The 72,089-nt window shown below is 45.0% G+C and overlaps 4 protein-coding genes and 1 pseudogene across 4 annotated transcripts; 2 read left to right on the top strand and 3 right to left on the bottom strand.

Moving 5' to 3' along the window:
* Nucleotides 1-1,158: 1,158 nt before the first annotated feature.
* On the bottom strand, nucleotides 1,159-2,094 carry LOC120395372 (olfactory receptor 51G2-like). Its single transcript, XM_039519724.1, has one exon. The coding sequence runs from the start codon at nucleotides 2,092-2,094 to the stop codon at nucleotides 1,159-1,161; it is 936 nt and encodes a 311-aa protein (XP_039375658.1).
* Nucleotides 2,095-18,052: 15,958 nt separating this feature from the next.
* LOC120395837 (olfactory receptor 51G2-like) lies at nucleotides 18,053-18,988 on the bottom strand. Its single transcript, XM_039520582.1, has one exon. It carries the CDS (start codon nucleotides 18,986-18,988, stop codon nucleotides 18,053-18,055), a length of 936 nt encoding a protein of 311 aa, XP_039376516.1.
* A 13,060-nt stretch (nucleotides 18,989-32,048) lies between these two features.
* Nucleotides 32,049-32,984, bottom strand: LOC120398532 (olfactory receptor 51G2-like). Its single transcript, XM_039526036.1, has one exon. The coding sequence runs from the start codon at nucleotides 32,982-32,984 to the stop codon at nucleotides 32,049-32,051; it is 936 nt and encodes a 311-aa protein (XP_039381970.1).
* Nucleotides 32,985-45,955: 12,971 nt separating this feature from the next.
* Nucleotides 45,956-47,902, top strand: LOC120383089 (annotated as a pseudogene).
* Nucleotides 47,903-69,302: 21,400 nt separating this feature from the next.
* LOC120400092 (olfactory receptor 52E2-like) lies at nucleotides 69,303-70,122 on the top strand. Its single transcript, XM_039528494.1, has 2 exons — nucleotides 69,303-69,764; nucleotides 69,877-70,122. The coding sequence occupies exons 1-2, from the start codon at nucleotides 69,303-69,305 to the stop codon at nucleotides 70,120-70,122; spliced, it is 708 nt and encodes a 235-aa protein (XP_039384428.1).
* Nucleotides 70,123-72,089: the final 1,967 nt, after the last annotated feature.

The following is a 72,089-nucleotide window of genomic DNA, read 5'->3' as shown; positions in this document are numbered from 1 at the left end:
CTGGTAATATTGTGTCCCATTAATAATCCTCATTCCACCAAATTTCTGTGATGGCTATTATATCAATACCCTCATTTAATAAGAGGCACTATAGTACACCTTATTATTTAGCTTTCTGCATTACAGGATGTACATGAATGGGACTTTTTTTTTATTTAATTGTTTCTCAAGAGATCCTACCTGTATTTTATCATCTTCCATCCTCTCCTCCTTACTAGGACATAGAGAATCTCCATTAGTCTATCCTTTCTAATGGATGTCACTGTCCAAACGACGTGCTCGTCTGCACCTGTCAGCTTCCTCCCAGCCCTTAGTTTAAAAACTCCTCTACGACCTCCTCACTGTTAAGTGCCAGGGATCTGCTTTGATTTCGGCTTAGGTGGAGCCCTTCCTTCCTGTATAGGCTCCCTCATTCACAAAAGTTTCCCCATTTCCTAATAACACATGCAGCACTGCTCTGCCTCGGTGGCATTACAGTCAGATGGGGGTGGACTCATCAGGTGTGCAGTGCACAGTCATCAATGGAAGAGGAGCTGCCTAAATGCACCTGGGGTTCCTGCTTTAATCATGTCTCTGACACGACTCAGTCACATGCACCTGGCTGAGGGCAGAGGGAAAGGGGGGTGACTGTGTCACTTAAATAGCTCCTGAGCACAGCTGGTGCAGCCCCATGGATCATGCAGTACCCAGAGTGCTCAGGAAGGGCGAGGACTGGAACTGCAGAACAGCTCTCAGCTTTTTCCCTGGTTCATAGATGTTTAACTGGAGATGGAACAGTGATAAGTCAGGTATAATGGGAAACAACATCCACATTCCTTCTCTTTATTGACTCTATCAAGAGGACTTCTGAGGTCAGAGCAGGCAACGATACAGCTCTTTATAAGCAAACATCACACTGGTCCACTGGCTCTCCATGAACAGACACATTGTAAAAGCTGCTACCTGCCTTGGTCTCCTTCCCCCAGTGCGTTAGCCTCCCTCACCAGCCCCTCTCCCGTTCTTCCAGGCCTTATACCATGTCTGAACCTCTCTTTATAGAGTGGAGTTCAGTAGATCATGTCATCTCAGATGTAAGGTCCTGAATAGAATGCGTGGTCATGGCCCGTGTTTTTCATCTCCCATGTCACTGGGGCTGGAGCCAAGTGATGAACTGACTCCTCACTTGAAGAACACCCTGATTATCCTCGCACGAAGGTGTTTGCTTTTCACGCTGTACACAATTGGGTTCATAAGTGGTGGGACAAACAGAGAGATGTAGCCCAGGAGAAGGTTGAGCAATGGAGGAGAGCCCTTCCCAAATCTGTGTATCACACCCAAGCCAATCCGTGGTGTGTAGAAGAGGAGGACAGCACAGAGGTGGGAGACACACGTGTTCAGGGCCCTAAGGCATTCCGCGTGGGACATGACTTTCAGCACTGTTTTGAGGATCATAACATAGGAGAGGAAGATGAACAGTGAATCCAACCCCACCACGGTAACTGTAAGAAAGAAGCCATAGATGTAGTTGACTGTGATGTCTGAACAAGCTGTCCTAATAACATCTTGGTGCAGGCAGTAGCAATGGGAGAGGACATTGGCTCGACAATATTGGAACCGTTTAAGAAGAAAGGGGAGTGGGAATATTAAAGACACCCCTCTTAGAACAAACACCAGTCCCATCTTTCCAATTCTTCGCAGGGTTAAGATAGAAGCATATCTCAGTGGCTTACAGATAGCAACAAAGCGATCAAAGGCCATCAACAGGAGTACAGATGATTCAATGAATGAAAGTGAGTGAATGAAGAACAGCTGGGCAAAACAAGCATCCAGACTGATCTCCCTAGAGTTAAACAAGAATATACCCAGTGTTGTAGGCATGGTGGATATCGACAAGGCAAGGTCTGTGATGGCCAACATGGAAAGGAAAATGTACATGGGCTCATGAAGGCTCGGATTTGTTTTTATAATGAACAGAATGACTGAATTTCCTACTATTGAAATAACATACATTAAGCAGAAGGGGACAGAGATCCAGAGATGGACGTCTTCCTGCCCAGGTATCCCGGTGAGAAGGAACACTGCAGAGTTCAATTTGGTGTCATTGACAGCTGACATAATGTACTGAACAGGTCTAAGGAGTTTTGAAATATCCTTCCTGAAAGAAAAAAAATCCCATGAGACTAGATGATATTTAACAAGACATCTTTCTGATCTCATTGCAAGTCTAGAGACTTCCAGGAGCTCAAGGAAGATAAGCTAAAGCATGGTCTTGGATTTACATCATCGATAGGAACACAGGCAGTGCCAGACTATATCAGACCTGTAGTCCATCGAGCCTCGTATCCTTTGCCCAGTACCAGATGGTTCAGAAGAAGGTGAAAGAAGCCCTGAAATAGGCAGCTATGAGATAACCTGCTCCCAAGGAAAGTTTCTCCCCGAGGCCCACTAATTAGACATACATTGTGGTATAAATTAGGAAGGTTTAGATCCCTTCTAAGAGCTTTTTATTAAGTCTTCACTAGTGTAATTGGATTTTCTGTTTACACCCATAAACATCCAGTCCCTGTTTGAAACCTGTTAAGCTCTTGGGCCTATTGATATTGTTAGGAAAAAGTTAAAATTTAGCTAACTAAGATAAAAAACACAGAACAAGCAGGAATGCTTTAGTAGAATATAGTAGCAAGGACATTGACAATTGTAAACAATTGATAAGCTTATATGGTCAAGTCCCGCCTAGTAACTTAGCTCCTAGAACAGAACAAACCCTCCCTCAATAGCTCACCGGATATCGGTAAGCACTCATCCCTACCCTCCCACCCTGCCTCCTTCTCCCACAAGGTAAACATAGACTTTTGATGCAATTGGGATAACCTCTTTATGGACGCACTGTTCCTATTTTTATCTTTGTTCAAGGTTCTCTCTTGATTTGTAATGTCTGTCTCTGTATGTACAAATAAATGCAAATGAATTAATAAGAAAATGTATATAACTGGCCCCTATGGCATCATATTTTTGAAGCTGCTTTTGAGTCTTCCTGGTACTGTGAACATACTCCCTTCAGTATTATCTGTGCTTGCCTGATTCTTGGGGGAGGGAATATTTTTGCCGAACAATATCTTGTGGTTGGGAGTTCCACAGCCTACTTAAGCACTGTGTGATTTTACAGTTGTGACTCATAGACTTTAAGGTAAAAAGGGACCATTATGATCATCTAGTCTGACCTCCTGCACAATGCAGGCCACAGAATCTCACCCACCCACTCCTGTAACAAACCCCTAACCTATGTCTGAGTTATTGAAGTCCTCAAATTGTGGTTTGAAGACGTCTAGCTGCAGAGAATCCTCCAGCAAGTGACCCGTGCCGCATGCTGCAGAGGAAGGCAAAAAACCTCCAGGGCCTCTGCCAATCTGCCCTGGAGGAAAATTCCTTCCTGACCCCAAATATGGCGATCAGTTAAACCCTGAGCATGTGGGCAAGACTCACAAGCCAGCACCCAGGAAAGAATTCTCTGTAGTAACTCAGATCCCATCCCATCTAACACCCCATCACAGACCACTGGGCATACTGACCTGCTGATCATCAAAGATCAGTTGCCAAATTAATTGCCAAATTAGGCAAATTAGAGCTTTCCACTGACACCCTTTCTTGCCGTCCATTTTGGAGTGTGGCCCATTGTACCATGACATGTGTATATACATGGCAAGTGCATAATGAAAATGGTCATTGTATTTATCTGTCCTACATTGAAGCTCTTTGTTAATGTGTTTCCTTCACAGGCGGAGGGTAAGAAGGCAAGGGAAGGCAGGCTGCTCTTGGTCTGGTGCTGGGGCTGGCGGCTGGGTCTTCGTGGCAGCCCAGCCCCCTCGCTCCAGGGCCGGAAAGGCTGGGGCTGCGCTGCACACTGTGGGGGGTGGGGGAGGCGGGGGTGCTTCGGGACTGGGGGCACTAATCTGGGACATGGCCTGTTGCTGCTTTGGGGGGCTGGCTTGGCTCCATGGAAGGGATGGGGCCTCAGGTGGAAGAGGTGGGAATGGGGGTTTGCCTGCCGCAGATGGGGGTTCACCACCACCCATGTTTTCCTTGTCTAATTTTTATATATACGTATATATTATTTTCTCCATGCCTCAGGTTCTATATTATGCCACTGTGTCTTTGCAGTAGAGGGATAAATTGCTAGGGCCAGTTTCCTAATTCAGTAATAATGACTTCAACTCTATCATTACAGATTTACATGTGTAAATTCAACCAGACCCTCACCCAATAAAATTTCTCTACCAAATACTCCCAGTGATACACTCTGACATAGAAGAATCCCTCCATGAGAAGCTAAAGTGCTTTGTCTGGCCAAAGCTGACTGACTCCAAGGAGTTTGATCATCCTGCAGGCTTCATTTTATCCTCACAGGACCTGCATCCTCTCCCCATGCAAGAGTCTGTAGATATTTGGCAAGTTACAAGCTAACATAGTCAGATTGGCAGGGGAGGGGTTGGCGTCACAAATGGGAAAATAGTGCAAACACTAGGTTCACACTGTCGGGGACTCGAACCCCAACAGCGAAGTTCGTTGTCTGACCGCAGAGAGACAGGCAACACCAGCAAGGTCCAAAACAAAAGCTCTTTATTGACAAGTGCACGTGTCAGTAAAGAACTGCTCGTATCCGAAGAGAACCAGCCCCCCCAACAGCTCAGTATTAGCTTATATAGACAGTTTTATTACGTCATAGATCATTCACTAGAGCAATCCACCCCCTTTGTCTAACAACTAGAAATTAGACACCTTTTAATATATACGCATGCCTAGTCTCTACAATATTGAATTGTTAATATCTCAACAAGCGCCAAAGGTTAGGAATGTGAGGGAGTTAAAAACACACCAAACACTAAACCAGGGAGTTACAGAACTGTGAGATGCTTGTGTTTTTTATCAGTCCCTCAGACAGTTTGTTTCTCAACATAACACAGCTGGTCCCAGCCCTTTCACTTATCTTACTCTCTCCCAGGGCTTTGTGAGACAATGCTGCTTTTCAGTATTTCACTCTGGGTTTACCCAGAAACCTCTAGATGCTTGACTTCAGGCAAGTTAGCACAACTGGTTTTGTGCTACATCTTTATTCAGGCCTAACAACACTAATATCCAATTGAGGGTGCAAGTTACTTCAGCCATGCTCATGTACGAGATGATAGGTGTAAATTACATACAACCCTTACTACACTCCCCTTTCCTGCACCTTAGCTTTACTCTCTGCTTCTTTGCTGAAACACTGACCAGCACTTCGGTTCTCTTAGGACTTCTTTAAAAGTGTTGCACCTGTATTGCAGAGTGATTGAGTGCACAACCCTGAATATAACTGTTAGAAACAACTTTTGGTCAGCTATCAGGAGACAGTATCATACAATTGTTCACTGAACGTAGAGTTAATAACACAAACCATTGCAAACTGTACTTGGAGCACTTCTGAAATACTTTCTAAAGCTAAAACCATTAATTAGTAAACTTAGTAATGTTCCTTCCTGTAGAGATTCCAACAACTTTGTTGCTGGGTTTCGACATACATGCATGTCATGATTTTTTTATTTGTAATATTTTTATTACAATGAAAAGTTTTGGCATAACATTTACACATCTGTACTTTAGTACACACATGTGAAGCCATTCTTTTTCCTCTGATCTTCTTTCAGAGATGATTTCTCAGGATAGAGAAGTGATAGAGGGCAACAAAAATAATTAGGGGGCTGGGGCACATGACGTACAAGGAGTGGCTGAAGGAACTGGGATTATTTAGTCTGCAGAAGAGAAGAGTGAGGGGGATTTAGTAGCAGCCTTGAACTAACTGAAGGGGGGTTCCAAAGAGGATGGAGCTCAGCTGTTCTCAGTGGTGGCAGATGACAGAACAAGGAGGAATGGTCTCAAGTTGCAGTGAGGGAGGTCTAGGTTGGATATTAGGAAACACTATTTCACTAGTAGGGTGGTGAAGCACTGGAATGCGTTACCTAGGGAAGTGGTGGAATATCCATCCTTAGAGATTTTTAAAGCCCAGCTTGACAAAGCCCTGGCTGGGATGATTTAGTTGGTGTTGGTCCTGCTTTGAGCTGCGGATTGGAATGTATGACCTCCTGACGTCTCTTCCAACCCCATGATTCTATGATTCTATGACTTAAAATGTAGTGTCTGTCATCTGCATTTCTTCAGAACCTGAACATCTCAGCCCTCAATCAGTTGCTGGGCAGCAAAGAAAAGTCTAGTTGTTCCTCTCTCCCTGGGTTAATAGCTGACTGGTTCTCCTCAGGTTCTGTTCTGTCAGTCTGCAGCCTGTAACCAGAGTGGTAACAGCCATTAGGATCAGTACGGACAATATTCATTCCCTGAGCTCTCACTCTCTTGTACAGAGTAACCCCAGCACCTGTTATTCAGCCATGGTGACGGTTTGCAAGAAGTGGATTTCAAAGTCAATTGCATGAGTATTCATGGAAATGGAACTTCATTTCACAAAGGAAAGTCGTCTATTGCTCTGCCTCTCTCTGTTTCTCTCTCTCTGTTTCTCTCTCTCTCTGTCCTGTGTTCATAAAATCCACAGCACCCAGGAATGGCGCTGGGACAGACATGGAGCTGAGCTGCCATAAGGAATGTGTCTGTTAAACCCAGTTGTTGGGATGTTTGCTGTAGAGCTATATTGGGTTAACTATTGGCATGCTGACGTTATGGCTATATTGGCTGTAACCATTGTGGCTCTTCTTAGTTTAACATGAGGCTGCTGAAAAACAAGCAGGAAGGGAAGCAACAGGTCAGGAAAAGCCATCGCTGAGTAACCACCCCAGGGAGGTTGAGAGACAACACCAGAGCTACAAGCTGGGAAGAGCCTATTTCTGGGCTCCAGCCACACCACACAGCTTGTTATGCCAGCGCTGAGAGTCTGTGCAGAGGTGGGGCAGCTGCTGTGAGAAGCTCTGGGGATGTCTGAAAGCCTTGCCCTGCCTGGGTCCCTTTCAGAGTGGGAGGGCTTGGGGTCAGAGACGTGTACAGACTGTTGTTTGAAACCCCTTTAATTCTCCATTGTTACGCTTTATTGCTACTGTTCAGCTTAAAAAGTAGTTTGGTTTGGGAAGGCTGGCTGGTCACTTTCCCTGACATCTGGCACTCGGAGACCAGAGAGCGGGGTGAGATGCAGGTAGCCCTGTAACTCTTAGTGGTATCTACAGAGCAGAGATGCTAGAGCCCTCGGCCATTCAGGAAACAGAAATATCCCCTATCTGACCTGTTACCACGGAGCTGTGCAGCTCTGAATTGCTGCCTTCATAATCATTAGCTGATTAAATTTCCAGGAGCAAATAAACCTGTGGCGATTTTTGAACTATTAACTGATATTCTGTGGGGTCTCCTTTCACTCAGCCCCTGGCAGGGTTGGGCCCAGAGCACACTGCACCTCCAGAAATGGGACCCACTGAGAAAACCTCATTTGGAATATTGCGGTTTTTTTAACACTCCAAACTCGCTTGGCATGTCAGATTTGTGTGCAGCTTCAATAACCCCCTGAGGAGCATGGGCAGGTGTAGGGGAGGGGTTCCCAAGCTCCAGTACTACCAGCCCACCAGCCTTTCTATGAGTCACCCTGACAGCCCAGCTGAGTCCTCTGGCACTGCACAGCCTGTTCCCTTCACTCTGCATTTTCAAAGTAGTGAAACTTGCCAACGTACCCAATTCCTGCTAGACATGGAGCCGCTGACACCAGAAGTCTTCACCCTAAAGGACAAGGAGTCATCGGAGAGGTTGCACGGGCAGCAGGCAGTATCTGTTCAGACAGGGAGGCAACGGTATTTATGAAGCATGTCTGCACATTCCCTTGGGGGCCACTGGGCCATCAGGGAACCTCAGCTGCTTGGCTTCGTGTGCAGCAGCTTTAAACCTCGTCACAGCCAATGGAAAACTGCAGGTGGCAAAATCACAGGGACTGTGGGTGGTGCTACCCAACGGGACTGCTGAACCAGCCCTGCTGCAGGGTCTGTTCCTGGAATCTGGGCTTGTTGTCACTGTTTCTATGGTTCTGCTTAGTCACAGAGCTACCTCGGGGGCAGCTGAGTAGTAACGATGATGCTGTAACAGCTGTGATCCTGCTGAAATAAATACTTGTAATAATAATAATGAATAATAGAGGATCCGATTTCTCCCAGAGTGCAAGCTAGGAAAGGGAGACTCTACAATGCTGAATACTTGGAAATTTCCGTGGATCATTCCAGTAGGATATAAACTTCTCCTCTGTTAGGGTGGTTAAGTGCTGGAATAAATTCCCAGGGGGTTATAGAAACTCCATCATTGTAATTTTTAAGAGCAGGTTAAACAGACTCCTGTCAGGAACGGTTTAGATAATACTTTCATCTTCCATGATCACAGGAGTCTGGGCCTGATGACCTCTTGAGTCCTGCAGTTCTCCCTGAGGCATAACAGGATGCTCCAGGATCCAGTTATAACAGATTTCAGTGATCACTGGTAGCTGGGCACCCCAATCCCTGGGCTTCCACAACTGCTCTAGGACCCTCTCCAGCTCCCTGCTAGCACAGGTTCATCGGACATCTGCTACCAGGGCCTGTCACAGCAGCCACTGCCCACAGGATCTGCTGAAGGGGCCTTGTTCCGGGTGCAGGGGGTTGCACAGAAGTGGGAAGGCTGGTTAGAGTAGCTGATGAACACAATACCCCAGACGTAGACTGGTCAGGAGGTATTGACCTTTCTATACCCAGAGTGCAGCCATAGACTCCATCAGTGCCACCTTCATTATGTTATGAGGGGGAGGCAGATGAAAAGCCTCCAATTTCTCTTGGGGATCAAAAATCTCAGCTCTGTAAACAAAGACCGTTGCCCATCTATGCCACGTTGAGTGGAAAGGGACCTATATTAATGAGTTTGCATTGTACAGATCTATGTGCAGTGCAAGATGGTATAAATCTGGGTTTATACTCCACCAAGGGTGCAAGGCTGGGAAACTGGGAAATTGGCTGTTGTCTCCTGTTTGTTCTTGAGTGATTTAGGAAGAAAACACTCAGGTAGCTTAGTTGATATTCACCCAAGAGTTCTGCAAAACTCAAATATCAAATTGCAGAACAACTAACGGTGGTGAGGAACCTATCACTTAAATCAGCTTCTGTACCAGATGACTGGCAAATAGCTAATGTGATACTGATTTTTTTTAAAAGGCTCCAGAGGTGATCCTAGCAATTACAGGCCTGTAATCCTGGCTTCAGTACAAGGCAAACTGATTGAAACTATAGTAAAGAACAGAATTATCAGACTCATGGATGGAGATGATTGGTTGTGGAAGAATCAGCACGGCTTTTGCAAAGGGAAATTATGCCCCATCAGTCTATTAGAATTCTTTGAGCAGGTCAACAAACATGGACAACGGTGATGCAGGGCATACAGTGTACTTGGACTTTCAGAAAGCAGTTGACACGGTCCCACAACAAAGGCTCTTAAGAAAGATAAGCAGTCATGGGGTAAGAAGGAGGGTTCTCTCCTGGCTCAGTAACTGGTTAAAAGATAGGAAACAAAGAGTAGGAATAAATGGTCAGTTTCAGAATGGAGAGAGGTAGCTAATGATGTCCCACAGGGATCTGTACAGGGACCAGTGCAGTTCCACATATTCATAAATGATCTGGAAAAAGGGGTAAATAATGAGGTGGCAACATTTGCAGACGAGACAAAATTATTCAATATACTTAACTCCAATGTAGACTGTGATGAGTTACAAAGGGATCTCAGAAAACTTGGTGACTGGGGGAACACATGTTTTTCTTCACAAATTCAAAGTAATGCTTATTGGAAAAATATAAGTCCAACTTTACATAGAAAACGATGGTTCCACATTAGCTATTACCACTCAAGAAAGAGACCTTGGAGTCATTGTCTATAGTTCTCTGAAAACATCTGCTCAATGTGCAGAGGCAGTTAAAAGAAAAGCTAACTGAGTATTGGGAACCATAGGTGGTGGATATAAAATGCCAGGACAGGCTAAGCCTCCTACGGTGCAGCTGTGGCCTCTGGAGGCCAGTTGCAGGGTTTACACAGGGAATTTCTTGCTTATTATTGGAATGGGTTGGCTCACAGAAAACCCCTTGGTAACTGCCAACTGATGTGCTGAGACTACCCCTGAGCCTGTTTACCTGGGCAGCTTGGTATTTCAGAGCCCTGCCTGGTTTGAGCCAGACACACTAGCCTGCTGCAAACCCAGACCCAGGTCTGAACCACATCTCCCAACAGCTGCAGGCTTAACTGAAAGCAGCTTAAGAAGTGTTCCTGTCTCCAGCACTCAGATACCCGACTCCCAATGAGGTTCAAACCCCAAATAAATCCATTTTACCCTGTATAAAGCTTATGGAGGGTAAACTCATAAATGTTTTGGCCTCTCTAACACTGGTAGAGAGATATGCCCAGGTATTTGTCTCCCTCCCCCATGTATTAATACAGACTCTGGGTTAATTAATAAGTAAAAAGTGATTTTATTAAATAAAAAGTAGGGTTTAAGGGGTTCCAAGCAGTGACAGACAGAACAAAGTGAATTACCAAGCAAAATAAAATAAAACGTAATTCTAAGCCTAATACAGTAAGAAAGTGATTACAGATGACAACTTACCCTCAGAGATGTTCCAATAAACTTCTTTTACAGACTAGCCTCCTTCTAGTCAGGGTCCAGCGATCCTCACATCCCTGTGGATACTGTCCTTTGTTCCAGTCTCTTTCAGGTATCCTTTGGGGGCTAAGACAAAATGGAGTGGTCTCCCAGGGGTTTAAATAGACTTTCTCTTGTGGGTGGACACCCCTCCCTCCCCCTGTGTAGAATCCCAGCTACAAGATGGAGTTTTGGAGTCACATGGGCAAGTCACATGTTCATGCATGACTCAGAACTACAGGTAGTAGCCATTGTTCACATGCTACCTTGAACGTCCTCAGGTAGACTTCTTATGTGGATTGGAGCCTTCCAAGATCCATTGTCCGTTAAGTGTTTCTTGATTGGGCACTTGACTTGTAAATTCCTTTCTAAAGAAGCTGACCAAATGCCTTACTAAGGCTACTTAAAATCAAACAAATAAACAGCCTACATTCATAACTTTGAATACAAAAATGATACATACATACAAATAGGATAAATAAATTCAGTAAATCATAACCTTTACAGAGATATGTTACATGGCATAAGTAGCATAAAACATATTACAGTTATGTCATATATACATTCATAAGCACATTTCTATAAAGCATTATGGGGTGCAACGTCACAATTATTATGTGCCATGTAGGTTGCAGTGTGGCTGAGAAGGCTGTATGTGCTACTCAGCTTCCTGGGTTCATTTGTAATCTCTCTGGACTCAATGGAGATTACTGATGAACCCAGAAAGCTGTTGCTCAATCTGACTCTGTTTCGTTGGTGACAAAGTCAGCCTCTCCAGGCCCTGTTATCACCCAACACAACAGCAGGTGTTGCCACACACCCAACTAAGATGCCTGAGTGCTTTACCTAAGCCATTCATACACAGGCAGAAGGAACAGCCAATTTCCCAGCTCCCCTGCCGTGTACCCTTGCTGGTATATAAACCCAGAATTACACTGTCTTGCACTGCACAGGGGTTTGTACACTGGGAGATATGCAACAGCCTTTGAACACAGAGCTGAGATTTTCCCCAGACACGTTACTCAAAGCATGCTGGTAGGAAGAGGGGTAAAACAAGTTTATGCAGGAATTGTACTTGGTTGATTAATACCCCTGGCATAGGTGTAGCAATGAGATTGTGAGGGAGGGATAGCTCAGTGGTGTGAGCATTGGTCTGCTAAACCCAGGGTTAGGAGCTTAATCCTTGAGGGGGCCATTTAGGGATCTGGGGCAAAAATCTGTCTAGGGATCAGTCCTGCTTTGAGCACCAGGTTGGACTAGATGACCTCATGAGGTCCCCTCCAACTCTGATATTCTACCATTAGGAGGGCTGTTCTGGACATTCCACTGAGTTCTATGAATCATGGGGTTCCCCCCCCCACTATCCTTGCCTTTAGCTCTACTTTAAAATATGTATGAATAACTTTGACATTACTCAAAATCTTAATTTGGATACTGGCTTTACATTTTTCCCGATTCTTATGCTTTAGATTCTATGAGTATTGCTTAACTCCTTATTGAGTTTTGACATTTGATTCTGTTTTCCCATGATCCATATGGAATTTAATTATTGATTGGCAAAGAGGGAACTTCCCCTGGAATATATGTTTTACATTCTTTCCCCTCTAGATTCCTTCAGTAAGAGAGATTTTTTTTTCAATTTACGTAACTGGCATCTACCAGTTTTTGCAGCATGAGTTTGATGGTGTAATTTGTTCACTCTACTATTTCTGATGATTGAGGTCTGTATGGAATGTACAATTTTTGTTCAACTACCAACAATTGTAAGCATTTTGGGGACACTTGTTCCGTGAAATGTATTCCTTTCTCTGACTTTACCCTAGCAGGGAGTTCCCAGAAAAGAAAGACTTGATGAATTAAGATTTTTGCTGTAGCCAAAGCAGTGTTTGTTTTTAAAGAGAATGCTTTTATCCATGTAGAGAATTGAATAATAATGACCAAAAGGTATTGGTTTCTTTTTTGAGTTTTTGGTAAAGGTCCCACAAAATCAGTTTGTAAAGTTTGCCATGGGCCTTCATGCATTTGAGATCTTAAGGGTGCAATTTTTTGTGGGGATAGGGTTGTTTTGTTCACAGACCAAACCATTTTTACAATAATGTTGCACATTTGCTTTCATGCACGGCCACCAATCCACGGAGGTAAAGCACAGCATGGTTTTATTTACCCCTTGATGTTCTCCTAACTGTGTGTTGGGTACTAGGTAAATCATTTTCCTGCATAACTTGGATGGGACTACTCACACTGGAAAATGTTCTCCAAGGTACATCAATAGCCCCTTGTTTATATACAACTTTGATTTGTACTTTTGAAATGGTGAATTTTGTGATAACGAACGTCAAGCTTTTTGTTCCTTTTCTGCTTTTGACAAAGGTCTGATTATTTTCACTATTTCCTGATCCTTTGCCTGCAAAGCTTTTAGATCTGGTACCCCTGTGCTGAATTGCTCTTTTGCTGCTCCTATGGGGTCAAGTTTGAATTTTCCATGGGATCTATTTGCCTGGGTTTTGTCCATAGAATCCTACTACAGGATTCTATTTTTTTTTTTGGCTAATAAATCAGCATGATGATTTTCCTGAGAATATGGCCCTATTTTACTACGATCTTGCACCTTCTGAATTATGGGTCGCTGTTCTAGAGTGGATGCTTCAGAGGCAGTTTGCCAATGTTCTGTAACCGTGATGCATATTTAAGTGGAGCTCCATTTGAGGATGTAAATCCATAAGCATCCCATACTAGTAAAAGCATTTTCTCACTGAATTACATACCCAAGCTGAATCTGAAGAAATGATCAAACGATGAGAGTTTCATCCAATTTGCTTGGTACTGAAGTTAGGCCTGTATTGCCCGTATCACCTCTGGAGCCTATTTTAAAAGTCACCATCACACCTGATGTGCACAGGAAGGTCTTTTTCTCTAAAGCTTGTTACATCCCTCCTCAATGAATACATTCTGCCCTCCCAAGGGGGTCCCGCCTCTCCCCATTTGAGAACCTCTGGACTAGATAATCTATTTTCTCCTTCCGGCCTTTAATTTTATGACTCTATGGATCATGAGTGGATCTTTATCTTGGCTGCAACTTGAACAAGTTGCTATTGTGAATATTGAAAGGAACTCAAGAATAGTTGTTCGTCAAGAAGAATTGTCACAGTAAAACAAGGATACATGGTCCCTTTACCCTCCTGTCTTTGGGGGAATCTCATAATTGTTCCACTCTTTGAACTGGGAACAATACCCCATCTATGCTAAATGCTTCTCACCATGAGGGTCTGACTGGACACCTCAGTTTCTTCCCTTCCGGTGCTTGTGACCAACACTATACAGTCACCCCAGCCTCCCTAAAACAAATAGGTTTAACAAGCAGAAAAAAAGCATTAGGAAAAGTCGTTAAAAATAACAGGCAGCTGTCATATGTCTGCACTCATCTGTCTCATATATCACTGCAAGCTAAGTTAGACGGGCTTTGCTCTGGAGATAGAGGAACAGATTGGCCCAACTTACATTCTTTTGGGATGCCAAAGAGCTCATGGTACCCAGCCTAGTTTCCCCGGGACCATCTTTGTGAGGGTTCCCTCCCCACCTCTGAACTTTAGGGTACAGACATGGGGACCCACATGAAGACCCCCTGAGGTTATTTCTACCAGCTTAGGTTAAAAACTCCCCAAGACACAGATCCTTCCTCGTACCTTGAATTAGGTAATGCTGCCACCACCAAGTGACTTAAACAAACATTTAGGGAGGGCCACTTGGAGCCCTCCCTTCCCCAAATATCTTCCAAGCCCCTAAAGCCCTTATCCTGGGCTGGCTTGAGAATAATCCCCCAAGACCCTACACCCCCTTTACTGGGGAAGCTTGAGAACAATATCCTCACCAATTGGTACAGGTGAACACAGACCCAAGCCCTTGGATCTTAAAACAATGAAAAATCAATCCGGTTCTGAAAAGAAGATTTTTAATTTAAAAAATGATAAAAGAATCACCTCTGTAAAATCGGGATGGTAAGTACTTTACAGAATAACAAAAGACTCAAGAACATAGAGGATCTCCCCTGTAGGCAAAACCTTAAAGTTACAAAACCAGGGATAACCGTCCCTCCTCCTACAAAGGAAATCACAAGCCAAAATAAAAGTAAAGCTAACACATTTCCTTGCTAAATACTTACCAACGCTATAGGAGTTGGATGGCTTGCTCTGGCCAAAGCCCCATGGAACAGACAGACAAAAGCCTCCCCCACCCCCCAGTTTGAAAGTATCTTGTCCCCTTATTGGTCCTTTGGGTCAGGTGCCAGCCAGGTACTTGAGCTTCTTAACCCTTTACAGGTAAAAGAGGAATTAACCCTTTACAGGGTAAAGAGGGATTTGATGCTACCCTTAGCTGTATGTTTATGACAATCTTCCCATCTGTTTGCCCCTTTCTTGTGGAAGCAGCCTGTGCTGAAACCCTGTGAGCCTGGGTCCAGTCACCATAGTGCTCAGCCGTGTCAATGTTACAGGGCCAAATTGTGACGCTGACCTTTGCCCTCAGACAGCTTTCTCCCAGACAGATGTCTACGATGAGGCCCCCGGGTCTGTTGCTCCATTGTTTGATGACACTCCAAATCTCACCTCAGACACCAGTCCGGTAACTGTGCTGAACGTCCCAGCCATCCCGTGACACTCCAACACTCCCTCATAAATCCACAACCTATCCCTCACTGTTACTCCTGAGCACCCTACATTTGCCACACACACACTAAGGTGTTGGAGTCACAGGGCTTCCCAGAAGCAGCTGTCACAGGGATTGTGGTAAAAAGCCTTTTATATACAAATGTCTGAGGTGTTGCTCTGTGGAACCCTGACATAGCCCTGAGCTTAGGGTCTCAGAGTATCTGAGCACCTGGAATGTATTTATCCTCCTGCCACCACTGTGAGGCCTCACCTCCTGCCTCATCTTTTCACACCAGGCCCTTCCTCCTACTCCACCACTTCCACCAAGACTCCTACTCCCAGCTAGGCAGGAGCCAGGCAATGGTAAGAGGGGCCCTGGGAGCCCAGACTGCTACAGGAAGCCCGGACTCTTCCCCTTCCCTAGAGGGTGCATCCCAGGGGCTGGGGACACTGGCTGGGGACACATTTTGGGTCCTTCCATCTAATGCCAAGAACAGGTGGAGGGTCTGGGGCTCTTCACAGAGGCTCTGGATCCCTGAGCAGCCCTTACCATAGCCCAGCTCTGGCTTCTCTCCTGAAGAGAGGATGGAGTCTCAGGTACAGAGGAGGAGCAGGAGGGGGATGTTGGGGGAAGGGATGGGGCAGAGAGGGGGCCTCAAATGAGAACAACAGGAGCATAGTTGCGTGTCACAGAGGGGACGGGGCTTCTGCATGTGTCCTGCGTTTTCCTTTGAAAAGCTGGTCGCCTTAGAGTGAACGGGCTGGGCTGGGCTAGGAGCTTGTTGTGCTTCTGTGGGGGACCTGAGTCCCATTTGTGCCCGTTTGCATTGCTAGAGCAGCACAAACAGAGGGGACAGGGAGGGAATCTGAGTCTGAGTCTCTTGCCAGGACTTCTGTGTGTCTGACCCTCATTCACACATAACTTTTTTAATGTATTTATCTTCTCACCACCTCTGTGAGGCAGGGCAGGGCTATTATCCACCTCTGCAGAGGCCATACTGATCAGACCAAAGGTCCATCTAGCCCAGTATCCTGTATTCGGACAGTGGCCTCTGCCAGGTGCCCCAGAGGGAATGAACAGAACAGGGAATCATCAAGTGATCCATCCCCTGTTGCCCATTCCCAGCTTCTGGCAAACAGAGGCTAGAGACACCATCCCTGCCCATCCTGGCTGATAGTCATTCAGGCACCTGTCATCCATGAATTTATCTAGTTCTTTTTTGGACCCTGTTATAGACTTGGCCTTCACAACATCTTGCGTGTTTCAGGACTAGCTACTCCAAGACGCACTCATTTAAGATGTCAAGAGACTTTATCTCTGCATCCCGTCCTGAAGTGACATGTACCCAATCAATATGGGGACAGTTGAAATCCCCCATTTTTATTATCGATTTTTTTTATTTTAATAGCCTCTCTCATCTCCATAAATATTTCACAGTCACTATCACCATCCTGGGTAGGTGCTCAGTAATATATCCCTACAACTATATTCTTATTATTAGAAAATGGAATTTACACCCATAGAAATTCTAAGGTACAGTTTGGTACATTTACGATTTTTACTTCATTTGCCACTCCCTCACCAGCATGACCTATTCTGTTCTTTCAATATATTTTGTACCCTGGGATCACTGTGTCCCATTGACTATCCTCATTGCACCAAGTTTCTGTGATGGCTATTGTATCAATACCCTCATTTAATATGCGGCACTCAGTTCACCCATCTTATTATTTAGCTTTCTGCATTGCATGATGTAATTGAATGGGACTTTTTTTTATTTGATTGTTTCTCAACAGATCCTACCTTACTTTATCATCTTCCATCCTCTCCTCCTTACTAGGACATAGAGAATCTCCATTAGTCTATCCTCTCTAATGGATGTCACTGTCCAAACGACGTGCTCGTCTGCACCTGTCAGCTTCATCCCAGCCCTTAGTTTAAAAACTCCTCTACGACCCTCTCACTGTTAAGAGCCAGGGATGTGCTTTGATTTCGGCGTAGGTGGAGCCCATCCTTCCTGTATAGGCTCCCTCAGTCACAAAAGTTTCCCCATTTCCTAATAACACATGCAGCACTGCTCTGCCTCGGTGGCATTACACTCAGATGGGGTGGACTCATCCGGTGCGTGGTGCACAGTCATCAATGGAAGAGGAGCTGCCTAAATGCTCCTGGGGCTCCTGCTTTAATCATGTCTCTGACTCGACTCTGTCACATGCACCAGGCTGAGGGCAGAGGGAAAGGGGGGTGACTGTGTCACTTAAGTAGCTCCTGAGCACAGCCCCATGGATCATGCAGTACCCAGAGTGCTCAGGAAGGGCAAGGACTGGAACTGCAGAACAGCTCTCAGCTATTTCCCTGGCTCACGGATGTTTAACCAGAGACAGAACGGTGACAGGTCAGGTGTAATGGGAAACAACATCCACATCCCTTCTCTTTATTGGCTCTGTCAAGAGGAATTCTGAGGTCGGAGCAGGCACCAATACAGCTCTTTATAAGCAAACATCACACTGGTCCACTGGCTCTCCATGAACACAGACACATTGTAAAAACTGCTACCTGCCTTGGTCTCCCTCCCACAGTGTGTTAGCCTCCCTCACCAGCCCCTCTCCCATTCTTCCAGGCCTTATACCATGTCTGAACCTCTCTTTATAGAGTGGAGTTCAGTAGATCATGTTATCTCGGATGTAAGGTCCTGAATAGAATAGGTGGTCGTGGCCTGTGTTTTTCATCTCCCAAGTCACTGGCCCTGGAGCAAAGTGATGGACTGACCCTTCATTTGAAGAATACCCTGATTATCCTCGCACGAAGGTGTTTGCTTTTTACGCTGTACACAATTGGGTTCATAAGTGGCGGGACAAACACAGAGATGTAGCCCAGGAGAAGGTTGAGCAATGAAGGAGAGCTCTTCCAAAATCTGTTTATCACAGACAAGCCAATCCGTGGTGTGTAGAAGAGCAGGACAGCACAGAGGTGGGAGACACACGTGTTCAGGGCCCGAAGGCACTCCGCGTGGGACGTGACTTTCAGCACTCTTTGGAGGATCATCACATATGAGAGGAAGATGAACAGTGAATCCAACCCCACCACGGTAACTATAAGAAAGAAGCCATAGATGTTGTTGACTGCGATGTCTGAACAAGCCGTCTTAATAACGTCCTGGTGCAGGCAGTAGCAATGGGAGAGGACATTGGTTCGACAATATCGGAACCGTTTAAGAAGAAAGGGGAGTGGGAATATTAAAGACACCCCTCTAAGCACAAACACCAATCCCATCTTTCCAATTCTTGGCAGGGTTAAGATAGAAGCATATCTCAGTGGGTTACAGATAGCAACGAATCGATCAAAGGCCATCAACAGGAGTACCGATGATTCAATGAATGAAAGTGAGTGAATGAAGAACAGCTGGGCAAAACAAGCATCTAGACTGATCTCCCTGTTGTTAAACAAGAATATATCCAGTGTTGTAGGCATGGTGGATATCGACAAGGCAAGGTCTGTGATGGCCAACATGGAAAGGAAAATGTACATGGGCTCATGGAGGCTTGGATCTGTTTTTACAATGAACAGAATGACTGAATTTCCTACTATCGAAATAACATACATTAAGCAGAAGGGGACAGAGATCCAGAGATGGACGTCTTCCTGCCCTGGTATCCCAGTGAGAAGGAACACTGCAGAGCTAAACTCAGTGTCATTGACAGCTGACATAATGTCCTGAACAGGTCTAAGGAGTTTTGAAATATCCTTCCTGAAAGAAAAACAATCCATAAGACTAGATGATATTTAACGAGACATCTTTCTGCTCTCAGTGCAAGTCTAGAGACTCCCAGGAGCTTAAGGAAGATAAGCTAAAGCATGGTCTTGGATTTACACCATCGATAGGAACATAGGCATTGCCAGACTAGATCAGACCTTTAGTCCATCTGGCCTAGAATCAAATGCCCAGTAGCAGATGGTTCAGAAGAAGGTGAAAGAAGCCCTGAAATAGGCAGCTATGAGATAACCTGCTCCCAAGGAAAGTTCTCCCCGAGGCCCACTAATTAGACATATATTGTAGTATAAATTAGGAAGGTTTAGATCCCATCTAAGAACTTTTTTATTAAGTCTTCACTAGTGTAATTGGATTTTCTGCAATAAACATCCAGTCCCTGTTGGAAAACTGTTAAGCTCTTCAGCCTATTGATATTGTTAAGAAAAAGTTAAAATTTAGCTAACAACTAAGATAAAAAAACAGAACAAGCAGGAATGTTTTAGTAGAATTTAGTAGCAAGGACATTGACAATTGTAAACAATTGATAAGCTTATATGGTCAATGCCCGCCTAGAAACTCAGCTCCTAGAACAGAACAAACCCTCCCTTCATAGCTCACCGAATATCTGTAAGCACTCATCCCTACCCTCCCACCGTGCCTCCTTCTCCCACAAGGTAGTCATAAACCTTTGATGAAATTAGGATAACCTCTTTGTGGGAGTACTGTTCCTATTTTTATCTTTGTTCAGGGTTCTCTCTTGATTTGTAACATCTGTCTCTGTATGTACAAATAAATGCAAATGAATTAATAAGAAAATGTATATAACTGGCCTCTGTGGCACCATATTTCCGAAGCTGCTTTTGAGTCTTTTCAGTAGTGTGAACAAACCCCTTTCAGTATTGTCTGTGCTTGCCTGATTCTTGGGGGAGGGGGGCGATATTTTTGCCTAACAATATCTTGTGGTTGGGAGTTCCACAGCCTACTTGAGCACTGTGTGATTTTACAGTTGTGACTCATAGACTTTAAGGTGAGAAGGGACCATTATGATCATCTAGTCTGACCTCCTGCACAATGCAGGCCACAGAATCTCACCCACCCACTCCTGTAACAAACCCCTAATCTATGTCTGAGTTATAGAAGTCCTTAAATCGTGGTTTGAAGACCTCAAGGTGCAGAGAATCCTCCAGCAAGTGACCCGTGCCCCATGCTGCAGAGGAAGGCGAAAAATCTCCAGGCCTCTGCCAATCTGCTCTGGAGGAAAATTCCTTCCCTACTCCAAATATGGTGATCAGCTAAACCCTGAACACGTGGGCAAGACTCACCAGCCAGCACCCAGGAAAGAATTCTCTGTAGTAACTCAGATCCCACCCCATCTAACACCCCATCACAGACCACGGGGCATACTTACCTGCTGATCATCAAAGATCAGTTGCCAAATTAATTGCCAAATTAGGCAAATTAGAGCTTTCCACTGACACCCTTTCTTGCCCTCAATTTTGGAGTGTGGCCCATTGTACCATGACCTGTATATAAATGGCAAGTGCATAGTGAAAATGGTCATTGTATTTATCTGTCCTACATTGAAGCTGTTTGTTAATGTCTTTCCTTCATGGGCGGAGGGTAAGAAGGCAAGGGAATGCAGGCTGCTCTTGGTCTGGTGCTGCTGCTGGCAGCTTGGTCCACGTGGCTGCCCAGCCTCCACGCTCCAGGGCCGGAAAGGTGGGGGCTGCTGCACACTGTGGGGGGGAGTGAGAGGGGAGGCGGGGGTGCTTCGGGGCTGGGGGCACTAGTCTGGGACATGGCCTGTTGCTGCGCTGGGGGGCTGGTTTGGCTCCATGGAAGGGATGGGGCCTCAGGTGGAAGGGGTGGGAATGGGGGTTTGCCTGCCGCAGATGGGGGTTCACCACCACCCATGGTTTCCTTGTCTAATTTTTATATATACATATATATTATTTTCTCCATGTCTCAGGTTCTATGTTATGCCACTGTGTCTTTGCAGTAGAGGGATAAATTCCTAGGGCCAATTTCTTAATTCAGTAATAATGACTTCAACTCTATCATTACAGATTTACATGTGTAAATTCAACCAGACCCGCACCCGATTAAATTTCTCTACCAAATACTCCCAGTGATACACTCTGACATAAAGTGCTTTGTCTGGCCAAAGCTGACTGACTCCAAGGAGTTCGATCATCCTGCAGGATTCATTTTATCCTCACAGGACCTGCATCCTCTCCCCATGCAAGGGTCTGTAGATATTTGGCAAGTTACAAGCTAACATAGTCAGATTGGCAGGGGAGGGGTTGGCGTCACAAATGGGCAAGTAGTGCAAACACTAGGTTCACACTAATATCCAATTGAGGGTGCAAGTTACTTCAGCCATGCTCATGTACGAGATGATAGGTGTAAATTACATACAACCCTTACTACACTCCCCTTTCCTGCACCTTAGCTTTACTCTTTGCTTCTTTGCTGAAACACTGACCAGCACTTCGGTTCTTTTAGGACTTCTTTAAAAGTGTTGCACCTGTATTGCAGAGTGATTGAGTGCACAACTCTGAATATAAGTGTTAGAAACAGCTTTTGGTCAGTTATCAGGAGACAGAATGATAAAACTGTTCACTAAACATACAGTTAATAACACAAACCATTGCAAACAGTACTTGGAGTACTGCTGAAATACTTTCTAGAGCTAAAACCATTAATTAGTAAACTTAGTAATGTTCCTTCCTGTAGAGATTCCAACAACTTTGTTGCTGGGTTTCGATATACCTGCATGTCATGATTTTTTTATTTGTAATATTTTTATTACAATGAAAAGGCTTGGCATAACATTTACATATCTGTACTTTAGTACACACATGTGAAGCCATTCTTTCTCCTCTGATCTTCTTTCAGAGATGATTTCTCAGGATAGAGATGTGATAGAGGGCAACAAAAATAATTAGGGGGCTGGGGCACATGACGTACAAGGAGAGGCTGAGGGAACTGGGGTTATTTAGTCTGCAGAAGAGAAGGGTGAGGGGGGATTTGATAGCTGCTTTCAACTACCTGGAGGGGGGTTTCAAAGAGAATGGAACTTGGCTGTTCTCAGTGGTGACAGATGACAAAACAAAGAGGAATGGTCTCAAGTTGCAGTGAGGGAGGTCTAGGTTGGATATTAGGAAACACTATTTCACTAGTAGGGTGGTGAAGCACTGGAATGCGTTACCTAGGGAAGTGGTGGAATATCCATCCTTAGAGATTTTTAAAGCCCAGCTTGACAAAGCCCTGGCTGGGATGATTTAGTTGGTGTTGGTCCTGCTTTGAGCAGGGGATTGGAATGTATGACCTCCTCAGATCTCTTCCAACCCCATGATTCTATAATTGTATGACTTAAAATGTACTGTCTGTCATGTGCATTTCTTCAGAACCTGTACAAATTGCAGCATCTCAGCCCTCAATCAGTCGCTGGGCAGCAAAGAAAAGTCTAGTAGCAATGCTGTCCCTGGGTTAATAGCTGACTGGTTCTCCTCAGGTTCTGTTCTGTCAGTCTGCAGCCTGTAACCAGAGTGGTAACAGCCATTGGGATCAGTATGGAAAATATTCATTCCCTGAGCTCTCACTCTCTTGTACAGAGTAACCCCAGCACCTGTTATTCAGCCATGGTGACGGTTTCCAGGAAGTGGATTTCAAAGTCAATTGCATGAGTATTCATGGAAATGGAACTTCATTTCACACAGGAAAGTCGTCTATTGCTCTCTCTCTCTGTTTTTTTTCCCTCTTTCTCTCTTTGTCTCTGTCCTGTATTCATAACATCCATAGCACCGGGGAATGGCATACTGTCAGACATGGAGCTAAGGTGCCATAAGGAATGCGTATGTTAAATCCAGTTGTTGTGCTGTTGCTGTAGAGCTATATTGGGTTAACTATTGGGATGCTGACATTATGGTTATATTGGCTGCAAACATTGTGGCTCTTCTTAGTTTAATAGCAGGTTGCTGAAAAACAAGCAGGAAGGGAAGCAACAGCTCAGGAAAAGCCTTCGCTCACTAACCACCCCAGGGAGATTGAGAGACAACACCGGAGCTACAAGCTGGGAAGAGCCTATAACTGGGATCCAGCCATATCACACAGCTTTTTTTGTCAGCGCTGGGAGTCTCTCCAGAGGTGGGGCAGCTGTTGCTGAGGTGCTCTTCAGACTGACAGGCACAGACACCTCTGGGGATGTCCGAAGGCCTTGCCCTGCCTGGGTCTCATTCAGAGTGGGAGAGCTTGGGGGTCAGAGACGTGTACAGACTGTTGTTTGAAAACCCTGCAATTCTCCATTGTTACGCTTTATTGCTACTGTTCAGATTAAAGAGTAGTTTGGTTTGGGAAGGCTGGCTGGTCACTCATCTCACCACTAGTCACAGGTTCCCAAAGGGAAGAATTGCAGGACACTGTCTGAGGGTGGGAGGATTATGAGATTCTACCCCATGAGAGGGAAGGTTATTTTCCCTGACATCTGGAGACTAGGGAGGGGGGCGAGATGCAGGTAGCCCTGTAACTCTTAGTGGTATCTACAGAGCAGAGATGCTAGAGCCCTCAGCCATTCAGGAAACAGAAATATCCCCTATCTGACCTGTTACCATGGAGCTGCGCAGCTCTGAATTGCTGCCTTCATAATCAACCCAAATAATAAAATCTTTGAAAATGCATTTGCTGATTAAATTTCCAGGAGCAAATAAACCTGTGGCAATTTTTGAACTATTAACTGATATTCTGTGGGGTCTCCTTTCACTCAGCCCCTGGCAGGATGGGGCCCAGAGCACGCTACACCTCCAGAAATGGGACCCACTGAGAAAACCTCATTTGGGATATTGCGGTTTTTTTATCACTCCAAGCTCACTTGGCATGTCATATTTGTGTGCAGCTTCAATAACCCCCTGAAGAGCATGGGCAGTTGTAGGGGAGGGGTTCCCAAGCTCCCCAGGGCTACCAGCCCACCAGCCCTTCAATGAGTCACCCTGACAGCCCAGCTGAGTCCTCTGGAACTGCACAGCCTGTTCCCTTCACTTTGCCCAGCTCAGTCCTCTGCCGCTGCACAGAACATCTGCAAATGGAAACAGATTGCAGCCTTTCCCCTTCACTTTGCATCTTAAAAACAGTGAAACCTGCCAACGTACCCAATTCCTGCTACAAGGGGAGCCGCTGACACCAGAAGTCTTCACCCTAAAGATCAAGGAGTCATCGGAGAGGATGCACAGGCAGCAGGCAGCATCTGTTCAGATAGGGAGGGAACTGTGTTTATGAAGCACGTCTGCACATTCCCCTGGGGGCTACTTGGCCATCAGGGAACCTCAGCTGCTTGGCTCAGAGTGCACCAGCTGTAACCCCTGTCACAGCCAATGGAAAACTGCAGGCGGCAAAATCACAGGGGCTGTGGGTGGTGCTACCCAACGGGACTGCTGAACCAGCCCTGCTGCAGGATCTGTTCCTGGAATCTGGGCTTCTTGTCATTGTTTGTATGGTTCTGATTAGTCACAGAGCTACCTCGGGGGCAGCTGAGTAGTAATGATTATGCTGTCACAGCTGTGATCCAGCTGAAATAAATACTTGTAATAATAATGAATAATAATGAATAATAGAGGATCCGATTTCTCCCAGAGTGCAAGCTGGGAAAGGGAGACTACAACGCTGCAGAGTTGGAAATTTCTTTGGATCATTCCAGTAGGATATACACTTCTTCTCTGTTAGGGTGGTTAAGTGCTGGAATAAATTCCCAGGGGGTTATAGAATCTCCATCATTGTAATTTTTAAGAGCAGGTTAAACAGACACCTGTCAGGAGTGGTTTAGATAATACTTTGGTCTTCCATGATCACAGGAGTCTGGGCCTGATGACCTCTTGAGTCCTGCAGTTCTCCCTGAGGCATAACAGGATGACCCAGGATCCAGTTATAACAGATTTCAGTGACCACTGGTAGCTGGGCAGCCCAATCCCTGTGCTTCCACAACTTCTCTAGGACCCTCTCCAGCTCCCTGCTAGCACAGGTTCATCAGAGATGTGCTACCAGGGCCTGTCACAGTAGCCACTGCCCACAGGATCTGCTGAAGGGGCCTTGGACCAGATGCAGGGGGCTGCACAGAGGGGCAAAGGCTGGTTAGAGTAGCTGATGAACACAATACCCCAGCCGTAGACTGGTCAGGAGGTATTGACCTTTCCATACCCAGAGTGCAGCCATAGACTCCGTCAGTGCCACCTTCATTATGTCATGATGGAGAGGCAGATGAATAGCCTCCAATTTCTCTTGGGGATCGAAAATCTCAGCTCTGTAAACAAAGACCGTTGCCCATCTATGCCACGTTGAGTGGAAAGTGACCTATATTAATGAGTTTGCCTTATACAGATCTATGTGCAGTGCAAGATGGTATGAATCTGGGTTTATACTCCACCAAGGGTGCAAGCCCGGGGAGCTGGGAAATTGGCTGTTGTCTCCTGTTTGTCCTTGAGTGATTTAGGAAGAAAACACTCAGGTAGCTTAGTTGATATTCACCCAAGAGTTCTGCAAAACTCAAATATCAAATTGCAGAACAACTAACGGTGGTGTGGAACCTATCACTTAAATCAGCTTCTGTACCAGATGGCTGGCAAATAGCTAATGTGATACTGATTTTTTTTAAAAGGCTCCAGAGGTGATCCCAGCAGTTACAGGCCTGTAATCCTGGCTTCAGTACAAGGCAAACTGATTGAAACTATAGTAAAGAACAGAATTATCAGACTCATGGATGGACATGATTTGTTGTGGAAGAATCAGCACGGCTTTTGCAAAGGGAAATTATGCCCCATCAGTCTATTAGAATTCTTTGAGCAGGTCAACAAACATGGACAACGGTGATGCAGGGCATACAGTGTACTTGGACTTTCAGAAAGCAGTTGACACGGTCCCACAACAAAGGCTCTTAAGAAAGATAAGCAGTCATGGGGTAAGAAGGAGGGTTCTCTCCTGGCTCAGTAACTGGTTAAAAGATAGGAAACAAAGAGTAGGAATAAATGGTTAGTTTCAGAATGGAGAGAGGTAGCTAATGATGTCCCACAGGGATCTGTACAGGGACCAGTGCAGTTCCACATATTCATAAATGATCTGAAAAAAGGGGCAAACAATGAGGTGGTAACATTTGCAGACGAGACAAAATTATTCAATATACTTAATTGCAAAGTTGACTGTGAAGAGTTACAAAGGGATCTCAGAAAACTTGGTGACTGGGGGAACACATGTTTTTTTTGACAAATGCAAAGTAATGCATATTGTAAAAATATAAATCCAACTTTACATTCAAAATGATGGTTCCAAATTAGCTGTTACCACTCAAGAAAGAGACCTTGGAGTCATTGTTGATAGTTCTCTGAAAACCTCTGCTCAATGTGCAGAGGCAGCCAAAAGAAAAGCTAACTGAGTATTGGGAACCATAGGTGGTGGATATAGAATGCCAGGACAGGCTAAGCCTCCTACGGTGCAGCTGTGACCTCCGGATGCCAGTTGTGGGGTTTGCACAGGGAATTTCTCGCTTATTATTGGGTCAGGTTGGCTCACAGGAAACCCCTTGGGAACTGCCAACTGATGTGCTGAGACTACCACTGAGCCTGTTTCCACTGGCAGCTTGGGACTTCAGAGCCCTGCCTTGTTTGAGCCAGACATGCTAGCCTGCTGCAAACCCTGACCCAGGTCTGAACTGCATCCCCCCAACAGCTGCAGGCTTAAGTGAAAACAGCTTAAGAAGTGTTCCTGTCTTTAACACTCAGATGCCCAACTCCCAATGAGGATCAAACCCCAAATAAATCCATTTTACCCTGTATAAAGCTTATGGAGGGTAAACTCATAAATGTTTTGCCCTCCCTAACACTGGTAGAGAGATATGCCCAGGTATTTGTCTCCCTCCCCCAGGTATTAATACAGACTCTGGGTTAATTAATAAGTAAAAAGTGATTTTATTAAATAAAAAGTAGGGTTTACGGGGTTCCAAGCAGTGACAGACAGAACAAAGTGAATTACCAAGCAAAATAACATAAAACATGTAAGTCTATGCCTAGTACAGTAAGAAAGTGATTACAGATGACATCTCACCCTCAGAGATGTTCCAACAAGCTTTTTTGGCTAATAAATCAGCATGATGATTTTCCTGAGCATATGGCCCTATTTTACTAGGATCTTGCACCTTCTGAATTATGGGTCGCTGTTCTAGAGTGGATACTTCACAGGCAGTTTGCCAATATTCTGTAACCGTGATGCGTATTTAGGTGGAGCTCCATTTGAGGATGTAAATCCATAAGCATCCCATTTTCTCACTGAATTACATACCCAAGCTGAATCTGAAAAAATGATCAAACAATGAGAGTTTCATTCAATTTGCTTGGTTCTGAACTTAGGCCTGTATTGCCCGTATCACATCTGGAGCCTATTTAAAAGTCACCATCACACCTGATGTGCACAGGAAGGTCTTTTTCTCTAAAACTTGTTACATCCCTCCTCTATGAATACATTCTGCACCTCCAAAGGGGGTCCCGCCTTTTCCCATTTGATAACCTCTGGATTAGATAATCTATTCTCTCCTTCCAGCCTTTAATTTTATGACTCTATGTATCATTGTCTTGAGTGGATCTTTATCTTGGCTGTAACTTGAACAAGTTGCTATTGTGAATATTGAAAGGAACTCAAGAATAGTTGTTCGTTAAGAAGAATTGGTATTGTCACAGTAAAACAAGGATACATGGTCCCTTTACTCTCCTGTCCTTGGGGGAATCTCATAATTGTTCCACTCTTTGAACTGGGAACAATACCCCATCTATGCTAAATGCTTCTCACCATGCAGGTCTGACTGGACACCTCAGTTTCTTCCCTTCCGGCGCTTGTGACCAGCACTATACAGTCACCCCAGCCTCCCTAAAACAAATAGGTTTATTAACAAGCAGAAAAAAAGCATTAGGAAAAGTCGTTAAAAATACCAGGCAGCTGTCATATGTCTGCACTCATCTGTCTCATATATCACTGCAAGCTAAGTTAGACGGGCTTTGCTCTGGAGATAGAGGAACAGATTGGCCCAACTTACATTCTTTTGGGATGCCAAAGAGCTCATGGTACCCGGCCTAGTTTCCCCGTGACCATCTTTGTCAGGGTTCCCTCCCCACCTCCGAACTTTATGGTACAGACATGGGGACCCACATGAAGACCCCCTAAGCTTATTTTTACCAGCTAAGGTTAAAAACTCCCCAAGACACAGATCCTTCCTCGTACCTTGAATTAGGTAATGCTGCCACCACCAAATAACTTAAACAAACATTTAGGGAGGGCCACTTGGAGCCCTCCCTTCCCCAAATATCTCCCCAAGCCCCTAAAGCCCTTATCCTGGGCTAGCTTGAGAATAATCCCCCAAGACCCTACACCCCCTTTACTGGGGAGCTTGAGAACAATATCCTCACCAATTGGTACAGGTGAACACAGACCCAAGCCCTTGGATCTTAAAACAATGAAAAATCAATCAGGTTCTGAAAAGAAGATTTTTAATTTAAAAAAAGATAAAAGAATCACCTCTGTAAAATCGGGATGGTAAGTACTTTACAGAATAACAAAAGACTCAAGAACATAGAGGATTTCCCCTGTAGGCAAAACCTTAAAGTTACAAAACCAGGGATAACCGTCCCTCCTCCTACAAAGGAAATCACAAGCCAAACTAAATGTAAATCTAACACATTTCCTTGCAAAATACTTACCAATGATATAGGAGTTGGAGGCTTGCTCTGGCCAAAGCCCCATGGAACAGACAGACAAAAGCCTCCCCCACCCCCACTCCCCAGTTTGAAAGTATCTTGTCCCCTTATTGTTCCTTTGGGTCAGGTGCCAGCCAGGTACTTGAGCTTCTAACCCTTTACAGGTAAAAGAGGAATTAACCCTTTACAGGGTAAAGAGGGATTTGATGCTACCCTTAGCTGTATGTTTATGACAATCTTCCCATCTGTTTGCCCCTTTCTTGTGGAAGCAGCCTCTGCTGAAACCCTGTGAGCCTGGACCCAGTCACCATTGTGCTCTGTGCTCAGTGTGTTATGGGGTCAAGGTGTGACGCTGACCCTTACCCTGAGACAGCTTTCTCCCAGACAGATGTCTACGATGAGGCCCCCGGGTCTGTTGCTCCATTGTTTGACAGTTAGAACCCATGACACTCCAAATCTAACCTCAGACACCAGTCCGGTAACTGTGCTGAACTTCTCAGCCATCCCGTGACACTCCAACACTCCCTCATAAATCCACAACCTATCCCTCACTGTTACTCCTGAGCACCCTACATTTGCCACACACACCAAGGTGCTGGTGTCACAGGGCTTCCCAGAAGCAGCTGTCACAGGGGCTGTGGTAAAAAGCCTTTTCTAGACCAATGTCAGAGGTGTTGCTCTGTGGAACCCTGACACAGCCCTGATCTTAGGGTCTCAGAGTATCTGAGCACCTGGAATGTATTTATCCTCCTGCCACCGCTGTGAGGCCCCATCTCCTGCCTCATCTTTTCACACCAGGCCCTTCCCCCTACTCCACCACTTCCACCAAGACTCCTACTCCCAGCTAGGCAGGCGCCAGGCAATGGTAAGAGGGGCCCTGGGAGCCCAGACAGCTACAAGGAGTCCGGACTCTCCACCTTCCCTAGAGGGTGCATCTTGGGGGCTGGGGACACTGGCTGGGGACACAATTTGGGCCCTTCCGTCTAATGCCAAGAACAGGTGGAGGGTCTGGGGATCTTCACAGAGGCTCTGGATCCCTGAGCAGCCCTCACCATGGCCCAGCTCTGGCTTCTCTCCTGAAGAGAGGATGGAGTCTCAGGTAAAGAGGAGGAGCAGTAGTTGGGTGTTGGGGGAAGGGATGGGGCAGAGAGGAGGCCTCAAATGAGAAGAAGAGGAGCATAGTTGCGGGTCACAGAGGGGACGGGGCTTCTGCATGTGTCCTGCGTTTTCCTTTGAAAAGGTGGTTGCCTTACAGTGAACGGGCTGGGCTGGGCTAGGAGCTTGTTGTGCTTCTGTGGGGGAGCTGAGTCCCATTTGTGCCCCTTTGCATTGCTAGGGCAGCACAAACAGAGGGGACAGGGAGGGAATCTGAGTCTGAGTCTCTTGCCAGGACTCCTGTGTGTCTGACCCTCATTCACACAGAACTTTTTAAATGTATTTATCTTCTCACCACCTCTGTGAGGCAGGGCAGGGCTATTATCCACCTCTACAGAGGCCATACTGGGTCAGACCAAAGGTCCATCTAGCCCAGTATCCTGTATTCAGACAGTGGCCTGTGCCAGGTGCCCCAGAGGGAATGAACAGAACAGGGAATCATCAAGTGATCCATCCCCTGTCGCCCATTCCCAGCTTCTGGCAAACAGAGGTTAGACACACCATCCCTGCCCATCCTGGCTGATAGTCTTTGAGGCACCTGTCATCCATGAATTGAGCTAGTTCTTTTTTGGACCCTATTATAGACTTGACCTTCACAACATCTTGCGTGTTCCAGGACTAGCTACTCCAAAACGCAGTCATTTAAGATGTCAAGAGACTTTATCTCTGCATCCCGTCCTGAAGTGACATGTACCCAATCAATATGGGGACAGTTGAAATCCCCCATTTTTATTATCGATTTTTTTTTATTTTAATAGCCTCTCTCATCTCCATAAATATTTCACAGTCACTATCACCATCCTGGGTAGGTGGTCAGTAATATATCCCTACAACTATATTCTTATTATTAGAAAATGGAATTTACACCCATAGAAATTCCAAGGTACAGTTTGGTACATTTACGATTTTTACTTCATTTGCCACTCCCTCACCAGCATGACCTATTCTGTTCTTTCAATATATTTTGTACCCTGGGATCACTGTGTCCCATTGACTATCCTCATTGCACCAAGTTTCTGTGATGGCTATTGTATCAATACCCTCATTTAATATGCGGCACTCAGTTCACCCATCTTATTATTTAGCTTTCTGCATTACATAATGTAATTGAATGGGACTTTTTTTTATTTGATTGTTTCTCAACAGATCCTACCTGTATTTTATCATCTTCCATCCTCTCCTCCTTACTAGGACATAGAGAATCTCCATTAGTCTATCCTCTCTAATGGATGTCACTGTCCAAACGACGTGCTCGTCTGCACCTGTCAGCTTCATCCCAGCCCTTAGTTTAAAAACTCCTCTACGACCTTCTCACTGTTAAGTGCCAGAGATCTGGTTCTATTTTGGCTTAGGTGGAGCCCATCCTTCCTGTATAGGCTCCGTCATTCACAAAAGCTTCCCAATTTCCTAATAACACATGCAGCACTGCTCTGCCTCGGTGGCATTACACTCAGATGGGGGTAGACTCATCAAGTGCGTGGTGCACAGTCATCAATGGAAGAGGAGCTGTCTAAATGGCTGTGCCTGGGGCTCCTGCTTTAATCATGTCTCTGACACGACTCAGTCACATGCACCAGGCTGAGGGCACAGGGAAAGGGGGGTGTCTGTGTCACTTAAATAGCTCCTGAGCACAGCTGGTACAGTCCCATGGATCATGCAGTACCCAGAGTGCTCAGGAAGGGCGAGGACTGGAACTGCAGAACAGCTCTCAGCTATTTCCCTGGCTCACGGATGTTTAACCAGAGACAGAACGATGACAGGCCAGGTGTAATGGGAAACAACATCCACATCCCTTCTCTTTATTGACTCTATCAAGAGGAATTCTGAGGTCAGAGCAAGCACCAATACAGTTCTTTATAAGCAAACATCACACTGGTCCACTGGCTCTCCATGAACACAGACACATTGTAAAAGCTGCTACCTGCCTTGGTCTCCTTCCCCCAGTGTGTTTGCCTCCCTCACCAGCCCCTCTCCCATTCTTCCAGGCCTTATACCATGTCTGAACCTCTCTTTACAGAGTGGAGTTCAGTAGATCGTGTCATCTAGGATGTAAGGTCCTGAATAGAATGCGTGGTCATGGCCCGTGTTTTTCATCTCCCATGTCACTGGGGCTGAAGCCAAGTGATGAACTGACCCCTCACTTGAAGAACACCCTGATTATCCTCACACGAAGGTGTTTGCTTTTCACACTGTACACAATTGGGTTCATAAGTGGTGGGACAAACAGAGAGATGTAGCCCAGGAGAAGGTTGAGCAATGGAGGAGAGCCCTTCCAAAATCCCTGTATCACACCCAAGCCAATCCGTGGTGTGTAGAAGAGCAGGACAGCACAGAGGTGGGAGACACATGTGTTCAGGGCCCTGAGGCACTCTGCTGGGGACATGACTTTCAGCACTGTTTTGAGGATCATCACATATGAGAGGAAGATGAACAGTGAATCCAACCCCACCACGGTGACTGTAAGAAAGAAGCCATATATGTAGTTGACTCTGATGTCTGAACAAGCCGTCTTAATAACATCCTGGTGCAGGCAGTAGCAATGGGAGAGGACATTGGTTCGACAATATCGGAACCGTTTAAGGAGAAAGGGGAGTGGGAATATTAAAGAAACCCCTCTTAGCACAAACACCAGTCCCATCTGTCCAATTCTTCGCAGGGTTAAGATAGAAGCATATCTCAGTGGGTTACAGATAGCAATGAAGCGATCAAATGCCATCAACAGGAGTACTGATGATTCAGTGAATGAAAGTGAGTGAATGAAGAACAGCTGGGCAAAACAAGCATCCAGACTGATCTCCCTAGAGTTAAACAAGAATATACCTAGTGTTGTAGGCATGGTTGATATCGATAAGGCAAGGTCTGTGAAAGCCAACATGGAAAGGAAAATGTACATGGGCTCATGAAGGCTCGGATCTGTTTTTATAATGAACAGAATGACCGAATTTCCTACTATTGAAATAACATACACTAAGCAGAAGAGGACAGAGATCCAGAGATGGACGTCTTCCTGCCCAGGTATCCCGGTGAGAAGGAACATTGCAGAGCTAAATTTGGTGTAATTGACAACTGACATAATATACTGGACAGGTCCAAAGAGTTTTGAAATATCCTTCCTGAAAGGAAAAAAAAACAATCCATGAGACTAGATGATATTTAACGAGACATCTTTCTGCTCTCATTGCAAGTCTAGAGACTTCCAGGAGCTCAAGGAAGATAAGCGAAAGCATGGTCTTGGATATGCACCATCGATAGGAACATAGGCAGTGTCAGACCAGATCAGACCTGTAGTCCATCGAGCCTCGTATCCTATGCCCAGTACCAGATGGTTCAGAAGAAAGTGAAAGAAGCCCTGAAATAGGCAGCTATGAGATAAACTGCTCCCAAGGAAAGTTTCTCCCCAAGACCCACTAATTAGACATATATTGTAGTATAAATGAGGCAGGTTTAAAGCCCTTCTACGAGCTTTTCTGTTAAGTCCTCACAACTGTAATTGGATTTTCTGCTTACCCATATAAACATCCAGTCCCTGTTTGAAACCTGTTAAGCTCTTGGGCCCACTGATATCTTGTGGCTGGGAATTCGGCAGCCTACTTGAGTGCTGTGTGATTTTACAATTGTGACCTTTCCACTGACACCCTTTCTTGCCCTCCATTTTGGAGTGCGGCCCATTGTACCATGACATGTGTGTAAACACATGGCAAGTGCATAGTGAAAACGGTCATTGTATTTATCTGTCCTGCATTGAAGCCATTTGTTAATGTGTTTCCTTCACAGGCGGAGGGTAAGGACAGCAATTCTGGTCTGGTGCTGGTGCTGGCAGCTTGGTCCACGTGGCTGCCCAGCCTCCGCGCTCCAGGGCCGGAAAGGCTGGGGCTGGGCCACATCCTGGGAGGTGGGAGGCTGGGGAATTTGGGCTGCTCCGGGCCTGGGGCACTGGTCTGGGGCATGGCTTCTTGCTGCGGTGGGATCTGGCTTGGCTCCATGGGCGGGGGGGAATTCGAAGGGGTGGGGCCTTGGTTGGAAGGGGCGGGGCTTGGGCTTGCCTGCCCCAGGTGGGTATTCACCACCACCCATGGTTTCCTTGCCTAATTTTTATATATATTATTTTCTCCTCTCCTCAGGTTCTATGTTATGCCACTGTCTCTTTGCAGTAGAGGGATAAATTCTTAAGCCCAGTTTCTTAATTCAGGAATAATGACTTCAAATGCATCACTCCAGATTTATGTGTGTAAATTTGACCAGAACCAGGCCCTATCAAATTTCTCTACCAAACACTCCCATTGATACATTCTGACCTAGAGGAATCCCTCCAAGAGAAGCTGAAGTTCTTTGACTGGCCAATGTTGACTGATTCCAGGGAATTCAATCATCCTACGGGCCTCATTTTATCCTCATAGGATCTGCATCCTCTCTCCATGCAAGCGTCTATCTTTGGGATTTCTTCAGAACCTGAAAAGATCGCAGCGTCTCACTGCTCGTTCAGTCACTTGTCAACAAACAAAAGTCTAGTAGCTCCTCTGTCCCTGGCTTAATAGCTGACTGGTTCTCCTCAGGTTCTGTTCTGTCAGTCTGTAGCCTGTATCCGGAGTGGTAACAGGCACTGGGGTCAGTATAGAAAATATTCATTCCCTGAGCTCTTACTCATTAGTACATATCCCAGATGTGTTATTCAGGCATGAGGAGGGTTTACAGGAATTTCAAAGGCAAATGAATGAGTATTCATGGAAATGGAACTTCATTTCCCACAGGAAAGTAATCCATTGCTCTCTCTCTCTCTCTCCCTCCCTCTCTCCTGTATTCATAAAACCCATAGCACCCGGGACTGGCATACTGTCAGATATGTAGCTGAGCTGCCATAATGAAGGGAAATGTTAAACCCACTTCTTGGGATGTTTGCTGTAGCGCTATAGTGGGTTAATTGTTGGGATGTTTAAGTTATGGCTGTATTGCGAGAAACCAGTACGGTTCATCTCAGTTTAGCAGCAGGCTGCTGGAAAACAAGCAGGAAGGCAAGTAACAGCTCAAGAAAACCCATCACTCAGTCAGCACTTCAGGGCGGTCGAAAGACAGAACTGGAACTACAAGCTGGGAAGAGCCTATTTCCAGGCTCCAGCCACATCACACAGCTTGTTTTACCACATATGGGAATCTGTGCAGAAGTGGGTCAGCTGCTGTGAGAAGCTCTGGGGATGTCTGAAGGCCTTGATCTGCCTGGGTCCCATTCAGAGTGGGAGAGCGTGGGGGTCAGAGACATGTACAGACTGTTGTTTGAAACCCTTTCAGTTCTCCCATGTTACGCTTTATTGCTACTGTTCAGATTAAAGAGTAGTTTGGTTTGGGAAGGCTGGCTGGTCACTCAGCTCACCACTAGTCACAGACTTTCTAAAGGAAGAACCACAGGACAGCGTCTGAGTGTAGGAGGATTGCGAGATTCTACCCCATGAGAGGGAAGGTTACTTTCCCTGACATCTGGCACTCGGAGACCAGAGAGAGGGATGAGATGCAGTTAGTCCTGTGGCTCTTAGTGGTATCTACAGAGCAGAGATGCTAGAGCCCTCAGCCATTCAGGAAACAGAAATATCCCCTATCTGACCTGTTACCACAGAGCAGCACAGCTCTGAATACCTGCGTTCATAACTGACCCAAATAATAAAACCTCTGAAAATGCATTTGCTGATTAAATTTCCAGGAGGAAATAAACCATTAACTGATATTCCATGTGGTCTCCTATCACTCAGCCCCTGGCAGGATCGGGCCCAGAGCACACTGCACCTCCACTGAGAAAGCCTCATTCAGGAAATTGCAGTTTTTTAACACTCCAAGCTTGTTTGGGATGTTAGATTTGTGTGCAGCTTCAATAATCTCCTGAGGAGCATGGGCAGGTGTAGGGGAGGGGTTCCCAAGCTCCCCAGCGCTACCAGCCCTTCACTGAGTCACCCTGACAGCCCAGCTGAGTCCTCTGGCACTGCACAGAATATCTGCCAATGGAAACACCTTGTAGCCTTTTCCCTTCATTTGCATTTTAAAGATAGTGAAACCTGACAACTTACCCAATTCCTGGTAGAAGGGGAGCCGCTGACACCAGAGGTTTTCACCCTTAAGGACAAGGAGTCACTGAAGAAGTTGCACAGGCAGCAGGCAGTATCTGTTCAGACAGGGAGGCAACTGCCTTTATGAAGCATGTCTGCACATTCCCTTGGGGGCCACTGGGCCATCAGGGAACCTCAGCTGCTTGGCTTCGTGTGCACCAGCTTTAATCCGCTCATGGCAAATGGCAAACTACAGAAGGCAAAATCACAGGGGACGCCTGGTGATCCTACCCAACGTGACTGCAGTGCCAGCCCTGGTGCAGGCTCTATTCCTGGAATCCGGGCTTGTCATCACTGTTCATATTGTTCTGATTAGTCACCTGGCTACCTCGGGGGCAGCTGAGCAGTAACAATGATGCTGTCACAGACGTGATCTTGCTGAAATAAATAATAATAATAATCAATAATAGAGGATCAGATTTCTCCCAGACAGCCTCCTGTCCTGAATTACACACCCAGAGTGCAAGCTAGGAAAGGGAGATTCTACAAGGCTGCATACTTGGAAACTTCCTTGGATCATTCCAGTAGGATATAAACTTCCTCTCTGTTAGAGTGGTTAAGTGGTGGAATAAATTGCCCAGGGAGGTTGTAGAATCTCCATCATTGTAGTTTTAAGAGCAGGTTAGACAGACACCTGTCAGGAATCGTATAGATAAGACTTAGCTCTTCCATGATCACGGGAGTCTGGACTTGATGACCTTGCAGTCCTGCAATTCTCCCTGAGCTATAACAGGTTGCTACAGGATCCAGGGATCCCCAAAGTTATGCACAGATCTCAGTGATCCACTGGTAGCTAGGCCCCCCACCCACCATCTCTGGGCCTCCACAACTGCTCTAGGACCCTCTCCAGCTCCCTGCTAGCACAGGTTCATCAGATATGTGCTATCAGGGCCTGTCACAGCAGCCACTGCCCGCAGGATCTGCTGCAGAGGCGTTGTACAGGGTGGAGGGGGCTGCACAGAGATGGGAAGGCTGGTTAGAGTAGCTGATGGGCACAATACCCCAGTAATAGACTGGTTGGGAAGTTTTGACCTTTCCATACCCAGAGTGCAGCCATGGACTCCGTCAGTTAAACCTTTATTTACGCTATGAGGGACACGTAGATGACAAGCCTCCAGTTTCTCTGGGGGATCCATAATCTCAGCTCTGTAAACAAAGACCGTTGCCCATCTATCCCACGTTGAGTGGAAAGTGACCTATATTAATGAGTTTGCATGGTACAGATCCCTGTGCAGTGAAAGATGGCATAAATCTGGGTTTATTCTCCACCAAAGGTGCAAGGCTGGGAGCTGGGAAATTGGCTGTTGTCTCCTGTTTGTCCTTGAGTGACTTGGGAATAAAACACTCAGGGAGCTTAGTTGGGTGTGTGGTGTTACCTGCTGCTGTGTTGGGTAACAACATTGCCTGGAGAGGCCAGCAGACCAGTCTGAGAGAGGCCAGCCCAGCTGAATGGTTAGCGGGCTCAGTGGTTCGATCATTCCCAGACTGCACCCCAGGGGGGACAACCTGTCACAGAGTTTGTAGAAGAAACTGACAAATTAAACAGAGAAAAGTCACTAGGACCAGATGATATTCACCCAAGAGTTCTGCAAGAACTCAAATATCAAATTGCAGAACAACTAACTGTGGTGTGGAACCTATCACTTAAATCAGCTTCTGTACCAGATGACTGGCAAATAGCTAATATGATACTGATATTTTAAAAAAGGCTCCAGAGGTGATCCCAGCAATTACAGGCCTGTAATCATGGCTTCAGTACAAGGCAAACTGATTTAGTAAAGAACAGAATTATCAGACTCATGGATGAACATGATTTGTTGTGGAAGAATCAGCACGGCTTTCACAAAGGGAAATTATGTCTCATCAGTCTATTAGAATTCATTGAGCAGGTCAACAAACGTGGACAAGGGTCATCCAGGCATATAGTGTAATTAGACTTTCAGAAAGCAGTTCACATGGTCCCACAACAAAGGCTCTTTAGAAATGTAAGCAGTCATGGGGTAAGAAAGAAAGTTCTCTCCTGTCTCAGTAACTGGTTAAAAGATAGGAAACAAAGAGTAGGAATAAATGGTCACTTTTACAATTGAGAGAGGTAGCTAATGATGTCATAGAATATCAAGGTTGGAAGGGACCTGAGAAGGTTATTTAGTCCAACCTGTTGTGCAAAGCAAGACCAAGCCTCAGACAGATTTTTTCCCTAGATCCCTAAATGCCTCCCTCAAGGATTCAACTCACAACCCTGCATTTAACAGGCAAGTGGTCAAACCACTGAGCTATCCCTCCCTGACAGGGGACTGGATTGGGACCACTCTGGTTCCACGTATTCATAAATGATCTGGGAAAAGGGGTAAACAAAGGTGGCAAAATTTGCAAATGAGATGAAATTATTCAATATATGTAACTCCAAAGTAGACTGTGATGAGTTACAAAGGGATCTCAGAAAACTTGGTGACTGGGGGAACACATTTTTTTTCTTGACAAATGCAAAGTAATGCATATTGGAAAAATATAATTCAAACTATACATACAAAATGATGGTTCCTCATTAGCTGTTACCACTCAAGAAAGAGATCTTGGAGTCATTGTCTATAGTTCTCTGAAAACCTCTGCTCAATGTGCAGAGGCAGTCAAAAGAAAAGCTAACTAAATATTGGGAACCATAGGTGGTGGATATAAAATGCCAGGACAGGCTCAGCCTTCCTTGGTGCAGCTGTGGCCTCCGGATGACAGTTGCAGGGTTTGCACAGGGAATTTTTTGCTTATTATTGGAATGGGTTGGCTCACAGAAAACCCCTTGGGAACTGCCAACTGATGTGCCGAGACTACCCCTGAGCCTGTTTTCCCGGCAGCTTGAGATTTCAGAGCCCTGCCTGGTTTGAGCCAGACACTCTAGCCTGCTGCAAACCCAGACCCAGGTCTGAACCACATCCCCCAACAGCTGCAGGCTTAACTGAAAACGGCTTAAGAAGTGTTCCTGTCTGCTAGGGGGCTTCTTCCTTCACCCTCTCACTTCCCTGGTCCTTCTCGCATGAACAGAGAGCAACAATACCCAAAGTCCAAAGGCGCAAACAATTGGATGTTTATTGGGGTGAACTTCCAGCGAGCAGGATTCCAGTTTCCTTCCTCAGTGTCCCCCTTCCCATCTCTGACACCACAGAGCCTTGCCTGTGTCCCTGCTCCCATTCCCTGTTCCCATTCCCCCCTTTAGCAAAACATGATCCCAACTCCCCCATCCCCAGTCCCTGTTTCCACCTCCCCCCCCAACTTCCTGATTGACTGCAGACTATATAGTAAAACTTTAATTCTGCTTAGCTATATCTTAACCAATCATTTTACTGAAATTTAACTAACCAATCCTAATATACTGTAACCTGGTTATTTAACCAATTATATTCCACCACCTTCATTGGTTTACACCCAACAAAATGAATTATACAGCAGACAGAAACAATCACAGAACCAGACAGAGACCATGCAAATAAACATACATAACAATACAGAAGTGAGGATTTCACAACTACATCTATACAGACATAAGGGTTTTCCAGCTGTGTCTATTGATAAGTGAGTTCTTGCCAGACAGGATGCTATCAAACTAAGTTTCCTTTTACATCTTCTAGGCTCTTCCCTTTCTCTGGAGGTGATGGAATATCAGGGCAGGATTGTAACAGCCAATAGCACCTTATTTCAATGTGACTAGATTGGAATGTGAGGATGTCACCATATACTTCCCAGCTTATGGCTGCCTTTGCTGCTTAGCCAAAGAACCAGGCCTCAGACTGTCACAGGAAGAGAAGGCCATTACACAGACAGATGTGATTTTTTATTCTTTCTTTCATACCTCTATGACCAGCTAAGTGATAAGAATACACCTAAATTCTTAAAGTATAGGCCTTTGCAGACAGGCCTGAATATCTATATCCTAACACTGTCTCTAGCACTCAGATGCCCAACTCCCAATGAGCGCCAAACCCCAAATAAATCCATTTTCCCCTGTATAAAGCTTATGGAGGGTAAACTCATAAATTGTTCACCCTCTATAGCACTAATAGAGAGATATGCACAGCTGTTTGCCGCCCCCCTCCAGGGTGTTAATACATACGCTGGTTTAATTAATTAGTAAAAAGTGATTTTATTAAATACAGAAAGTAGGATTTAAGTGGTTCCAACTAATAACAAACAGAACAAAGTGAATTACCAAGCAAAATAATATAAAACACGTAAGTCTATGCCTAATACAGTAAGAAAGTGATTACAGATTAAATCTCACCCTCAGAGATGTTCCAGTAAGCTTCTTCTACAGACTAGCCTTGTTCTAGTCTGGGCCCAGCAATCACTCACATCCCCTGTAGTTACTGTCCTTTGTCCCAGTTTCTTTCAGGTATCTTTTGCGGTGGAGAGGCTCTCTCTTGAGCCAGCTGAAGACAAAATCGAGGGGTCTCCCAGGGGTTTAATTAGACTTTCTCTTATGGGTGGACATCCCTCCCTTCCCCTGTGTAGAATCACAGCTACAAGATGGAGTTTTGAAGTCACATGGGCAAGTCACATGTCCATGCATGACTCAGAACATACAGGTAGTAGCCATTGTTCACATGCTACCTTGAATGTCCTCAGGTAGACTTCTTATGTGGATTGGAGCCTTCCAAGATCCATTATCCATTAAGTGTTTCTTGACTGGGCACTTAACTTGAAAATTCCTTTATCAAGAAGCTGCCCAAATGCCTTACTGAGGCTACTTAAAATCAAACAAGTACACAGCCAATATTCATAACTTTGAATACAAAAATGATACATACATACAAATAGGATAAATATATTCAGTAGATCATAACCTTTACATAGATATGTTACATGGCATATGTAGCATAAAACATATCCCAGTTATGTCATATATACATTCATAAGCATATTTCTGTAAAGCATGATGGGGAGCAACGTCACAATTATTATGTGCCATGTAGGTTCCAGTGTGGCTGAGGAGGCAGTATGTGCTACTCAGCTTCCTGGGTTCATTTGTAATCTCTCTGGACTCAATGGAGATTACTGATGAACCCAGGAAGTTGTTGGTGACACAACCAGCCCTTCCAACTAAGGTGCCTGAGTGCTTTACCTAAGCCACTCGTACAGAGACAGAAGACAACAGCCAATTTCCCAGCTCCCCTGCCTTGCACCCAGGGGTGTCTCCAGACTTCAGCATGCCAAGCACCTGCTTGGGGCGGCAAGCCGCGGGGGGCGCTCTGCCGGTCGCCGCGAGGGCGGCAGGCAGGGTACCTTCGGCGACATGCCTGCGGAGGGTCCGCTGGTCCTGCAGCTTGGGTGGACCTCCCACAGGCGTGCCTGTGGGAGGTCCACTGAAGCCATGGGACCAGCGGACCCTCCGCAGGCAAGCCACGGAAGGCAGCCTGCCTGCCGTGCTTGGGGCGGCAAAATCCCTAGAGCCGCCCCTGCTTGCACCCTTGCTGGCGTATAAAGCCAGAATGATACTGTCTTGCAACGCACAGGTGTCTGTACACTGGGAAAGATATGCAACAGGCTTTGAACACACAGCTGAGATTTTCCCCAGACACGTTACTCAAAACATGCTGGTAAAGAAAAGGCATAAAACAAGTTTATGCAGGAATTGTACTTGTTTGATTAATACCCCTGCCATAGGTGTGGCAGTGAGATCACTAGGAGAGCCTTTCTGTAATTCTAGACATTCCACTGAGTTCTAAGAATCATGGGTTTTTTCCCCCACTATCATTGTCTTTACCTCTACTTTAAAATATGTATGAATAACTTTGACATTACTCAAAACCTTAATTTGGATACTGGCTTTACATTTTTCCTTATTCTTATGCTTTAGATTGTAGATGAGTATTGCTTAACTCCTTATTGAGCTTTGACGTTTGAGTCTGTTTTCCCATGATCCATATGGAATTTCAGTATTGATTAGCAAAGAGTGAACTTCCCCTGGAATATATGTTTTACATCCTTCTCCCTCTAGATTCCTCCAGTAAGGGAGAGATTTTTTTTTCAATTTACATAACTGACATCTACCAGTTTTTGCAGCATGAGTTTGATGGTGAAATTTGTTCACTCTACCATTTCTGACGATTTAGGTCTGTATGGAATCCACAATTTTTGTTCAACTACCAACAATTGTAAGCATTTTTGGAACACTTGTTCAGTGAGATGAACAAGTTGGTAGTTTATTCTCAAGCCTCCCCAGGAAAGGGGGCAAAAGAGTTTTGGGGATATTTTGGGGGGATATAGATTCCAAGTGACCCTTCTCTGAATATTTGTTTAAATCAGTTGGTGGTGGCAGCAATACCGTCCAAGGACAAGGAAAGGAATTTGTACCTTGGGGAAGTTTTAACCTAAGCTGGTAGAATATAAGCATGCGGGTCCGCACATCTGCACCCCAGAGTTCAGAGTGGGGGGAACCCTGACATGTGAATGTTATGGGCCTCAAGGTGTGCAAACTTTGAAAAAATCACACTTGTTTAATCTATGACCAGAAGGAAACCCCTTGCTTGACCTTTGAAACTGTTTGCTTAACACATTTTCTTTAAGTGACATGTCATTGTATTACTAATGTATAAATTAGGGGGAAAAAAATTGAGTTAGGTGGACTCTTTGGGAGGGTTTCTTCAGGGCTCTCCCTCTGGACGCATCTCGTGGTCCCCACTGGCAGGCAGAAGATTTGGCCACCGGAAGGCTGCCACTGTGCCACTCGAGAGCCACACTCAGCTTTGGTAATTATTGAGAGTTGGGGGTGTTTTACTAATCTGTTGTGGACGTGTGTAAGAGTTTCAGACTAGTAAAGTTTACCTTTAAGTGAAAGCACTCTTGTGTTGCCCTGTTTGTGTCAGCCATCTATCGGTCGGACGGCTGTGTCTCTCTTGATTTATTTCCTGACACCACCTCACACAGAGTAAAAGTTACCACAAACTTTGGGTTGAAAGAACCCCAGGTAAGGGCAGAAGGGATTGGACCCTGGGGGCTAGCCTCCCTAAATGGGGGCTCCACACACATCTCTAATTTGGAATCATTACTAAAGGGATAGTTAATAAGAGAGAAAATATCATCTTGCCTCTATATAAATACATGGTATATCCACACCTTGAAAATTATGTGCAATTCTGGTCACCCCATCTCAAAAAAGATATATTTGGATTGGAAAAAAAGTACAAAGAAGGGTGACAAAAAAATTAGGGGTATAAAACAGCTTCCAGATGAAGAGAGATTAAAAAGATTGAGACTTTTCAGCTTGGAGAATGGATGACTCAGGAGGGATAGGATAGAGATCTATAAATTCATGAGTGGTGTGGAGAAAGAGAATAAGGAAGTGTTATTACCCCTTCACTAGAACCAGGAGTCACACAATTAAGTTAACAGGCAGAAGGTTTAAAACAAACAAAAGAAAGTACTTTTTCACACAATGCACACTGAGCCTGTGCAATCTCCCTTCCCTGTAATGCAGGAAAGGGGACTGCCAGAGAGAAAACTGGTCAAATATTATTATTATTATTCATTATTTAATTTAAGCATGATCACAGCTGTGGCAGCATCATGGAAGAGTGACGACAAGCCCAGATTCCAGGAATAGAGCCTGCAGCAGGGCTGGCACTGCCATCCAGGTGGGTAACATCACCACACATCTCCTGTGAATTGGCCTCCTGCAGTTTGCCATTGGCCGTGACGGGGGTTAAAACTGGTGCACAGGAAGCCAAGCAGCTGAGGTTCCCTGATGGCCAAGTGGCCCCCAGGGGAATGTGCAGACATGCTTCATAAACACAGTTGCCTCCCTATCTGAACAGATACTGAACAGAACCTGCTGCCCGTGTAACCTCCTCAGTGACTCCTTGTCCTTTAGGGTGAAGATCTCTGGTGTCAGTGGCTCCCCTTCTAGCAGGAATTGGGTACGTTGGCAGGTTTCACTATCTTTAAAATGCACAGTGAAGGGTAAAGGCTGTGAGCTGTTTCCATTTGCAGATGTTCTGTGCAGCAGCAGAGGACTCAGCTGAGCTCTTGGGGTGACTCAGTGATGGGGCTGGAGGGCAGGCAGCACTAGGTAGCTTGGGAACCCCTCCCCTACATCTGCCCATGCTCTACATTGGGCTGTTCAAGCTACACAGAAATCTGACATTCAGACTGAGCTCGGAGTGTTAAAACCCCAATGCCACAAATCAGGATTTCTTAAGGGCTTCCATTTCTGGAGGTGCCATGTGCTCTGGGCCCGATCCTGCCAGGGGCTGAGTGAGAAGAGATCCAACAGAATCTCAGTGACTAGTTCCCAAATCATCTCAGGTTTACTTGCTCCTGGAAATCAGAGCTGTGTTGCTCTGTGGTAACAGGTGTGATTGGTCATATTTCTGTTTTCTGACTGTCTGAGGAGTCCACCATTTCCACCCTGTAGATACCCCTCAGAATTACAAACCTTCGAGCCTCTCTGTCCCCTCTCTGGTCTGCAAGGTCCACATGTCTGGCCTCATAACTGCCCTGTCATGCTGTGGAATCCAGAACCTCCCACCCTTGAACTGGGCCCTGGCCTACTGCACACTGTGGGTCAACTGTGCTCAGGGGCGGCTCTAGACATTTCGCTGCCCCAAGCAGGGCGGCATGCCCGGGGGGCGCTCTGCCGGTTGCCGGGAGGGCAGCAGGAGGCTCTGGTGGACCTACCGCAGGCGTGCCTGTGGAGGGTCCGCTGGTCCCGCGGCTTTGGTGGACCTCCCGCAGGCACCGGACCAGCGGACCCGCCGCAGGCACGCCTGCGGGAGGTCCACCGGAGCTGCCTGCCGCCCTCCCGGCGACCGACAGAGCACCCCACGTGGCTTGCTGCCCCAAGCACATGCTTGGCGTGCTGGGGCCTGGAGCCACCCCTGACTGTGCTTACCCTGCAGCTCCGAATGGGTTCGGCACTTGTGTTTCTTCCCTCTTGGAGTCTGTGACTAGCAGTCAGGCGAGTGACTAGCCAGCCTTCTGAAAACAAAGTAGTTAATCTGAGCAATAGGAATAATGAATGAAGAGGAGAATGAAGGTTTTCAAAAAGCAGGTCATAGGGAGTCAGAAAGCAATAGACTACTTTAATGTGGGAAATGAAGTTCCACATGCATTTGACTTTGAAATCCTCTTCCTGCAAACCCTCATCATGCCTGAATACCAGGTGCTGGGGTTACTCTGTACTAGAGAGTGAGACTACAGCGAATGAATATTTTCTATACTGATTCCAAGGCCTGTTACCACTCCAGATACAGGCTACAGACTGACAGAACAGAACCTGAGGAGACCCAGTCAACTATTAAGCCAGGGACAGAGGAGCTAGTAGACTATTGTTTGCTAATGAGTGACTGAATGAGGGCTGAGATGTTGCAAAGTAATACAAATATTGCAAACCAAACGTTCATGACATGCCTGTATATCAAAAGGCAGCAGCACCGTTTTTAGAAGCTCTATAGGAAGGAGCAGTGGAAACGTTATTGCTTAATTGGTTTTCCTTTACATAGCATTTCAGAAGTGCTCCACATACTGTTTGCAATGGGTGTGTGCTATTTACATTTTGTTCAGTGAACAGTTTTATGATGCTGTGTCCTGGTATCTGATGAGAAACTGTTTCTAACACTTACCTTAAGGGTCATGAATACAATCCCTCAGCAATACCTGTACAAGCCTTTCCAAAAAGTCCTGACAGAACAGAACTGCTGCTCAGTGCTTCAGCAGACTAGAGCTCAGGTGCAGGAAAGGGGAGTGTTATAGTGGTTGTATGTAATTTACGCCCATTACCTGTTACACAAGCATGGCTGAAGTAACTTGCACACTCACCTGGATATTAGTGGAAATCTATTGTTTGTACTATTCACCCATTTGTGATGCCAATACGTTCCCCACCCAAATGAGGTAACTCTATCTTAGCTTGTAACTTGGTAGATGTCTACAAACCCTTACATGAGGAGAGGATGCAGGTCCTGTGAGGATGAAGAGAAGCCTGTAGGTGGATAAAACTCTCTGGATTCAAGGAACACTGGCCAGGCAAAGCACTCCAGCTTCTCTTAGAGGGATTCTTGGGGGTCAGAGTGTATCACCGGGACCATTTTCTAAGAGAAAGTTAATAGAACCAAATTCTGATCGAATTTACACATGCAAATCTGGAGTGATGCCATTGAAGTCAATGTTATTGAATTAAACACCTGCCCCTAAGAATTTATCCCATGTGCTCGAAAGAGTCAGTGGAATAATTTGAACTCTCAGGAGTGGAGAAAATGATAGATAGATAGATAGATAGATAGATAGATAGATAGATAGATAGATAGATAGATAGATAGATAATGAGGCAAAAACATGTTTATGAATGGCTTCAATACAGGAAAGATAAATATATTGACTGTTTTAATAATGCTGTTGCCATGTGTTTACATACATGTCATGATACAATGAGCCACACTCAGAATTGAAGGGCCAGAAAGGGTGTAATTGGGAAGCTCACAACTGTAAAATCGCAGAGTACTCAAGTAGGCTACAGAACTCACAGAGACAAGATATCAATATAGCCAAGAGCTTAGCACGATTCAAAGAGGGACTGGATGAGTATATGGGTAAACAAAAAATTCAATTACTGTGATCAGGATTAATTGAAAAACTGTTGGAAGGGCTCTAAACCTTCCTGATTTATACCACAAATTATGTCTAATTAGTGGTTGTCAGGGGAAACTTTCCCTGTGTGCAGGTTATCTCATAGCTGCCTCTTGCAGGACTTCTTCTACCTTCTTCTGAAGGATGTGGAATTGACAACTGGGTACAGGGCTAGATCAATCACAGGTTTCATCCAAACTGGCCATGCCTATCTTCCTATTGGTGCCGTAAATCCAAGTCTATGTTTTTGCTCTCTACACTTGCATTGAGAGCAGAAAGATGTCTTGTTAAATATCATGTTCTTTTTCCTTTTAGAAAGGAAAGTTCAATACTCCTCGGACCTCCCCAGTCCATTATGTCACCTCTCAATGATACCAAATTCACATCTGCAGTGTTCCTTCTCACCGGGCTACCAGGTCAGGAAGATGTCCATCTCTGGATCTCTGTTCCCTTCTGCTTCATGTATGCTATTTCAATAGTAGGAAATTCAGTCATTCTGTTCATTGTAAAAACAGATCCAAGCCTCCATGAGCCCATGTACATTTTCCTTTCCATGTTGGCAGTCACAGACCTTGGCATATCGATAACCACCATACCGACGATACTGGGCATATACTTGTTAAACTCCAGGGAGATCAGCCTGGATGCCTGTTTTGCCCAGCTGTTCTTCATCCACTCACTTCAGTGCATTGAATCCTCCCTGCTCTTGTTGATGGCTTTTGACCGCTTCATCGCGATCCGTGACCCGCTGAGATATGCCTCCATCTTAACCCTGCCAAGAACAGCCAAGATGGGACTGGCATTTGTGCTAAGAGGGGTGGCCATAATACTACCACTTCCCTTTCTCCTGAGACGTTTCCAGTACTGTCAAGCCAATGTCCTCTCCCATTCCTACTGCCTACACCAGGAGGTCATGAAGATGGCTTGTTCTGATATCAGAATCAACAGCATCTATGGTTTGTTTACTACACTCTTAACAATGGGGTTGGACTCGCTGCTCATCTTCCTCTCATATGTGATGATTTTCAAAACAGTATTAAGTGTTGTTTCCCACACAGAGTGCCTCAGGGCCCTGAACACCTGCGTCTCCCACCTCTGCGCCGTCCTGCTCTTCTACATGCCAGAGATCGGCCTGTCTGTGATACACAGGTTCGGGAAGGGTTCTTTTCCCATACTTCAGATTCTCCTGGGCTACATCTCCCTGCTGGTCCCGCCCATGATGAACCCAATTGTTTACAGCGTGAAAAGCAAACATCTTCGTACGAGGATAATCAGGGCCCTCGTTAAGTGAACGGTCAATTCACGACTCTGGTCCAGAGCTGGTGACATGGGAGACGAAAAAATGGGCTACCTATTCCAATCTGGACCCTTATATCCAAGTTGAGTTACTTACCTCCACATTGTAGAGAGAGATTCACCTGGGGTCTAAGGCCTGGAACAATGGTAGAGGGATTGTGCCCAACTCCTGATGAAGGAGGACAGTGTACTGGGGGAAGGAGATTAGAAATCACTGTTTTCATTGAGAGCCTGTGAACTGATGGGATGTTGACCCATAAAGAGCCGTATTGAAATTGGTGGAAATGGCCCTCGGCCCCCGCACAGAGGCACAGCTAGCTCCTATCCCAACCCAGCCTATTTGCATTCAAAATGCAAAAGCAGGACACCGGCAGGAGTCCCCTCCCCACGGTGACCCAACCCCTGCCTCCTTCTTCCCCCTTGATGCCCCAACCTATGCTCCTCCTCTTTCCCTGAGACCCCACCCTCTGCCACATATCTTCCCCCAACACACCAACCCCTGCTCCTGTTCTTTACCCAAAGCTCTTCCCCCTCTCCAGGCGAGAGGCCAGAGCTAGACTGTGGTAAGGGCTGCCCAAGGAACCAAAGCCACTGTGATAGAGCCCTGGATAGATGACAGGGGCCCTCAGAGAAGGCCTCAGCCTCTGTTCCTTCTCCCCCAGGGTGCACTCCCAGGGAAGATGGAGAGTCCGGGGCTCCCCACAGCGGCCTGGGCTCTCGGGGTAGCTATTACCACGGCCCAACTCTGGCCGGCCAGACAGGGCAGGGTGTCTGCAGGGCTATCTCAGGCCACAACAGGGCACTCTGTGGTAGCCCCTACCAACAGGGACTTGGACAGGGTGTGCTGTGCTCCAGGAAGCTGTTACCACTGAGTGGAGATCAGCTCAGCCCCAAGGTGGCAATAAACCCCATTGAGGCAGGGGAAGAAAACCTCTGTAACTAGCTCACTGCATCATCAGATCCTGGAGACTTATTACTGTTTAGTTTACCAATTTGTTCCAAAACCTCCTCTAATGACACCTCAATTTGGGACAGTTCCTCAGATGTGTCACCCAGAAAGAATGGCTCAGGTTTGGGAATCTCCCTGACATCCTCAACAGTGAAGACCGATGCGAAGAATTCATTTAGTTTCTCTTCAAAGGCCTTATTGTCTTGGAGTGCTTCTTTAACATCTCGCTCATCCAGTGGCCCCACTGGTTGTTTACCAGGCTTTCTGCTTCTGATGTATTTAAAAAAAGATTGTCATTACTTTTGGAGTCTTTGGCTAACTGTTCTTCAAATCCTTTTTTGGTCTTGTAAATTACATTTTTACACTTCATTTGCCAGAGTTTATGCTCTTCTCTATTTTCCTCATTAGGATTCATCCTCCACTCTTTAAAGGATGCCTTTTTGACTCTCACTGCTTCTTTTACTTTGTTGTTTAACCACTGTGGCTCTTTTTTGGTTCTCTTACTATGTTTTTTAAATTGGGATATACATTTAAGTTGAGCCTCTATTATACTGTCTTTAAAAAGTTTCCACACAGCTTGCAGGGATTTTACTTTTGGTACTGTATCTTTTAATTTCTGTTTCACTAACCTCCTCCTTTTTGTGTCATTCCCCTTTCTAAAATTAAATGCTAGCGTTTGGCCGCTGTGGAGTTTTCCTTGCCACAGGGACGTTAAATTTGATTATATTATGGTCACTATTACGAAGCGGTACAGCTATATTCACCTCTTGGACCTGATCCTGAGCTCCACTTAGGACTAATTCAAGAATTGCCTCTCATCCTGTGGGTTCCAGGACTAGCTGCTCCAAGAAACAGTCATTTAAGGTGTCAAGAAACTTTCTCTCAGCATCCCTTCCTGAGGTGATATGTAGCCAGTCAATATGGGGATAGTTGACATCCCCCATTATTATTATTGAGTTTATTTTATTTTAATAGCCTCTATCATCTCTCTGAGCATTTCAGAGACACTAACACCATCCTGGTCAGGTGGTATGTAATATAGCCCTACTGCTATATTCTTATTTTTCAAACATGGAATTACTATCCATAGAGATTCTATAGTACAATTTAGTTCATTTAAGATTTTTACTATTGGCTAAGAGTATCGTGCACCCTCCCTCCTTACACGGGTCTGATGATTAAAGATGGCCAAGGACCCTAAAAGCATTTTAGATAAAATCATCAAACTGACAGATAAATGTTTAATGCAAAATGTTGATTGTCTTCTTTGCTCATCAAATTACAAAATCTTGCGAAGAAAAAACACTAACAGTTAGAGTGTGTTTTGGGAACAAAACAGGGTGTGTTGTAAAATAAAATGTCAGTTGAAAATAACTGTATAAAGCGTTCTTTGGAGTTCAAGGGGTGTGGGGTTTGTCAAAAGGGCAGTAGTTTGCCCCCGTAGTATATGTGCAATTAGGTTACAGTTTGTCAACAACAACAAAAGGTATATGAACGGCCTGCTCCTCTAACAAAGGCCCACCCACCTCACCCAGCCCTGGGGTTTGTGCATGAGGGTTATAGGCTCCCTATGGATCGTTGCAAAGCAGCCCCCAAGCCCCTCTTAAATCATACCATCTTCCACTTCGGCTGGACCTTTTCATTTTCCATCCCCGGCCCTCTGCATTAGGACTTGATTGTAGCCCTTCTGATTTCAACAATGTCTCAGGTCTCTCGTCTACTGTTTCATATGATTTAATGCTGTACATCATCTAAGGTTACAGTTTGCATAACAAAAGTTTTATAAAAACAAAATAAAATATATTCTCTAGGGGTTTAGACAAGATAATGGTCAACAAAATTGTAATTATTGCTTTGCAGTCCTTGCTACAAAATATTTTTAAGCTTGTTTTTGTTAATATTGTTTTTAGCCCCTCTTGATAGTTTTTGGCTCTGTGCTTAGTAAATTTCTTTTTTAAACCTAGCTTTATTGTTTCTTAGCCAGTTTTGGCCATGTGCTTACTAAACAGGTTTTGCCTTAGTTTTTAATATTGTTTAATGCTTTTTTATTATGTGCTTACTAACTTTTCCTTTTAATCCTGTTTTTATAGCTTTTATTTACTTTTTTAATCATGTGCTTAGTACATTTCCTTTTTAAATCTAGCTTTTAATGTTTTTTTAGCCAGTTTTAGGCTATGTGCTTACTAAACAGGTTTTGCCTTAGTTTTTAATATTGTTCAATTATTTTTATTTGCTTTTTTATCATGTGCTTACTACATTTCCGTTTTAATCCTGTTTTTATAGCTTTTAGTGTAAGGTAAAGAGCCTCTCTAAATCTTGGGACTACAGGAATGGTTCAAGAAGTACATTCAGTGACCTAACTGTAAAACATCCTCTAACTGGTCCACCAAAAGGAAGGGCTAGCTTTCAAAAGCGCGGACAAAAACAGCTATCATTTCACTACCAACAGTCAGTGGGGTAGGATGTTTTGCTCTGCCTGTGTTCAGTAACACAAGCGTTCTATTCTGTAAGAACTTGTCCTTTACCAATAGCAATCCTTACTCAATCGCCTTTTTTCTCTCCGTGTAGCTAAGCACAAACACTCATTTCACTACCAACAGTCAGTGGGGTACATTTTTTCGTTCTGCTTGTGTTCAGTAACACAAATACTCTATTCTTTAATAACAGATCTCCTTACTCAATCACATCAATATCCTTACCCAAACATCCTTCACTCTAATCTTTCAATGTATCAAATTTTCTATTCTTTTATAGCATACCTTTACCAGCCTCTCTTTTCTTTAATAACCTGCCCTTTAACAACAGCTCTCCTTACACAATCAACTTTTTTCAATAAACCTTACCCAAACTTTAAACTTCTCTCACTCTAGTCTTTTAAACTTCTTCTCTCACAGCTCTCCTCACTGAACCTCACCCAATAATCTTTCTCTCCCTTTTTTCTCTAAACCTTACCCCAACTTTCTTTTTCAGCTTTAAAACTTCTCTAGCTCTAGTCTTTCAACCCTTTTCTCTCAATGTATCCAAGCACAAACACACACACAACACTTCCCCCATTCAAACAAACACACACACACTCACACACACACACAAACACTTCAAAATGGCCGATGGCGCCAAACTTCAGTGCCAATGGAAACAGGGTGGGAGGTTGGGACAAAAGCCCCAAAAAGGGCATGGAAACCTGTCAAAAATGCATGGTGATTAAAGCTATCAAGATTATACTACTCTCTCCTCATAAATCTTGTGCCCCAGCCCCCTAATAATTTTTGTTGCCCTCTGCTGGACTCCCTCCAATTTGTCCACCTCCCTTCTGTAGTGGAGTGGGGACTAAAACTGGATGCAATACTCCAGGTGTGGCCTCATCAGTGCTGAACAGAGAGGAATAATCACTTCCCTCAATCTGCTGGCAATGCTCCTACTAATACAGCCCAATATTCCATTGCCTTTCTTGGCAACAAGGGCACACTGCTGACTCATATCCAGCTTCTCATCCACTGTAATCCCCAGGTCCTTTTCTGCAGAACTGCTGCTTAGCCAGTCGGTCCTCTGCTGTGCATTGTGTGAAAAAAAAACCTTCCTTTTCTTTCTTTAAAACCTCCTGGCTATTAATTTCATTTGGTGACCACTATAAATAACACCTCCTTTTTTGCTTTCTATAGACAAGTCATGATTTTAAATACCTCTACCATATCCCCCCTTAGTCGTCTCTTTTCCAAGCTGAAACGTCCGTCTTGTTAATGTCTCCTCATACAGAAGACATTCCATAACTCTAATTGTTTTGTTGCCCTTTTCTGAACCTTTTCAATTCCAATATATCTTTTTTTGAGATGGGGTGACAGAGTGTCAGGGCACCAACACAGCACCCACAGGCCCAGGTAAGAACAGTCCCACTTCGTCACAGGGTGACCACATCTGCATGCATGTGGGCATGCCATGGATTCATATAGAGAAAATATATTTTATGTCTTATTATCTATCCCTTTCTCAATGATTCCCAACATTCTGTTCACTTTTTTCACAGCCACTGTACATTGAGTGCATATTTTCAGAGAACTACCCACAATGACACCAAGATCTATTTCTTCAGTGGTAACAGCCAATTTAAACCCCATCATTTTATATCTATAGTTGGGATAATGTTTTCCAGTTTGCATTACTTTGCATTTATCAAGCCTGGTTTTATCTGCCATTTTGTTGCCCAGTCACCCAGTTATCAGAGATCTTTTAGTAGCTCTTTGCAGACTGCCCGGGAGTTAACTATCCTGAGCATTTTCTGTCATTTGGAAGCTTTGCCACCTCATTGTTTCTCTAAATCATTTATGGATACGTTGAATAGAACTGGTCCCAGTATAGACCCCTGGGGGACACCACTGTTTACCTCTCTGCATTCTGAAAGTTGACCATTTATTTGTAACCTTTGTTTCCTATCTTTAACCAGTTACCAATCCATGAGAGGAACTTCCCTCTTATTCCATGACAGATTGCTTTGCTTAAGAGCCTTTGGTGAGGGACCTTGTCAAAGGCTTTGAAAATCTAAATACATTATATGCATTGAATCTCCCTTGTCTAGATGCTTTTTGAGGTTCTCCAAGAATTCTAATAGATTCGGGAGGCATGATTTTAGACCCATGACATTCCGAATCTTCACCCCTGAGCTCCCTCACTTCTGCCAAAAATAAGGTGCTGTAATCACGGGGATCCCAGAAGCCACCTGTCACAGGAGGCAGTGGTTAGAGGCCTTTTAAAGACAAATGTCAGGGGCATTAATCTGTGGAAGTCTGACACAGCCCTGATCTTATGGCCTTATCTGAGCACCTTCAATGTATTTATCATCCCACCATCACTGAGAGGCAGGGCCAGGATATTATCCACCAGAGACAGCCATTGGTTTGCCCATGCAGGGAGGGAATTAAACCCAACTCTCTTTATTCGCAGAGCAGTGCCCAGACCACCGGACCAACCTTCCAGACATCTCATCATTTACAGGCCCAGCTAGATTCTTTGCTGCACCTGCAGAGAATCCTTCAGGATGAAAGATGTTAGTAGATGTGCAGTACAAGGCCAAATTCTGAGACCACAGCCCGTAATTGCTCAGGCCCCAGAGAGGCAAAACTCCCCTTGGAGCAAAAGCTGAGTACAGACACTCAGCATAGGAAAGTTCAGTCCAAATACCAACAATTTGGTAAATTTATAAGCAACTGAACATGACTTCTTCTAATGGAAGTTGTCAGACAACCTTAACCACAGGTGATGCCACAAGCACCATCTTTAATGGACAAACATTTGTGAATCCCATTCTTCTAGTATCAGAGGGGTAGCCGTGTTAGTCTGGTTCTGTAAAAGCAGCAAAGAATCCTGTGGCACCTTATAGACTAACAGACGTTTTGCAGCATGAGCTTTCGTGGGTGAATGCCCACTTCGTTGGATGCCATCAATGTTATACGTTCAGACTTTCAATTTAACTAAATGTTCCCTTGTTTATGTTATGAGACACATTAAATATAAATGCCTGATCTACTTTCTTTATCAATAGATCCATAGGGTTTAAGGTCAGAAGGGACCATTTGATCATCCAGTCTGATCTCCTTTAAAACACAAACCCATTAAATATCACTCAGTTACCTCTGAATTGAGCCAAAAGATGTGTGTGTGACTAAGGCCGGGTCTACACTAGGATTTTACATCATAGAGTGATAGAACCATAGAATTATAAGGGAACGCGAAGAACAGCTAGTCTATCCCTGACAAGATACAGGATTTCTTTTGTCTTAGTCATCTAAGACTCGTGGCTAATCACACAACTTTGGAAAACCTCCACAGAGGGAGCTTCCATGACTTGTGGCTGAGAAGATGAGATAGAAGTCTCCCCAATGCCCCGGGAGGTAAGACATCCTGCTCTACTGGTGGGACCACAACTTCTGTGACAAACTTCTGAGGTTGGTCAGCAATCGTTCCAAGGCCAGATGGGGATCATCCTGCCCACGAGGATCCTCCTCAGCCCTCAGAATGAAGCCAACCATCTTTCAACATTGAACACCAGAGGCTCAACGGGTAGTGATCAATGGTTCCATGTCTAGTTGGCAGCCGGTATCAAGTGGAGTGCCCCAAGGGTCGGTGCTGGGGCCGCTTTTAGTCAATATCTTCATTAACGATCTGGAGGATGGTGTAGACTGCACCCTTAGCAAATTGCAGATGACACTAAACTGGGAGGAGTGGTTGATACGCTGGAGGGTAGGGATAGGATACAGAGGGACCTAGACAAATTAGAGGATTGGGCCAAAAGAAATATGATGAGGTTCAACAAGGACAAGTGCAGAGTCCTGCACTTAGGACGGAAGAATCCCATGCACTGCTACAGACTAGGGACCGAATGGCTGGGCAGCAGTTCTGCAGAAAAGGACCTAGGGGTTACGGTGGACGAAAAGCTGAATATGAGTCAACAGTGTGCCCTTGTTGCCAAGAAGGCTAATGGCATTTTGGGTTGTATAAGTAGGGGCATTTCCAGCAGATCGAGGGATGTGATCATTCCCCTCTACTCAGCACTGGTAAGGCCTCATTTGGAGTACTGTGTCCAGTTTTGGGCCCCACACTACAAGAAGGATGTGGATAAAATGGAGAGAGTCCAGCGGAGGGCAACAAAAATGATTAGGGGGCTAGAGCACATGACTTATGAGGAGAGGCTGAGGGAACTGGGATTGTTTAGTCTGCAGAAGAGAAGAATGAGGGAGGATTTGATAGCTGCTTTCAACTACCTGAAAGGGAGTTCCAAAGAGGATGGATCTAGACTGTTCTCAGTAGTAGAAGATGACAGAACAAGGAGTAATGGTCTCAAGTTGCAGAGGGGGAGGTTTAGGTTGGACATTAGGAAAAACTTTTTCACTAGTAGGGTGGTGAAGAAATGGAATGGGTTACCTAGGGAGGTGGTGGAATCTCCTTCCTTAGAGGTTTTTAAGGCCAGGCTTGACAAAGCCCTGGCTGGGATGATGTAGTTGGGTTTGGTCCTGCTTTGAGCAGGGGTTTAGACTAGATGACCTCCTGAGGTCCCTTCCAACCCTGAGATTCTATGATTCTATGTTATTGGTAAATATCACGATCTAAAGTTAGTTGCTAATGATAAATCTAATGACAAAAAAATTTTAGTACTGATGGTAAACCTATGAAATGGTGAAGCAGACATGATTTTGGGGGAAAGCTTTTGGCCATACTAGAAGTAATCAAGAAGACACTGTACATGGCTATTGCTTCCCAGAGAACACCTGTTCACAGGTTCGAAGCTTGTCACAGGAGGGAAATGAAATATACCTGGTCTGCTGTCTGGAGGGGGAAACTGAGGCACAACACCTCATGGCGTTGATGATCCATGTACTGAGTTACAACTAGGTGGAAAAACACAATGGTTAACAACACTACACAGAAAGTACCCTAGACAACTTCTGATATCACTAGGCTCATCTACAAAGTGTTGACAGGTACATACACGTATGGAAGAACACCTGTGGATAACACGACAATGTTTGTAACACTTGGGATTTGTATGATCAAAAAGTAAAGGAAGCCCTGAGCACACTGCTTCTGCATCTGCCAGTGACTAACACTCCAGCAATGAACCAAGGGGGGAGGTGTGACATGCTGTAGCCCAAAGCAACACCCTGGCAGCCCCCATATTTACCATAGTGATATGATTATGCTGTGATTTTTTATAAAGTATATACAATATGTGATGTATTTGTATACATGTACCACTTTGGTATGTAACATTCCAAAAGGATGCACGGGCATGTGACCAGCTCCTGTGACTCTGGACTCCATCTTGTGTCTGTACTTTTCCACTAACTGTGCTGGGGGCGTTTGCTTGGAATAATGAAGCTCCCTCTACCTGGCAGAAGCTATAACATGTGGAAGCGACATCATCACTTGGCCTCACTCCCCCCACAACTGAACACGAAAGACGTTAGAACCTGGGACTGGACTGGGGCTCTGGCCCCAGACTGAAGGGATTTCTAGCTTGTGCATGGAAGATTGGTGGATTGTTTGTACCATCAGGGTGACGCACTGTTTGATTCAAAGCCTGTCTAGTGTATAGAACTTAGATTGTGGTTTTGTTTATTTCCCAGATTTCAACGTTGTTCTTTACACTGTTTCTTATAATCACGTAAACAATCGATCTTTCTGTAATTAATAAATCTGGTTTATATTGTTTTCCTTACTACAGGATGTTGTTTGAAACATTAAAGGGAAATCTGCTCAGGCTGATGTTTTGTCCTCTCCACATTGAGGGAGGGGCAGACTGGGAAATAAACTGACACTGGTCAGGCTTTTTGCCAGGGCAAGACGGTACAGCTCTTGGGTCCTAGGCTGGGGAGCCAGGGGGAGCTGGCTGGAGCCTCTGCATTGTTAGTTCATGGCTGGCTAGTGAAAGCTTCCATGTACCTGTAGCTGGGTGTGTCCCTGTCTGTGTATAGCTGTGTAAGTGCAAGACCTGAGAGGATTGCAGCTTGTCACAGCCACACAGTGTGAGAGGGGGCCCAGATTGTCATGTCAGAGGGCTCAGCGGTCCTCAGGGAATTCCTTCCTCTGCCCCAGTGAACAGGCCCTGCAAGACTCGGAGTCCATTTCCCTGTTGTGTTGCGGTCACTTGCTGACAGAGAGACCGTGGGTATGGAAGGGAAGTCAGTACACTTGGGTTCTGTCAGGCAGTGTCTGTGTGATTTTGGACAAGTCATGTCTCCCCGTGCCTCAGTTTACAGATCGGTGAAATGGGGAATGTTCATAGATCCTTTCCAGGCTGGCACCTCCCTAACCATTCACGTACATCAAATATTCATCAACATACATTCTATATCTTAACCATATTTTAATTTACTGTCTCCACCACTTTTTGGGGTGTGTGTTAATTCCTATGAGATTCCTCGCCCTGTAATCACAGAGGATGCGATTTTGCTTGTTTACATTCTATCAATTACAGCTTAAGGCTAGCATAGTGTTTACTTCAAGGACAAAGTCAATTAACTTGTTTGTAAGTTTTACATAGTAATAGAGTATCTTTCACGGGACCGATACAATCAGTGTTTTCTGCAGACAGGAGCCCACAAGCCCCAACAGAAGAACTAAAAGACCTCTGCACTTGGTGAAACTGGGGGGTCACTGTCACTTGGGGGAATCACTGTTAGTACCTTCTTTAATATTCCTACAGGCTAGGCTCTGCACTTATGGACAAGTACCATCAGGCTGTACTGCCCTGCCTAATTGGCTTCCAAATGATGAATACCAAAAGCACCTTGTGGGATTTGGCCCGCTAAGAGATTCGGGATTTCCTGAATAACCAACTGATGGCCATTCGGAGTGATCTTGAGCATCAGACTTGGTCCACTGCCCTTACAAATGCCTCGGGGATGCCATCTGAATTGTGGCCTTGGAGACATACTTGGAAGGTTTCTCGGTGGAAATGCAGACACTCGCAGTGCTGCTTCCAAGCGTACGGGCTGGTTGGAGGGGTGTGGGCTCCCACATACCGAATCCTGCCGGGTCTGTGGGGAGGATGCATGTGGGATTGGGTAATTCACCGTGATGTTTGGGAAATTAAACCACCTGGAGAGCCTAGCCAATATATACTCGGTGCTCCTGGAATAACACCTGATATTTGGATAGGGATAAGAAGCCAACTCTGGCCTCTAGAACCCCACAGCTTCAATGTGTACAAAAATTGAAACAAGGAGAGGTTGTCATGGTTCATGACGTTTGTTGCGAAGATATGGGACTATGAACCACCCCGGCAGGGCACCCGATCTTTCAGGCTAATGATAGATAGAACCCTAATACATTAGTAAAACATGATTTCCATTTACAGGAACCATGTTGACTTTTGCCGAACAATTTATGTTGGTTTATGTGTCTGACAATTTTATTCTTTTCTATTGTTTCAACTAATTTGCCCAGTACTGATGTTAGACTTACCAGTCTGTAATTGCTTGGATCACCTCTAGAGCCTTTTTAAAATATTGGTGTCACATTAGCTATCTTCCAGTCACTGGGTACAGAAGCTGATTTAAAGGGTAGGTTACAAACCATAGTTGGTAACTCCAGAAGTGGCCCCTCCCTGAATGTTTGTTTAAATCACTTGGTGGTGGCAGCAATACCGTCCAAAGTCAAGGAAAGCAATTTGCACCTTGGGGAAGTTTTTAACCTAAAATGGTTGAATATAAGCTCATGCGGTCTTTCATGTGGGTCCCGACATCTGTACCCCAGTTCAGAGTGGGGAGGGAACCCTGACAATACCCTACATCACAAAGAAAGGAGAGATCCTGGCAACATGGAGAACTACCCTAGAGCCTCTTGTGTTGAATGTAGAAAGATGGTTGGCTTCATTCTGAGGTCTGAGGAGGATCCTCGTGGGCAGGAGGATCCCCAGACAGCCTTAAAACAATCACTTGCCAACCTGGAAAGTTTGTCACAGAAGTTGCTGGCCCACCGGTAGACCAAGATGTCCTCCCTCTCAGTTCCCCTCCACTCCTCCAAAACAGACCTTGCAGCTGAGAAGAAGAGAAAGAAGTCTCCCCAATGCTGTAGAAGGAATTTCACCTTACCCATGAAATCGCAGGTGTCCACCAGAAACGGTCATGCTCATCCAGCAGCACAGTGGGGGATGGTGTCGTGGACTTATGATGATTTTCTGGCTGGGCCCCTGTTATGACCCTGCGGCCCATAGAGATGGGCAAAGAGAGAGCAGACCACCGGTTTGGCAACTGTACCAGTGGTGCCGTAGAAAAGGAAAAGGAACTTGAGGGAAGAGAGCAGCCCCTAAATGGTCAAGGAGAGGAGACAAAAAACCTCCCCCTGATGTTCGTCCAAGGACAGGGAAAAAGGAATCAACCCCTGGATGGCAGCAGTATGGAAGATGGAGAGGACAAAAATGAGTAGCGCTTCTCTCCACATTCCCCCCCAACAGCTCCTGCCTCTGCTCTGTGGCTGTGGCTAGGGCTTGGGGCAGCCTGAACTGAGGGGCTTTTCTGCTGCTGCAGCCAGGGCCCTTCCTTTCCCCCCGTGACTTCTACTATGGCTGGAGGCTTGAACTCCTGCCAGATGAAGCTGAGGCAGTCTGGGCTTGGGGCTTCTGCCTCCTTCTGTGGAGCTGCTCCACATGAATCACATGCTGATTGCCATGTTCTGTTCATTCCCTCTGTCACACCTGGCACTGAGCCCTGTCAGAAGACAAGCTACTGGACTACATGGACCATTGGCTTTACCCAGTACGGCCATTCTGATCTTCTTCTTTAGACCTCAGATGAATCTGCCTCCTGCTGTAACAAATTATTCCCCACTGCCTTCTCAGAGCTGCGGCAGATCACAGGAGTCTCTCTCTGCACAGAGTTAGTAACAATGTAAGAATAAACATCAAAATGTTAAAACTAACCAGTCTCTCTTAAGTGACTTGCCACAAGATGTGAGAATATATTGGTTTTAGAGGTGACTGGGTCGCAGCTGAGAAGGGGAGGGGAAGACAGGAGCAAGTGACAGGGGCAGGGTCTTGGGGAGAAGACACACAGCGGGGTCGAGGCTTGATAAAAGAGATGGGGCAAAATTGCAATTCCAGGGATCCAGCTAACAGCAATTAGAAAGGTAGCAATCCAGTCTAGTGTACATAGATAGGCTCTCCAGTTCATCACATTAACACAGCACAGTAAGGACAGGGAAGGGTTTAATGTCTCTCTGTCTGTCCAGGAAGTGATTCAAGGAGGAGCCACCACACGATGGACCAACCAGTTTAATTTATGAGCCAGAGCACAAGGAGAAAAGCAGCCTGCCCCGGATCTGCTTGGTCCTCACCCCATAAATGATGGGGTGTAACATGGGGGGCACCAGCTGGTTCACACTGGTAATAAGAATGAGGACATGCAGTGGCACATTATGGCCAAACCGCTGCGTGAGGGCGGAGAATAAATCTGGGATGTACAAAGCTGATATGGCACAAAGATGAGAGATGCAGGTCCCAAAAGTTTTGAGCCGGGCATCCTTTGTGGGGAGGCGGAAGATGGCCCGAAGGATCAGAGTATAGGACACGGCAATAAAAAACACGTCCATTCCAATCATAGAGAAAAGATCAAACAGCCCATAATAACTATTGATGCGGATGTCAGCGCAGGCCAGCTTCACTACAGCTATATGCGCACAATAGAAGTGGGGGATGACATTGGTTCTGCAATATGGCCACCGCCTCACCAGGAAGGGATAGGGCAATGTGAGTATGCCACTACGCAGCACCACAGCCAGGCCTATTTTGGCCACAGCAGAGTTTGTCAGGGTCATGGAATATCTCAGAGGATTGCAGATGGCCACGTAGCGATCAAAAGCCATGGCCACGAGGATTCCAGATTCCATCCCTGAGAAGCAGTTAACAAAGTACATCTGGGTGAGGCAGGCACTGAAACTGATCTCCCTGGAATTGAACCAGAAGATGCTCAGCATTTTGGGTACGGTGGCTGTGGACAAGACCAGGTCGCTGACAGCCAGCATGCAGAAGAAATAGTACATGGGCTCATGGAGGCTTGTCTCCCTCTTCACGATGAACAGGATGGTGAAGTTCCCCAACACGGCTATGGCGTACACAGCACAGAAGGGAATGGAGATCCATATATGGGCTGCCTCCAGGCCAGGAATGCCAAGTAGGATGAAGGTGGAGGGGTTGGTGAAGTAAGTTGTGTTAGAATCTGACATGGCCTAGGGGAGAAAGTGTCAAACTCTGAGGCTTAAGGGTGTCTTCTGCATTTAGCGTATGCTCCCCTGACTTTCTGTGTGTTCCCAGTAGAAATGCCTGAATGGAGAGACAACGTTAATATGAGACTGTGCATGCAGTAGTGGAAGCTGTTTTCATGGGATTAGAAGATTGATCTCTCTTCACACACTGAAAAATTTACATTTTCATTATTCAGAGAGAAAAACTATGAAGAATGACCCTACTAAATCCAATTCCATATTTTGTTGTGTTCCCTGAATTAATAATTCCTACAATTTTTTGCAGGGGGAAGCTTAAGAGGCACCAGCAGGAAACACAAGTGTGGATAATGCTTATCCATCATTGTGGCTTAATGCAATGAGAGCCAGGATAGGGAGTCCCCAATTCATCCACTTGCTTGAAGTCTGAGAGGGAGAAAAAATAAACTTTTACAAGGACATGTGCTGAGAGAAACATCCCAACTAGAACATATCTCAGGGGAAAGACCTGGACGCCATTGATAGCAGCTCAGGAGAAACATCTGCTCATTCACAGCAGTGGACAAAACAAAACAATATTCAGATCATTAAGATATGGGATGGAGCATAACATGTTTGAGAATGTGCTCAGTTTCGGTCACCCAGTCTCTATTAAGGATAGAAACGTTTGGGACTCTTTATTTTTCAAAAGTGACAAAGATGAGGACATATGATATAGGAGAGGAAAATAAAAAATATGCCAATACTATCTATAGACACTTAGAACTCCAAAAGCAACAAAGAATCCTGTGGCACCTTATAGACTAACAGACGTTTTGCAGCATGAGCTTTCGTGGGTGAATACCCACTTCTTCGGATGCAAGTGGTGGAAATTTCCAGGGGCAGGTAATATATGCAAGCAAGAAGCAAGCTAGAGATAATGAGGTTAGTTCAATCAGGGAGGATGAGGCCCTGTTCTAGCCCTGTTCTAGCAACAGGGCCTCATCCTCCCTGATTGAACTAACCTCGTTATCTCTAGCTTGCTTCTTGCTTGCATATATTACCTGCCCCTGGAAATTTCCACCACTTGCATCCGAAGAAGTGGGTATTCACCCACGAAAGCTCATGCTGCAAAACGTCTGTTAGTCTATAAGGTGCCACAGGATTCTTTGTTGCTTTTACAGATCCAGACTAACACGGCTACCCCTCTGATACTTAGAACTCCAAGAGGACTAATTCCCCAAAGCTGACAAAAATTGTCATCAAAAGTGACTCGGGGGAAAAATTTAGGCAGAAAAATATGAAAGAATATTGGTATTTCTTTGATTACAGCTCATTAGATAGTGGAAAACTCATGATTCCACAGTCAACAAAGTGAAAAACTTTGGGTAAAAACTCAGTTTCATGGTAAAGTGAAGGCAGCAATTAGGGAGACGGAAGAAATATGTAACAAAGAGGAAAAGGGGAAAATAGCTAGCCAAGAATAGAAATCGGAAGTTAAGAAAATTGATAAAGAAAGTTAAGACATCTGGGAAAACTCCATGTGTGACATTGCTATGAATCAGATAAAAGAGGTTATTAATTATATTAAGAAAAAAAAATAAATCCTAGAAAGGATTTATGTCAATTCCTTTGTGATATATAAAGTATTAAAAAATAAAGGGAAAGGGATATATATATATATATATATATATATATATATATATATATATATATATATATATATATATAAGAATTGACAAGGTTAAAAAACAATGGGAAAGCTAGTATGGGATCAATTAAAAAAAATAAAGTCTAGAAATGTAAGTAATGCCAGTCACCAATTTAAACAGATTTTCTCAAATAAACCTTATTTCATTCTTTTATGAAAGTACACACTGGCTGACCAAGGGAACCATGCTGATGCAGTGAACCTTGATTTCTCAGAGGCATTTGATTTAATAGTGGAAAACATTGAGATGGTGAGTTGGAGCAGGGGAAGGATTTTTCCTCTGCACGTGGAATTGGTGAAGTAAACTGCATCCTATTCTGGGGTCCACATATGAAAAAAGATGTTGAAAACTTGGAGACGGTGCAGAAAAGAGCCATAAAAATGATTTGAAGATAGAGAAAAAGGTAGATCATTAGACTTGAATGCATATATCTCTTTAACTTATCAAAAAGATTATCAAGTGGAGACTTTCATGGGGAGAAAATTATGGGTAATAATGGGCTCTATAATCTAGCAGACAAAGGCTGAACAAGACCAAAGAGCTGGAAGCTGAAGCCAGGCAAATTCCAGCTCGAAATTAGGGCCAAATATTTAGCAGTGAGGGTGTTTAACCATTGTTTGTTTCGGTTTCCACCAAGATGGTTGGTGGTGTTTGGACACCTGAAATAGAGAATGCCAGTGAAAATGGGGTAGATTCATCTACTAAAATAAGGAAAGAACAAGGTAAAAGTACTTGGACGAGTTAGATGTCTTCAAGTCACCAGGGCCTGAGTAAATGCATCCTAGAATATTCTGAGGGAACTAACTGAGGAGATATCTGAGCCATTAGCTATTATCTTTGAGAAGACATGGAAAACAGGTGAGATTCCAGAAGACTGGAAAAGAGCACAAATAGTGTCTATCTATAAAGAGGGAAATAAGGGAAACCCAGGCTATTACAGACCAGTAAGCTTAACTTTTGTACCAGGTAAGATAATGGAGCAAATAATCATGCAATCAATTTGCAAACAAATAGAAGATAATAAAGTAATAAGTGATAGTCAGCATGGATACAACAAGCCCTGTGGATGTAGGAAAGCAGTAGCTGTGGCATATATAGACATTAGTACAGCTTTCGATACAGTCTCGCATGATCTTCTCATTCATGAACTAGCGAAATACAACCTAGATGGAGCTACTATAAGGTGTGAGCATAACTGGTTGAAAAAAATGCTCCCAGACAGTAGTTATCAATGGCTCACAGTCAGGCTCAAAGGGCATAACAAGTGGGGTTCCACAGGGATCAGTTCTGGGTCCGGTTCTTTTCAATGTCTTCAGCAATGATTCAGATCATGGCATAGAGTGTAAACTTGTTAAATTTGCAGATGATAGTAAATTGAGAGGGGTTGCAAGTCTTTAGAGAATCAGATAAACATTCAAACTGACCTGGAAAAACTGGAGAAAAGGATGATTAATGGTCTTGAAAACACGATCTATGAGGAAAGACTGGAAGATCTAGGTTTGTTTAGTCTGAATAAGAGAAGACTGAGGCGATAAATGATAACAGTTTTAAAGTTTGTTACAAGGAGGGAGAAAAAGTGTTCTCCTTAACCTGTGAAGAGAAGACAAGAAGCAATGGACTTAAATTGCAGCAAGGGTGGTTTAGATTGGACATTAGGAAAAATGTTTCAAAAAAGGCAAATACTATGTTGTGTTATGTTGGCAGAAGTATAACATACAAGTCATGGTACATGATAATATTACTCTACTAGATTTGGGATAGGTGTCAACTGGAGAAATGTGTCAAATTTTGCTCACCAAGGTATAGAAAGGATGTAGAGAATCTGGAAAGCATCCATAGGCAAGTAACAAATGTTTTGCAAGGGATGGAATGCAAACTGTATGAGCAACCCTAAGAAACCAGGATATTTACTTGGAAAAGAGGAGATTACTGGGGGACAGGATAGTGGTCTTCAAATACTTGAAAGGCTGCCATGAAAAGGTGGAGGAAAGTTTTTCTGTCTTACCACAGAGGGGCAGGACAAGAAGTAATGGGTTGAAATTCCAGTATAGCAGATTTAAATTAAATTTCAGAAAAATCTTCCTAACTTTAAGTACAGGAGGCCAATGGAACAGACTCCCAAGGAAGTCATGGAAGTGCCTTCTGTGGACGTTTTCCAACGTCGTGTGAATAGCCATCAGTCTTAGGTGACTAAGACAAAACAAATTCTGCATCTTCTCAGGGGATAGACTAGCTGTCCTTTGCGTTCCCTTATAACTCTATGGCTCTATCATTCTATGATGTAAAATCCTAGTGTTTTACAGGGGATCAGACTGGATGATCACATGGTCCCTTCCGATATTAAACCCTATGGATCTATTGATAAAGAAAGTAGACCAGGCATTTATATTTAATTTGTCTCATAACATGAACAAGGGAACTTTTAATTAAATTGAAAGTCTGAACATATAACATTGAGAAAAGGTAATTACTACCATAATTCCTATTTGGCCTGTAGAATTCCTTGCTACCACCATTATTGGAGCAAAGAGCATAGAAGAATGGGATTCACAAATGGATTGGCCATTGTAGGTGGTCCTGTTGGCATCACCTGTAGTTAAGGTGGTCTGAGACCTTCCATTAGAAGACTTCATTTCCAGTTGCTTATAAATTTGCCAAATTGTTGGTGTTTGGACTGAACTTTCTTCTGCTGGGTGTCTGCATGGAGCAGAATTGTTTTATTAGAAAGTTTCAGGCCTAACAATTCAGCTGAGTTCTCGAATGAAGCTAGGAGAAAGTATGTGTTACCCATGTTGAAAAATTCTTATTATTGTTCTAGTGAGGAGCCCTAGCACCTCCAAGCTTTGCAGCAGATAAGAGTCTGGTAACAGCCCCTGTCCCTCTGCCCCATTAACAGAGAGAGGAGGGGGCGACAGTGTCTGTGCATTAACACACAGTTGGCTCCTGACATCTGTACTCAGCTCTTGCTCCAAGGGGAGTTTTGCCTCTCTTGGGCCTGAGGAAAGCAAGGGCCCTAGTCTCAGAATCTGGCCTTGTATTGCACATCTACTAATACTTTACATACTGAAGGATTCACTGTGCCACTGAAATGCACCTCCTTGGTGCTGGAGTCCATCAGGCGGGATGATCACGGGTGCACAGAAAAGAGTGAGATTTTGGCCAGTGATTCTTTAGCAAACTCATCACTTATGGCAAGGGCCCTGGGATGTTTCATGGTTGTGCAGAGTGAATAAGACCACAGACTTACTCTCTATCCCACCACACCCACATTTCACAGGGTTTGCCGATCAGGTGAGCTCCTCAGCAAGAAATGGGTACCTGTGAATTCTGAGATGGAAGTGTCCTCCTTAGGAATCACCCTCAGGTATTCATGAGCCACACCTCTCTTAAACCAGGGTCTGCAGCAGCATCTCACGCCGAGAGCCGACAAACGATGTGAACAGTTCCTAATATAGCTCTGTGTAATCCCAGTGAGGTTCTCTCAGCCTCTAGAGGAGAAGACAGGAACTGAGTGTAAACAGGCTGTAGATAAGCAACTCTCCACTTCCATGCTAATTATCCATCTTTAGGAGTAAACAGCAATTAAGGAACCTTCCCAAAGGGAGATGAAAACTTGTGGGTTTTGCGCTGAGTAAGAGAAGAATTGGCTGCTCTGTACATTTGTGTGTCTGTATGTAAAAATTATAGTTGATGAGAAAGAAAATTAGGGAAAATGCCTAATTCTCAGGATAGATGAGTAGATAGTAGACAGAGAGATCCGAAGTAAGTTGACTAAGAAGAGACACAAGCGCTTACAGCAAACACATGGGGCTGTCGCTAAGAGATCAGAGATCAGTACATTTCATCAGTAACTATCATTATACTGTGCAGCACCTTTCATTGATGTATCTTCGAAACACCTAGCAAAGAAAAGTCACTATGAACATTCCCCATTTCACCGATCTGTAAACTGAGGCACGGGGAGACATGACTTGTCCTAGGTCACACAGACACTGACTGACAGAACACAAGTGTCCTGACTTCCCTTCCATACCCATGGTCTCTCTGTCAGTAAGTGACCACATGACAACAGGGAAATGGACTCCCAGTCTTGCAGGGCCCGTTCACTGGGGCAGAGGAAGGAATTCCCTGGGGACCGCTGAGCCCTCTGACATGCCAATCTGGGCCCCCTCTCACATTGTGTGGCTGTGACAAGCTGCAATCCTCTCAGGTCTTGGGACAGACTGCAGTACCAGCCTACTCATCACTGGCAAGGAGGGTTTGGACCTGCTGCCTTGGCCTACCCCTGGGCTGCCCTCTGCAACCCCCAGTACCTGTTAGCCCTCTGCTAGGCCACAGCCTGGGGCTTTCCAGGCCAGAGCTCCCCAGCTCCTCTGCCTTTCCCCAGCCCTGCTTCCCTCAGGTATACAGTCTCTAGCTCCCTGCAGCTAGGCCCTTCTCTCTCTGAAGGCAGAGAGAGACTGTCTTCTTCTGGCTCCCTGGCCTTCTTATAAGGCCCTGTTGCTTAGTTTGGGGCGTGGCCCCAGCTGCAGCCACTTCCACCAATCAGCCCAGCCTTTAGAGCCACTGCTCTCAAGCCCTGCCAGGCCACTTTTAAACCCCTCGGGGCAGGAGCAGGATCCACCCTGCTACACTCACCAAACCCTTCATGATAAAGTTACACATGGAAATGCTTTGGTTGATTCAGCAGCCAAAACCACGTCCCTTTCTGCCCCTCAGGCTGCGTAAACTCTTGCTGTGATTGAGGAACCTCCACTAGCCTCCCTTGAAGACCTCGCTAAGATCCAGAACGCGGCACCGGAAGCCGAAAAAAATATTCTTGGAGTGTTGCTGGGTGTACTTTGCACCCTGATCATCTCTCATGCCCCCCCGGATACTTGCCTTGTTGTACCTAAGGTGCTCGTCCCCTACTTTGCTCGCGTGAACCATGAGGTGGCACATGTGAGCAAAGGGGGGATGATTGCTGCAGTTAAACAAGACTAGTATGCACCAAAATTTTCTTCTGTAGCCCAACATTACTGTCAACAGTGTGCAGTCTGCACTGCAATTTGAGACCATTGTTCCTTGTCCTTGTTCTGTCAGCTCTGGGGAATTGGCTCCTCTGAAGCACTGAGTATTTCTAGAGATTACTCTGTGTGAACTGTTCTCTGTTTTTCCATTGGAATTTCCAATCTTTAATCTTGTTCTCCTCTATCTTCTGACCCCCTTCTTTGTTTCTATTCTAACCCAAACAGTTCCAGACATTTCACTCTGTCTGCCTCTCGCAGCCTCTCCCATTCTCAGAGCCTGTCTGGAAAACCCCCTTTCTATCTGCTACACGCTTTATAGAGACTGGGTGACCAAACCGAGCGCATGTCCAGAGCAGGTTATTCTCTTTGCAATTCCTTACGCATCTGAACATTGTCTTTGTTTTGGCCATTTCTGTTACTGAGCAGGAGTTTGTCAATGAAACCAAGAAATTTTCCCTGTGGTGTGTTCTAATTGGGATGTTTTCCCTGCTATAATTTTTGGAAAAGATTTGGTGTTTTCTGCACTCTCACATTTTGAGGAACGGTATATGGGGAACGGCCCACTACAGTGGCTATCTAGCCAGGCTGGTGTTTCCTGCTGGTACCTATTAAGGTTTCCCACACCATGATGTGTAGGAATGGGCATTATCTGGGTCAGTTCTTCATAATTCATTTCTCTAAGTAATGAAAATATCATTTTTCAGTGTGTGAAAAGCAATCAATCTGCTTCACCCATGAGAACAGCGTCCAGTAGTGCATGTTGTGTCTCATGTTAACATTGTCTCTCTGTCTAGGCATTTGTACTGCGACCATCACCCTAGAGCCTGGGCACATACAGGAAGTCAGAGGAACGTACGGTACATGCACTAGACACCGTTCTGCCTCAGAGTTGGACACCTTCTCCTCTACTCCATGTCAGATTCCAACACAACTGACATCACCAACCCCTCCACCTTCATCCTGCTGGGCATTCCTGGCCTGGAGACAGCCCATGTCTGGATCTCCATCCCCTTCTGCACCATTTATGCCATAGCTGTCATGGGGAACTTCAACATCCTCTTCATTGTCAAGAGGGAGCTGAGCCTCCATAAGCCCATGTGCTATTTCCTCTGCATGCTGGCCGTCACTGATCTTTTACTATCTACATCAACTGTTCCGAAAACGCTGAGCATCTTCTGGTTCAGTTCCAGGGAGATAGATTTCAGTGCCTGCCTCACCCAGATGTACTTCGTTCAGTGCTTCTCAGTGATGGCGTCTGGAATCCTTGTGGCCATGGGTTTTGATCGCTATGTGGCTATTTGCCATCCCCTGAGATATTCCACCATCCTGACAAATGCTGTGGTGGCCAAGATCGGCCTGGCCGTGGTGCTGCGCAGTGGTTTGCTTGCATTGCCCAATCCTATCCTGGCGAGGCAGTGGCCATATTGCAGAACCAAAATCATCCCCCACACGTACTGTGAGGGCATAGCTGTGTTGAAGGTTGCATGCGCTGACATACGGGTCAGTAGTTACTATGCCCTCTCTGTGGCATTCTTGGTGACCGGTGTGGATGTTTCTTTTATCTCTGTGTCCTATATCCAGATCCTCAGGGCCATCTTCAGTCTTCCCACAGGACGTCCAGCTCAAGGCTTTTAGGACCTGTGGCTCCCACCTCTTTGTCTTCTTAACATTTTGCATCCCATCTTTGTTCTCCATCATCACGCACCGGTTTGGCCAGAATGTCCCCCTGCACTCCCATGTTCTCATTGCTAACATGTACGTCCTGGGGCCTCCCATGCTGAACCCCATCATCTACGGGGTGATGACCAAACAGATCAGAAACAGGTTGCTCTGGTTCTTCACTCATAAAGGGACCTAAAGTTCTCTCCTGGTGCTCTGGCTCTCATACTGAGCTCCATGCAGAGCTGGCTGGTGCATGGTACCACACCCTCTTCCCTGAATCACTGACTGGACAGTCAAAGAGACATTAAATCTTGTCCTGATCTTAGTGTTCAGTGTCAGCGTTAGAACCTGGAGAATTGGTCTATGTAGAGCTCACTGGTTGCCACCTTTCTTATTGCTGGTAATGGACCCTCAAATCCCCATGCCGTACCCCCACCTCTTCTGCCAAGGTTCTGTCCCTGTGCCTCCTCTTTCCACCTAAAAAAAAAGAAATCATAAGAACATAAGAACATAGAACATAAGTACATAAGAACGGCCATACCGGGTCAGACCAAAGGTCCATCTATCCCAGTATCTGTCCACCGACAGTGGCCAATGCCAGGTGCCCCACAGGGAGTGAACCGAACAGGCAATGACCAAGTGATCTCTCTCCTGCCATCCATCTCCATCCCCTGACGAACAGAGGCCAGGGACAACATTCTTACCCATCCTAGCTAATAGCCATTTATGGACTTAGCTACCATGAATTTATCCAGTCCCCTTTTAAACATTGTTATAGTCCTAGCCTTCACAACTTCCTCAGGTAAGGAGTTCCACAAGTTGACTTTGCGCTGCGTGAAGAAGAACTTCCTTTTATTTGTTTTTAACCTGCTGCCTATTAATTTCATTTGGTGACCCCTAGTTCTTGTATTATGGGAATAAGTAAATAACTTTTCCTTATCCACTTTCTCAACATCACTCATGATTTTATATACCTCTATCATATCCCCCCTTAGTCTTCTCTTTTCCAAGCTAAAGAGTCCTAGCCTCCTTCATCTTTCCTCATATGGGACCCTCTCTAAACCCCTAATCATTTTAGTTGCCCTTTTCTGAACCTTTTCTAGTGCTAGAATATATTTTTTGAGGTGAGGAGACCACATCTGTACACAGTATTCGAGTAGTGGGCGTACCATGGATTTATATAAGTGCAATAATATATTCTCAGTCTTATTTTCTATCCCCTTTTTAATGATTCCTAACATCCTGTTTGCTTTTTTGACCGCCTCTGCACACTGGGTGGACATCTTCAGAGAACTATCCACGATGACTCCAAGATCTTTTTCCTGACTCGTTGTAGCTAAATTAGCCCCCATCATGTTGTATGTAAGTTGGGGTTATTTTTTCCAATGTGCATTACTTTATATTCATCCACATTAAATTTCATTTGCCATTTTGTTGCCCAATCACTTAGTTTTGTGAGATCTTTTTGAAGTTCTTCACAATCTGCTTTGGTCTTAACTATCTTGAGCAGTTTAGTATCATATGCAAACTTTGCCACCTCACTGTTTACACCTTTCTCCAGATCGTTTATGAATAAATGGAATAGGATTGGTCCTAGGACTGACCCTTGGGGAACACCACTAGTTACCCCTCTCAATTCTGAGAATTTACCATTAATTCCTACACTTTGTTCCCTGTTCTTTAACCAGTTCTCAATCCATGAAAGGACCTTCCCTTTTATCCCATGACAGCTTAATTTATGTAAGAGCCTTTGGCGAGGGATCTTGTCAAAGGCTTTATGGAAATCTAAGTACACTATGTCCACCAGATCCCCCTTGTCCACATGTTTGTTGACCCCTTCAAAGAACTCTAATAGATTAGTAAGACACGATTTCCCTTTACAGAAACCATGTTGACTATTGCTCAACAGTTTATGTTTTTCTATGTGTCTGACACTTTTATTCTTAACTATTGTTTCAGCTAATTTGCCCGGTACCGATGTTAGACTTACCGGTCAGTAATTGCCGGGATCACCTCTAGAGACCTTTTTAAATATTGGCATTACATTAGCTAACTTCCAGTCATTGGGTACTGATGCCGATTTAAAGGACAGGTTACAAACGTTAGTTAATAGTTCCACAACTTCACATTTGAGTTCTTTCAGAACTCTTGGGTGAATGCCAT

Source organism: Mauremys reevesii, linkage group 1, assembly GCF_016161935.1.
Source record: "Mauremys reevesii isolate NIE-2019 linkage group 1, ASM1616193v1, whole genome shotgun sequence".
NCBI classification, from domain to species: domain Eukaryota; kingdom Metazoa; phylum Chordata; order Testudines; family Geoemydidae; genus Mauremys; species Mauremys reevesii.
This window is presented reverse-complemented; position numbering and strand designations above follow the sequence as displayed.

Bases quoted from the DNA above. Each gene is read 5' to 3' on its own strand.
- LOC120395372 (XM_039519724.1), bottom strand. From the start codon at position 2,094: ATGTCAGCTGTCAATGACACCAAATTGAACTCTGCAGTGTTCCTTCTC.
- LOC120395837 (XM_039520582.1), bottom strand. From the start codon at position 18,988: ATGTCAGCTGTCAATGACACTGAGTTTAGCTCTGCAGTGTTCCTTCTC.
- LOC120398532 (XM_039526036.1), bottom strand. From the start codon at position 32,984: ATGTCAGTTGTCAATTACACCAAATTTAGCTCTGCAATGTTCCTTCTC.
- LOC120400092 (XM_039528494.1), top strand. From the start codon at position 69,303: ATGGGGAACTTCAACATCCTCTTCATTGTCAAGAGGGAGCTGAGCCTC. The intron at 69,765-69,876 runs GTCAGTAGTTAC...GTCTTCCCACAG, and splicing joins TTGCATGCGCTGACATACGG to GACGTCCAGCTCAAGGCTTT.